The 71,283-nt window shown below is 49.0% G+C and overlaps 1 protein-coding gene across 1 annotated transcript; it reads right to left on the reverse strand.

The window, feature by feature from the left end:
* Positions 1-4,107: 4,107 nt before the first annotated feature.
* Positions 4,108-54,568, reverse strand: LOC134359117 (solute carrier family 2, facilitated glucose transporter member 5-like). Its single transcript, XM_063072086.1, has 12 exons — positions 54,527-54,568; positions 51,641-51,739; positions 49,340-49,500; positions 46,858-46,982; positions 45,981-46,126; positions 35,368-35,500; positions 31,437-31,630; positions 28,832-28,942; positions 17,064-17,165; positions 13,256-13,325; positions 6,826-6,953; positions 4,108-4,362 (listed from the first exon to the last, which is right to left on the reverse strand). Exons 1-12 carry the CDS (start codon positions 54,566-54,568, stop codon positions 4,108-4,110), a joined length of 1,566 nt encoding a protein of 521 aa, XP_062928156.1.
* Between the last annotated feature and the right edge of the window lie 16,715 nt (positions 54,569-71,283).

Here is a 71,283-nt window from a genome sequence, read left to right on the forward strand (position 1 = left end):
GAACCTTTGTTACTGAATTAACTATGTCACTCTCCATCTTAATGAAGAATTCCACCATATTATGGTCACTCTTACCCAAAGGGCCCTGCACGACAAGCTTGCTAACTAACCCTTCCTCATTGCTCAATACCCAGTCCAGAATGGCCTGCTCTCTAGTTGGTTCCTCGACATGTCGATTCAGAAAACTACCCCGCATACATTCCAGGAAACCCTCTTCCTCAGCACCCTTACCAATTTGGTTCACCCAATCTATATGTAGATTGGAGTCGCCCATTATAACTGCTGTTCCTTTACTGCATGCATTTCTAATTTCCTGTTTAATGCCAACTCCAACCTCACTACTACTGTTAGGTGGCCTGTACACAATTCCCACCAGCGTTTTCTGACCCTTAGTGTCATGCAGCTCTACCCATATCGATTCCACATCCTCCCGGCTTATGTCCTGCCTTTCTATTGCATTAATCTCCTCTCTAACCAGCAATGCCACCCCACCTCCTTTTCTTTCATGTCTATCCCTCCTGAGCTCTCATCCTTGGTCACCCTGGAGCCATGTCTCTGTGATCCCAACTATATCATATTCATTAATAACTATCTGCACATTCAATTCATCCACCTTGTTATGAATGCTCCTTGCATTGACACACAAAGCCTTCAGGCTTGCTTTTACAACTCTCTTAGCCCTTATACAATTATGTTGAAAAGTGTCCCATTTTGATTTTTGCCCTGGATTTGCCTGCCTGCCACTTTTACTTCTCACCTTACTACTTTTTGCTTCTACCCTCATTTTACACCCCTCTGTCTCTCTACACTTGTTCCCATGCCCCAGCCACATTAGTTTAAATCCTCCTGAACAACAGTAGCAAACGCTCCCCCTAGGACATTGGAGAGGGTGCAGAAGAGGTTTACCCGGATGCTGCTGGATTTCTCTGGAGCGTCGGAGGCTGAGGGGAGAACTCATAAAGTTTACAAATTATGAGAGGCATAGATAGAGTGGACAGAGGGTATCGGTTTCCCAAGGTTGAAACGTCTAATACCAAAAGGCATCCATTGAGGGTGAGAGGAGATAGGTTCAGGAGGGATGCGAGGGGTAAGTTTTTTACTCAGAGAGTGGTGGATGCCTGGAATGCACTGCCTGGTATAGTGGTAGAGGCAAAAAATTAGAGACATTTAAGAGACGTTTAGATAGGCACAGGGATGTGAGGAAGATGGAGAGATATGAACATGGTGTAGGTAGGAAGGATTAGAGTTTTTGATTTTCTTCTTAACTGGGTCAGCACAACATTGTGGGCCAAATGGCCTGTTTCTGTACCATACTGTACTGTTCTATGTTCTAAATCCAAGGAGAACTGTGCTGGCCTCTACAACACCACAGAAGTGAAGGTCCTGAAGTGAACTTGGAAAATGAGAGCAGACCTCCTCACTGGAGTTTACAAAATCATGAGGGGTATAAATCATAGAAATCTACAGCACATTGCAGGCCCTTTGGCTCACAATGTGCCGACTCTAGAAACTGCCTAGAGTTACCCTACCGCTTAGCCCTCTATTTTTCTAAGTTCCATGGACCTATCTAAGACTCTTAAAATATCCTGTTGTATCCGTCTCCGCCACTGTCGCTGGCAGACACCCACCACCCTCGGTGAAAATACTTACCTCTGACATCCCCCTTGTACCTACTTATAAGCACCTTTAAACTATGCCCTCTTGTATTAGCCATTTCAGCCCTGGGAAAAAGACTCTGACTATCCACACGATCAATGCTTCCCATCATCTTACACACCTCTGTCAGGTCACCACTCATCCTCCGTTGCTCCAAGGAGAAAATGCCAAGTTCATTCAACCTATTCTCATAAGGCATGCTCTCCAATCCAGGCAACATCTTTGTAAATCTCCTCTGCACTCCCTGTATACGGATAAGATGGATGGTCATAGTCTTTTCCCCAGGTTTGGAGAGGCCAAAACTGGAGGGGATAGAAACAAGACAAGAAGGGAGAGATTGAAAAGAGACCCAAGAAGTAAATTCTTCACACAGAGGGCAGTGAGTACCTGGAATGAGTTACCAGAGGTAGTGGTCGAGGCAGATCCAACTGTAACATTTGAGGCATTTGAATAGGTGCGTGGAGGAGAGGGGCTTGGAGGGTCATGGGCTGAATGCAGACAACTGTGATTAGCAGTGAGGATGCTGTGGTCGGCAAGGACCAGCTGGGCTGAAGGGCCTCTTTCTGTGCTGTGTTACTCTCTGACTAAATTGCTCCCAATTCTTGTTGACTATCATCTCTTGGATATTCTCCCTCAGACACAAGAGATCTTGGAATCTGGAGCAAAAATACAAACTGCTGGAGGAACTCAGCAGGTGAGAAACATCTGTGGGGGTATGAACAGTTGATTTGGGTCGAGACCCTGCTCTTGGACTGATCGCTTGAGAAGGATTTCATTAAATTACTCAAGACAACATGTTGGTAAAACATCAGTATCCTTTATATAGAAACAGTGCCTTACATTTGTGAGTGATGTCCACCATCTCAGGATTTTCCACACACTCCTCTGCCAGTGTGGTGCTGAAAACATGGGAGAGGATTGTGCTCAGCTCGATCTCACTGGCAGTAAAGTCCCACAACTGGAAATAAGATTCTACCACTGGCGATGAGGCCTCATTATTGGAAATAAAGTTCCACCACAAGTAATGAGGTCCTGTCACTGGCAATGAGGTCATCCATTGAAATGAAGATGAAAAACCTGCAGATGCTAGGAATCTGAAATAAAAACAAAAAGATGTTTGGAACACTCACCAGGTTGGACAGTGTGTGTGGAGAGAGGCTTTACCAGCTCTGATGACTGTTTCTCTCTCTCTCCACAGATGCCATCAGACACACTGAGTGTTGTCTGCACTGCGCTGCTATGTGTTAAACTGAAATTGGTTGGTTGATAAGCACGGACCCACTCACATCAGGCAGACTGTCCCAGCTCTATTCCAGCTGTGTCTGCCCACTCAACAGAGTCATCAGCTGTGCAAGGGGCTCCTTAAACTCACAAAATGTCTAACTCCAAAGTGAGAGGGCGTTCCATTCTGGAATGGCAGCCCCAGCCCTGGGATAGACAATAGATGGGATGGGATGGCCCAGGAAGTGGTGACCTCCCGACACTGGTGCAGCCTGTGGTTTGCAGGAGGGAGGGCTGAGGAAGAGGGGTTCGTGAGGAGGGAGAGGAGGATGGAGGTGTGGACATTGAGGGTGAAGATGATGTGGGAAAGATGAGGAGGGAGGCAAGAGACATACATACTACTGCAACCACACACAAAATCCCGGTCAGGCAGCATCTATGGAGGGGAGAAAACAGTCAATGTTTTGAGCCAAGACCCTTCACCGGGACTGGAAAGGAAAAGGCAGAACCCAGAATAAGATCGAGGAGTAGAAGCTGGCAGGTGATAGATGAGACCAGGTGAGGGGGAAGGTGGGTGAGTAGAGGAGGTAGAGGTGGATGAAGTAAGAAGCTGGAAGGTGATAGTCAGAAGATGTAAAGGGTGGGAGGGGATAGTGGGCCACGGGAGAAAGAGGTGCTGTAGGGAAGTGGTTTCAACTTTAGCAACCACACACTGGTGTGACCCAGTGCAGGGACAGGGTGTGGAGGTGAGGGACATTCTTGTAAATTAGCACCTGCGCAGCAACAAACAGTACAGGAAATGGAATCTTTCTGTTCATAGGACCAAGACAAAAGAGTAGAATTAGGCCATTCAGCCCATTTAGTCTGCTTTGCAATTCCATCATTCCCTCTCAACCCCATTCTCTTGCCTTCTCCCCAGAACCTTCGACGCCCTGACAAATCAAGGATCTATCAATATCTGTTTTAAATTTATCCAATGACTTGGCCTCCACAGCCATCTGTAGCAATGAATTCCACAGATTCACCACAATCTGGCTAAAGAAATTCCTCCTCATCTCTGTCCTAAAGGGATGTACTTCTATTTTGAGCTGTGCCCTCTGGTCATAGACTCCGCCACTACAGAAAACATACTCTCTCCACCCACTCTATCCAGGCCTTTCAATATTCCATTGGTGCATCTGTTCAGCGCATCTTGCCCGAATTCATACCTCTGCCTGCTGAGGCTGCTTCCTAGAAAAATCTGGAACTCTCAATGAATGAAGAACTAGAATCTAGCGTCCCGTATCCACTGAACTTCTTCAGCTGGAGCTCATCGGGTGACATGCGGGACCTGGACGAACTTGACACTGGGTGACTGACAGAGAACATCTGGCTGATCTCCATGAAGGTCTTGTTCTTGGTCTCAGGAATGACCAAGTGGACATAGATGCAGACGAGCCAGCAAATGCCACAGAAGACCAGGTAGCAGTAGGCACCGGCAGACATCTGGGAAAACAGAGAGGGGGTTCACAGCTCAGAATGGGTCACGGGTTATTATTGTCAGATGTACCGAGATGCAGTGGGAAGCTTTTGTTTGCCTGCCTTCCGGACAGATCATTCCATCGAGGAAGTAAAACGAAAACCAGAAAGCAGCATGTACTGTTACAGTTACACAGTACAGTGGTAGTACATGACATGTTACTGAGTATGTTATCCTGTGCATGTTATTTATTAACATTCTAATTGGCTGCATCACCATCTGGTATGGAGGCGTCAATGCACAGGATCAGAAAAAGCTGCAGAGGGTTGTAAACTCAGCCAGTTCCATTGCAGGCACTAACCTTCCCACCACCACCAAGGACATCTTCCAAAGGCGATGTCTCAAAAAGGCAGCATCCATCATGAAGGACCTCCACTGTCCAGAACATGCCCTCTGGGAGGAGGTAAAGGAGGCTGAAGACATACGGGGTGGCTGCTTATTTGGGAGAACTCTTAAAGAACAAAAAAACTAATTGTGAAAATAGCCGGGATTCCCTTCGTTTATGCTGTGTAATTGGGAGACTGTTGACGAACAGTTTCTAACTCACGTTAGTCACGTGTAATTGTGTGACCATTAGACACTACACCATGCTGACGGCAAACAGATTTTTAATGTCAGTTGCATGTACTTCTGTTCAAAAAGCAGTAAAGTTTGTCACTGATAGTTCACGAGAAATAAGCGGTAAGACAATTTGGAACCGTTTTGCTCTCTGCGGTTTCAAGCATTCATGCCTGGAGATGCCAAAAACTGCCAGGAGTGAAAATGAAACAATTCACTACTTCAACAATTTAGGACCTACGAAGAATTTGAAGGTGTCGACAATCATCTTGAATGTTACAATGAAAATGAAGATTTGGAGGATGTAATCATCGAAAACATTGTATGAAGGCAGTCCAATATTTGCATTAGGTATATGCGTTGAGTTTGTTCATTTGCAGTCAATCAAAAGAACATGGCAACATACACAGTACAAATTCCTCTATTAATGACTATCAGGAACTAATACAATTTTATAGTATCGTAGTAGTATTGGTAGTGTTCTAATATGTTCTGTATTTCATTTAAATACATAATTTGTTACTCAGTTAAGCAACAGTTCGTATTTTTTATACCTTTTAAACTATTTCCATGAGGGTTCAGCTAATTGGGGCAGCCACTTAATTGGACCAAAATGTATTGGCTCTGATGTCTCAGTTAACTGGAATCCTCTGTAGTTGCAATTATGCAACTCTGTCGAGTATTCCTGTTTCTATCACACAGTGAGGTGGTTTGTTATATCGGACTTCTGCAACAGGGGTCACTGCGTCCAACATAGTGAGACACTAGTTTTAAGATGACCACATGTTTAACATGGTTTCAAGGAGTGGCATGGCAGTGTAAACACTTTACAGCACCTGTGACTGGGATTCAATTCCCACTGCGATGTGGGAAGGAGTCTGGAAGGAGTTTGCATATTCTCCCTGTGATTGTGGCTTTCCTCCCACATTCCAAACGTGTACGGGTTAGTAAGTTCTGGGGACATTATGGGGGCACTTGCGAACTGCCCCTGCACATCCTCGTATTGTGCTGGCTATTGAGGCCAATGACGCATTTCACTGTATTTTTCAATGTGTCGACGTGCACACTACAGGTACAACACTCCTGTTTACAATGTAGTACAATACACCACGTATCTGACTGATCGTTTCCACGGATGCTGCCCGATCTGCTGAGTTCCTCCAGCATGTTGTGAGTGTTGCAATACACCATGCATTATTGGTTAATGACACTTGCTGGGTGTAACCCTTTCCTACGACAGTGTATTAGCACCTAAAACACCTCAGTCTGTGTTATCTGATAATACACCATGTGGTAGCAGATGTAACAATCCTGCTTACAGTGTACAGGTCTCATGAAATACAGAGTACAGCACACCTTTATAGATTAGATAGATAGATTTATTAGTGATGTACATTGAAACCTACAAGGGGTGATTGATAAGTTCGTGGCCTAAGGTAGGGGGAGTCAATTTTAGAAAACCTAGCACATTTATTTTTCAACATAGTCCCCTCCTACATGTACACACTTAGTCCAGCAGTTGTGGAGCATACGGATCCCTTCTTTGTAGAAGTGGTCCACAGCAGGGGTGATTGATAAATTCGTGGCCTAAGGTACAAGGAGATGAGTTATACAGCTCTCGTTACATGCACGTGCAGTTCAACTCTTTGAGTGAAAATGCAGAAAGTTTGAAGTTAATAACTCATTTCCGTCCGTGTGATAAATAGATCTGAATCAGGCAATGCTCATGGGAGGGATTTAGGACTTTGAGGGCAATCAGCGGGGGGGGGGGGGACAATTGTGGGCTGCTCCCAACACAATGCAAACAATACATTTCACTGTACCTGTGATGAACAAAACTGAACCCGGACCAGCTGCAGTAAAGCACCGACCTGCAGGAAGGGGAAGACAAAGCCCACGGTGAAGTTGGAGAGCCAGTTGAGGGAGCCTCCCACGATGTAGGCCGCCGGCCGGTGGGACTGGGTGAACAGCTCTGCTGTCATCAGGAAGGGGACGCCCGCTGGAAGAGCAACATGGTGGGCAGGGGAAGAGCGGGGGGGTAGGGGAGGACATTTGGGAGAGAGAAAGGAAGTGGCAGATAAAGAGAGTGGGAGAAGAGAACAGAGTGAGTGTGGGAGATAATGGGTCAAATAGAGAGAATGTGGGACAGGGAGACAGCAAGTAAATGAGTGGGGAGGAGAGAGGGAGAGAGATCAAAGAGGGCGGGAATGGAGAGAATGTAAAAGGAGAAAGAGAGAGCGCGAGAGAGTCAGCACTCAGGCCATAGGAGAAGAAAGTAAAAGAAAATGGAAGGATGGAAAAATGGTAGGGGAGGGTGGGAGGGACAGGAGGGTATGAGAGAGGGAATGGAGGGGTGGGAGAGGGAGAGGAGGAGGTGCGGGAGGGAGAGGAGAGAGTGGGAAGGGAGAGAAGGAGAGGAGGATGTGGGGGGAGTGAAAGGGGAGAGGAGGGGGTGGGAGAGGTGGGGGCAGTGAGAGGAATGGGAATGGAGAGGGATGGAGGGGCACGGAGAGGAGAATGTAAGGAATGAGGGGGAATGAGAGAGGGAGTGGGTAGTGAGAGAGTGAGGGTGGGGAGTGAGTGGATGAAGAGGTGGAGGAGGGAGGGCAGGAGTTAGAGTTGAAGAAGATGAGAGACAGCGTTAGACAGCAGATGCAAACCAATAGATGAGGAGGAAGAGGAGGGGAGCGGGGTAGGCAGTCAGCCAGATGAGGCAGGGACGAGAGGGAGGAGGGTGATGAGAGACAGAAGTCGGTTAACAGAAACAATGGCGCTGACCCACTCCCACAGATCACACAACCCATGGTACAAAAAACCTGCTCTCTGACAAACAGCACCAGGAAGACGTGGATAATCCAGGCATGGCAGCGTGGAAGTTAATGTAACATCTTTACTGCACCAGCAACTGGGCTTCAATTCCTGCCAATGTCTGTGAGGAGTTTGTACGTTCTCCCCGTGACTGTATGGGTTTCCTCTGGGTGCTCCGGTTTCCTCCCACAGTCCAAAGGCGTATGAGTTAGTAGGTCACATGTGTAAATGGGCAACGCAAGCTTTCTGGGCTGAACGGCCTGTTACCGTGTTGTATCTCTAAATAAAACTAAAATAAATCCTCCAATGAGTACACAAAGGTCTGTGTTCCTGGTAACTTGAGGAAACTGCATCCCCCAGTACTGCCTGTGGGAGTGGGGGTGGTGGGAGGTAGGTGTTGGGGAGGGAGGTGTTGGGGAAGGGATGTTACTGAATAGACGTATGGGCCCCCTCTGCCCCCATCTTACTCAACCCTTCCACAGATACGTACGTCAAACTCGGAGATTACAGAGAAAGCAAGCTCATCTGTGGCACAGGGCCGTCCAGCTCCCCACTTACTTAACAGAGATGGAGACAGTGATCTAATCTAACATGCAGAGGGTGAGTTCAGCAACAATTTAGCCCAGATTTGCATCAGTTTTGCATAATAGCCATGGCAGAACTTAATGTGATAAAATGGATCCGAACCCAGAGTTGAATGCTATTGTTCATTAAGAATAAAGAAGAAGATATATTCATCATTGTTTATAAACAATGATGCATGGAAAGGACTAATTAAAGATGTAATTACACTGAATACATTCTCTGTTGTAAATGTAATATATTCTTCATGGACAGTACCGATACATCAACTACCTAAAACAGCAGCACCCACATTTATCATTCCGAGGTGCCCCTGTTATACTGCGTTCTGCGCCTTCAATCAGACCAGCCAGGAACAGTGCGGAATTCACTGAGGTGACAGAAGATAGAACAGTACAGGCCCTTCGGCCCACCGTGTTGTGCTGACCTTTTAACCTACTCCATGATCAATCTAACCCGGATAGTCCTCCATTTTTCTTTCATCCATGTGCCTTTCTAAGGCTCTCTTAAACACCCCTGTTGTATTTTCCTTCTCTCTTGTGAGCGTGTTTCATGCACCTACCACCCTCTGTAGAAAAAATGTACCTCTGACTTCCTCCTATACAGTGCTTATAAAAAGATATTTACCACGCCCCCCCATGTTTCATTGTTTTAAAACTTTGAATCAAAATGGATTTAATCAAAGTGTAAACAGATCCTGAGAAAACGTCTCCGGCTGTCTACTCTATGCCTCTTACCATCTTATACACCTCTATCAAGTCACCTCTCATCCTCTTCACTCCAAACAGAAAAGCTCTAGTCTGCTCACCTATCCTCATAAGACCTGCTCTCTGATCTAGGCAGCATCCTGGTAAATCTCTTCTGCACCCTCCTTAAAGCTTCCACGTCCTTCCTATGTGTTGGCGTGTGGCCAAGTGGTTAAGGTGTTGGTCTAGTGATCTGAAGGTCGCTAGTTCGAGCCTCAGCTGAAGCAGCGTGTGTGTCCTTGAGCAAGGCACTTAACCACACATTGTTCTGTGATGACACCAGTGCCAAGCTGTATTGGCCCTAGTGCCCTTCCCTTGGACAACATCGGTGGTGTGGAGAGGGGAGACTTGCAGCTGCCGGTCTTCCATAAAACCTTGCCCAGGCCCAGGGTCTCGTGAGACTAACGGATGCCTATATCCTTCCCATAATAAGACGACCAGAACAGACCAAGTTTGGTGGTGCTGGAGAATTTAAAACTTCGCCTACCCCTTCTCTCCACTCAGTGTGGCTGGTACAAACCCCAGGACAGGATGGGCAAACTGTGTTCTCATCTGTAATAACAGGGCTGAGGGGGTCTGTGGAGTGGAGAGAATGTTTCCACTTGTGGGAAAGAGAGGATTCAGAGATCGCCAGTGTCAGAGAGTCAGCAAGGTACCTGACAGGGAATTCCAGAGAAACTCCTTTCTCCAGAGAGTGGTGGGAATGTGGAGCACACTCCCACGGGGAGGGGTGGGGTGTGTGGGTAGTGTTGATGTGTTGAAGAGGAGGCTGGAGAAGCAGAGGACAGGACAGAGGGTCACATGAATAGACTGAGAGGACAATAAGACATAGGAGCAGAATTAGGCCACTTTTCCCTCACAGTCTGGACCACTATTTGATCATGGCTGATTTATTTTCCCTCTCAACCCCATTCTCCTGCCTTCTCTCTATAACCTTTCATACTCTTACTAATCAAGAACCTATCAACCTCCAGTTTAAATAAACGCATTGACTTGGCCTCCACAGCAATCAGTAGCAATGAATTCCACAGATTCTCCACACTCTGGTGAAAGATATTCTTCCTCATCTCTGATCCTTGGAAGTCCTTGTATTCTGAGCTGTATCCCCTGGTCCTGGACTCTAAATGTGGATAAATGTGGATGTGGTTTGTATGGAGTGGATGGACTGCTTCTGTACGATCCATGTTCGGGTCTAAAGGCTGATTTATACTTCTGCGTCAAATTGATGCCGTAGGTACGGCGTAGCCGCGAACCCTACGCAGAGCCGACGCGGATCCCTACGCTGTAGCCTGACGTGCACCTCTCCCAAAATGTAACTACGCGTCGCAGCAACGCAGACTGCAACAACTGTGATTGGTCCGCCTGGGAGCATCGTATTTCCTCATACGCTGCAATAGCTTCCCATCGGGCGACTGAAGGGTAGGGAAGGAACTCTGGCTGCAATGCTTTCCATAAAGCTTTACAGACCTCCGAAATTATGGAGGACACATTTCGCTTTTATGAAAAAAGACGCTCCCTTTAAACTTGTTTACCCCGAGAAAGACTACCATGACCAAGCAGGTGTGTGCGCGTGCACGACGTGCCCGAATTGCAGAGCGACGCAGACACACCAACGCACAAGTATAAATGCTCACAACGCGCGTCGGCCACTTGCGTAGGTAGGTAACAGCGTCGAGTTGACGCACAAGTATAAATCAGCCTTAAGCCTTGCTGCTGAGCTATGCTGAGGCTCGAGTGAGGGAGCACCCCAGCGAATCAGAGGCTTCTTCAATCCTACGCCTCTGCCCACGGCAGCTCCTCCTCCAGTCTCCAGTCTCCAGACTCCGGATTTGCTGAGCACTGCAAACTCCTCGTCCAACAATCTGAGGAAGAAAACCTACAGGACACCACAGTGATGGCCTTCTCAATATGAGACTGCTCTGAGTGATGTGAGAGTGCTCGACTGGACGTGTGAGAGGGTGGAACAGACCCTGAATGTCATGGGGAGTCTGCTGGTGTGAATGTTGGATCTAGCCACATTTATCTGGTCGAAGGCACACCATTGCAACCCTCTACTTCCCTGTAGAATTCAGTCTCAATGCATTTCTAATTGGAAACTAAAGGTCAGCACACACAAAATGCTGGAGGAACTCAGCAGGTCAGACAGCAGAGAGAAATGAACAGTCGATGTTTCGGGCCGAGACCCTTCATCAAAACTCACTTGGAATCATCTATCACCTGCCAGCTCCAGTTCTCCTCCCTTCTCCCTACTCTTTTATTCTGGCTTCTGTCCACCTCCTGTCCAGCCTGTCGTTGGGCTGTGGGAGGAAACTGGAGCACCACACGGTCACTGGGGGAACAAGCAGACTCCACACAGACAGTATCGGAGGTCAGAATTGAACTGGGTTTCTCTGGAGTTCAGAAGCAGTGGTGCTGTCTGATTGGTCTCCTCTACATCAGTACTACCGTGGGCTCCTGGATGGTGGGGAGGTGTCTGCAGTTGGATCGGCTCTAAGGCTTTCACTTAAAGAGGATGTGTTCTATGTAAGAGTGAATGGCTCCTGTGTTCAGCTTTATGTCACGAGGACCCGGGAGAGAGGCTGGGCTGCTGACCGCGGAGACTGCAGGTGGACACCGTGTTGGTCGATAGTTTGCCTCCCGAGGTGGAGACAGGGAGATCAAAGAAGGGGACACAGGTGCTGGAAGTCACCTGTAGAACCTGCAACAAAGAAATCAGCTCCTGGAAGAAGACAGGATAAGAGGAGAGTGACTTAAAAGAGACCTGAAAGGTAATTTACTTACACAGAGGGCAGTGAGTACCTGGAATGAGCTGCCAGAGGAAGTGGTCGAGGCAGGTACGATTGCAACACTTGTGGGGTATTTGGATAGGTAGACGGAGGGGTGGGGTTTGGAGGGTTACAGACTGAACACGGGCAACTGGGACTAGCAGAGTTGGGCCAAAGGGCCTCTTTCCAAGCTGCATGTCTCTGTAACTTAGGGGGTTGGGCAGCGACTGTGGAGGCAGGAGGTGTAGGTTTATATTTCATGTCAAGCCCCTGCATCGGACCTAGAGGGGCAGGAGAAGATTGCTGGTGTATAGCAGTGTGAGGGAAGGTGGGACAAAGGCTGGTAGGTGAGTGGTGAAACCAGCTGGGGAGGGGAATGATGGGCAGGCTAATCCAGGTGGGGGGTGGGGTAGAGGGTCCTGCCGAAGGGTCTCGGCTTGAAACATCGACTGTACTTCTTTCCATAGATGCTGCCTGGCCTGCTGAGTTCCTCCACCATTTTGTGTGTGTTGGTTGGATTTCCAGAATCTGCAGATTTTCTCTTGTTGGGGGTAGAAGGTGGAAGGGTGAACAAAAGGAAAGAAAACGAGGTGCGTACGGGTGCAGAGCATCGGGGAGGTGGGTCACCTGGATACGAGAAACTCAGTGTTCCTCCTGGCACTGTAAATGCAGTGTGAGGTGTTCCTCCATTGTGCCTAGCGTCTCGGCAGCAACAGAGAAGGCTGAGGACGGGCGTGGGAGGAGAGCACCAGGAGTGAGGACCTGCACTCTGCTCACAACGACCAACTTGAGCTCCTGTGACTGGGTCGGAGTTTAACTTTCTATCCCTCTCCCCCACGCCAACCCCCGGCTGCCCTTGGGCCTTCGTTGTGCTACACAGGAGCTTCTGGAAGAAGATTCAAAGTCGCCAGGTGAGTGGACACTGTGGGGCCAGGTTATAGCCAGTGTTCCTACTTGATGCTCGTCGGCCCACCCCTCTCTCCCTACACTGAGGAGAACACACGCGACTGGCCACCCTGGGGGAGGTTGGTGGATTGTGGTGAGCAAGGGTGTGAGAAGGTGGGAGGGATGGAAGGGGTGGGCTGTGGTAGTAGAAAGTAGGAAGGTGTGAAAGATGATGGGAAGGAAGGGGAGAGTGGTGGGAGGGTGATAGGATGGGGTGGGAGTTGGGGGGGACTGGATGGACGGTGATAAGGGGTAGGTTATGGTACAATGGGGTAAGAGGGGTGAACAACAGGTTGCAGTAGAAGGAGGTGGGAGGGTGAAATTGGGATGTGGCAGCACAGGGGTGGATAGTGATAGGATGCGGTAGGTTGTGATGGGAGGAGAGGAAAGAGGAAGGGTTGGGAGCCTGACATTAGGATAGGGTGGGTTTTGGTCTCAGACATCTGGCCCCGTACCTGGTCCGATGCAGAAGCCGGTGATGATCCCCACCACACAGGCGACACTAGCGTAGTGCATCCAGGGAACCTGGAACACAGCGAGAGTGGGAGTGAGTCAGTCACTGGTGCTCGCAGGTCACGGACAGAGCGACTGCCAGACCACAGCCCACCCGTGAGCTAATCCCACCCCCCGGGTCATATCCACCGCAACCAAACTCCACACGGTGTGATCCACAAAAACAGCGTGCGACAGTGGACCGAGAATAACGATCAAAGCAACACACGCAAATGCTGCAGGAACTCGGCAGGTCAGGCAGCATCTGTGGAGAAGATGCTTTCAGGGCGAGATCGTTCATCAGGACTGAAGTAAAAGATGAGAAGTCGGAGTGAGAAGGTGGGGGGAGGGGAGGAAGAAGTACAAGGCAGTGGATGATAGGTGAAACCGGGAGACGGGGAGGTGTTGAAGTAAAGAGCTGGGACATTGTTCGGTGAAAGAGATAAAGGGCTGGAGAAGGGGGAATCTAATAGAGAGGGTAGAAGCCCATGGAAGAAAGGGAAGGGGGAAGAGCACCATAGGGAGGTGATGGGCAGGTAAGAAGATAAGGTGAGAGAGAGAAACAGGAATGGGGAATAGTGAAGGAGAGAGAGTGCTATTACTGGAAGTTAGAGAAGTCAATGTTCATGCCATCACGTTGGAGGCTCCCCAGACGAAATATAAGGTGTTGCTCCTCCAACCTGAGTGTTTCCTCCATGGCAGTCGAGGGGGGCAGGGACTGACATGCCGGATTGGGGATGGGACCTGGTGTCCCTATGACAGTCGCCGCCACAACTCCGCGATTCTCTCTCCACCGCCTGCAATCGATCCGTCCAAGCCAGAAAAAGCAGGATCTCCTGATAGCCACACGTTTCAGTTCTACTTACCATTCCCAATCCGACATGTCAGTCCATGAAGAGGCCACGCTCGGGCTGGAGGAGCAACACCTTACATTCCGTCTCGGTAGCCTCCAACCTGCTGGTGTCAACCTCTGGTAATTTCCCCCCCATCTCCTTCACCATTCCCCATTCCTGTTTCCCTCTCTTACCTGCCCATCACCTCCCTCCGGTGTTCCTCCCCCTTCCTTTTCTTCCATGGTCTTCTATCCTCTCCTGTCAGATTCCCCCTTCTCCAGCCCTGTATCTCTTTCACCAGTCAACTTCCCAGCCCTTTACTTCACCCCTTCCCCTCTCCTATCACCTACCATCTTGTGCCTCTTCCTCCCCCTCCCTTCAACTTCTTACTCTGACTTCTCATCTTTTTTTCCCCAGTCCTAATGAAGGGTCTTGGCCCGAACTGTTGATTGTATTCTCTCCATAGATGCTGCCTGGCCTGCTGAATTCCTCCAGCATCTTGTGTGTGTTGCTAATAATTTTCAATCACAGTTATCATACCTTAATGATTTCAAGCAACTCGGGTCAATCTTCTCTTAACCTCCTCCACTCTAACAGCACAAACCCTCCACCCTCACTCCGGTGTGGAATGTCCCCTTCTCCCCTCCCTCACAAGAGGCTCAACGATTCTACTGCTGGGACAGATGTCCAGCGGCTGAGGGCCGTTTCAGGACATCCTGAGATCAGGTAGAGCATGAAGGGCAGGAGTGGCCACTCTGACCCTCATCCCACCCCCTGCCCAAGGACAATCTGTCCCAGACCTCCCCTCCTCCTGCCTGCCAGTCTCCCCATCACTCAAGTTCTGAAGAACCTATCTCCCTCTCCAATGATCTGGCCCCCATGAACAACACACAGTCTGCTGGAGGAACCTTGTGGGTCGATTCCAGTCAGAATCGGAATCAGGTTTATTATCACTGACGGTGGCGCAGTGGCCACTCCGGTGATGAATATCTGTTATCTGTCAAGTAGGATGCAGTGTACAATCCTGATTTGATGGAGACAGACATGAGAAGTACAGAGGAACATCTGGAGAAACTTCTGAAATGCCTTTTTCGCTGCCGCTGCTACTGTGCGATCGAGAATCTCTGGAGGGGATGGCCCCAAATCCTTGGCTTTGCCTATTGCCTGTTGCCTGTTGCCGGAGCCGGGGTCGAAACGCTCGGCAGAGATGGTGCTCAATGCTCGGTGACGGGGTCTGGTTGGAGGCTCGAAGTTTTTGGATGGACTCAGAGTCAGACTGTGGTCGGGTGCTTCCAAGATGCTGCATCGGCAAGTTTGCGGTGCTGGAAACTCATGGCAGGGAGAATTTCTCCCTTCTACCGTCTGCGTGAGATGATGAGTCTATCAGGACTTTGAGACTTTTTTTTACCGTGCCCATGGTCTGTTCTTTATCAAATTACGGTATTGCTTTGCACTGTTGTAACTATATGTTATAATTATGTGGTTTTTGTTAGTTTTAGTCGTGGTTTGTCTTGTGTTTCTGTGATATCATACTGGAAGAACATTGTATCATTTCTTAAAGCATGCATTACTAAATGACAATAAACGAGGACTGAGTGTCCTCATAATCTAATCTAATCTAATATGTCATGAAGTTTGTTGTTTTTGCAGCAGTTGTGGGTTACAATACATAAGAAAATACATTAGTCAAGTCAAGATTATTGTCATTGGCTATGGAGCTGGTGTTGCGGGACCAGGTGAGATTACCGTAAGAAATACCATCCCATCACATCCACCCTACCCCATCTGAATGTCAACCTCCTATCCCTTCTCTTTATCCACTCCCTCCCAGCCCATCACAATTGCACCCACACCTACATAAAACACAATTAATTACAACAAGAAATATAAAAATCTAAATAAGTAGCCCAAAAAGAGAAGAAAAAATGAGTTAGTGTTCATAGGTTCATTCACTATTGAGAAACATTGAGTATGGGTGGTCAGGGTCCTGTATCTCCTCTCTGGTGATAGTAATGAGAAGACAGCATGCCCTGGGTGGTCAGGGTTCCATATATCCAATGTATACCGTATATCGATACGGGATACGGCATGTCCTGGGGGCGGGGGGTGGTCAGAGTCCTGTATCCCCTCTCTGATGGCAGTAATGAGAAGAGGGCATGCCCTGGGTGGTCGGGGTCCTTAATAATGGATGCCTCCTTCTTGAAGCATCGCCTTTTGTAGATGTCCTCGATGGTGGGGAGGCAAGTGCTCATGTTAGAGCCGGCTGAGTTTACAACCTTCTGCAGCTTTTTTCTGATCCTGTGCATCCCAGCATCTATGGGGGGAAAGGAACTAATGGCGTTTCAGGTTGAAAATCTGCCTCAGAATCTAAAACACCAACAATACTTCTCTTGTCACAGATGCTGGTCGACCTGCTGAGTTTATCCAGACACTGTGTGTGACCCCAGATCCCAGCACATACAGACTCTGGTGTCTCCATTGAGCCTCCTAACTTCCACGGGTAGGAGAGACCCAGAGATTCACTACCCTCTGCAAAGTTCCTAAGAACCTCAGCTTTAGATCACCATCTCCCAATGTTGTAACTGTAATGTATAATTAACCCACTGGGGATTTCTGGTGCCAAAATTTACTAACCCTAACCAATATGTCCTGGAATGTGGGAGGAAACTGGAGCGCCCAGAGGAAACCTACGTATTCATGGAGAGAACGTACAGACTCCTTAAGGACAGCTGGTGCGAATTGAACCAGGGCTCTGGTGCTGTAATAGTGTTTCACTAACCGTTATGCTGTTGTGCTGCCTCTGAGTGCAGAACTCTCTTTCATTCTGGCTCAGCTTGGCGAGTGTGGAGCCGGAGGGTGGGTGGGAGCCTGGAGGGAGTGAAGTGCCTGCGTGCGGTGGTCAGTGCAGCTTTGTAAACACGTGCGAGACTGGAGTTACCTGAACCAGTAACGTCATCGTTATGCCGGCACTGGACAATCCCATGAAGCTGAATCCACCAATCAGAAGCGGGCGTCTCCCCACCCTCTCGATGATTAAACTCTGAGTCACAAAGGGAACGCAAAGGTTGTGAACAATCATAAGACAAACTGTAGGAGCAGATTTAGACCATTGACTCTGCACTGTCATTCAATTGTGGCTGATTTATTTTCCCACTCAACCTCATTCTCCTGTTTTCTCCCAATAATCTTTGACACTTCCTAATCAAGAACTTATCAACCTCTGCTTTAAATATGCTCAATGACTTGGTCTCCACAGCAAGGAATTTCACAGAATCACCATCCTCAGGCTTAAAAAAATTCCTCCTCATCTCTGTTCTGAAGAGGCATCCTTGTACTCTGAGGTTGTGCCCTCTGGTCCTAGACCCTCCCAAGACATTGGACAAGACCAATGTGCTCTATCAAATCCAATGCAGGGACCGCAGCAAATATTACGTCGGCCAAACTTGGAGAAAACTGTCCACAAGGATCCGTGAACATCGACTGGCTGTGAAGTGGTATGACCAACTCTCCCTCGTCTCTACCCATGGAGATCGAGAGGGGCACAAATTCCACTGGGCAACAGTGAGAGTGATGGCGCGAGCAAACACGTGGCATGCCAGAGAATTCCCTGAAGCCTGATTTTCCACGAACAATTCTGAAAACAAACATGTAGACCTTGATCCTATTTATGAGCCCATGTGGGCAAAATTCCAGACCACAATGTATGGTTCACTGCACAACCAATCAGCAACAAGATTTCCTCCTCGCATCACAATTGAGTTTCAGAGATGACGACCAGTCAGCTGATTGATGTGTATAAAGGCCACACCATATTTGGAGGACACACCACAATCAACAGTGCACTGGTGTCTCCTCATATGGTGATGAAATGTTTTCAAGTAAGTTGCCGAGATCGGAGAAGAACTCAACCCAATCACTCTACAACTATTGGAAACATCCTCTCCATGTCCATTCTATCTAGGCCTTTCATATTTGTTAAGTTTCAGTGAAATTCCCTCCTCATTTGGCTAAACTCCAGCGATTACATAGAAACATAGAAACATAGAAAATAGGTGCAGGAGTAGGCCATTCGGCCCTTCGAGCCTGCACCGCCATTTATTATGATCATGGCTGATCATCCAACTCAGAACCCAGCCTTCCCTCCATACCCCCTGACCCCTGTAGCCACAAGGGCCATATCTAACTTCCTTTTAAACATAGCTAATGAACTGGCCTCAACAGTTTGCTGTGGCAGAGAATTCCACAGATTCACCACTCTCTGTGTGAAGAAGTTTTTCCTAACCTCGGTCCTAAAAGGCTTCCCCTCTATCCTCAAACTGTGACCCCTCGTTCTAGACCTCCCCAACATCGGGAACAATCTTCCTGCATCTAGCCTGTCCAATCCCTTTAGGATCTTATACGTTTCAATCAGATCCCCCCTCAATCTTCTAAATTCCAACGAGTACAAGCCCAGTTCATCCAGTCTTTCTTCATATGAAAGACCTGCCATCCCAGGAATCAATCTGGTGAACCTTCTTTGTACTCCCTCTATGGCAAAGATGTCTTTCCTCAGATTAGGGGACCAAAACTGCACACAATACTCCAGGTGTGGTCTCACCAAGGCCTTGTACAACTGCAGTAGTACCTCCCTGCTCCTGTACTCGAATCCTCTCGCTATAAATGCCAGCATACCGTTCGCCTTTTTCACCGCCTGCTGTACCTGCATGCCCACTTTCAATGACTGGTGTATAATGACACCCAGGTCTCGTTGCACCTCCCCTTTTCCTAATCGGCCACCATTCAGATAATAATCTGTTTTCCTATTTTTGCCACCAAAGTGGATAACTTCACATTTATCCACATTAAATTGCATCTGCCATGAGTTTGCCCACTCACCCAACCTATCCAAGTCACCCTGCATCCTCTTAGCATCCTCCTCACTGCTAACACTGCCACCCAGCTTCGTGTCATCCGCAAACTTGGAGATGCTGCATTTAATTCCCTCATCCAAGTCATTAATATATATTGTAAACAACTGGGGTCCCAGCACTGAGCCTTGCGGTACCCCACTAGTCACCGCCTGCCATTCTGAAAAGGTCCCGTTTATTCCCACTCTTTGCTTCCTGTCTGCTAACCAATTCTCCACCCACACCAATACCTTACCCCCAATACCGTGTGCTTTAAGTTTGCACACTAATCTCCTATGTGGGACCTTGTCAAAAGCCTTTTGAAAATCCAAATATACCACATCCACTGGTTCTCCCCTATCCACTCTACTAGTTACATCCTCAAAAAATTCTATGAGATTCGTCAGACATGATTTTCCTTTCACAAATCCATGCTGACTTTGTCCGATCATTTCACCGCTTTCCAAATGTGCTGTTATCACATCCTTGATAACTGACTCCAGCAGTTTCCCCACCACCGACGTTAGGCTAACCGGCCTATAATTCCCCGGTTTCTCTCTCCCTCCTTTTTTAAAAAGTGGGGTTACATTAGCCACCCTCCAATCCTCAGGAACTAGTCCAGAATCTAACGAGTTTTGAAAAATTATCACTAATGCATCCACTATTTCTTGGGCCACTTCCTTAAGCACTCTGGGATGCAGACCATCTGGCCCTGGGGATTTATCTGCCTTCAATCCCTTCAATTTACCTAACACCACTTCCCTACTAACATGTATTTCGCTCAGTTCCTCCATCTCACTGGACCCTCTGTCCCTTACTATTTCTGGAAGATTATTTATGTCCTCCTTAGTGAAGACAGAACCAAAGTAATTATTCAATTGGTCTGCCATGTCCTTGCTCCCCATAATCAATTCACCTGTTTCTGTTTGAAGGGGACCTACATTTGTCTTTATCAGTCTTTTCCTTTTTACATATCTATAAAAGCTTTTACAGTCCGTTTTTATGTTCTCTGCCAGTTTTCTCTCATAATCTTTTTTCCCCTTCCTAATTAAGCCCTTTGTCCTCCTCTGCTGAACTCTGAATTTCTCCCAGTCCTCAGGTGAGCCACTTTCTCTGGCTAATTTGTATGCTACTTCTTTGGAATTGATGCTATCCCTAATTTCTCTTGTCAGCCACGGGTGCACTACCTTCCTTGATTTATTCTTTTGCCAAACTGGGATGAACAATTGTTGTAGTTCATCCATGCAACCATTACAACCCCAAAGCCATCAAACACTCCTCATACATTAACCCTTTCATTCCTGGGGTCATTTTTATGATACTCTCTAGACCCTCTCCAATGCCAGCACATCCCTTCTTAGATAAGGGGCCCAAAACTTTGATAATAAATGCACTTTGAATCCTTTGAAAACTGCTCACAATACTCCAGTTGTGGTCTAACTAATGCCTTATAGAGCCTCAGCATTATACCCTTACTTTTATATTCCAGAGGCAGGACAGGCGTGGATCAGAACCACAGTGAGTTCAAAGGCCAGTCAGGGAAGTGCCCATCCACTGCAAAATGTGGAGAGTGATGGGAGATCATGATGTTTATACAGAATAGCAGGTGCTTGAGAATAGGTTAGAGAGCAGATTCTAAACCAGGAGTTCTGGGGTTTATATTGTTACGTACCCCGTAACTGGGTTGCCAAACCAGCAGAAATGGATCACTCAGTTGGAGTCTGGATTACTAGAACTAAGAAAGTTTTATTAAAGAAACAAGCAACACAGTACTCTAATCAAAAGGATAATAAATGCAACAGTTCAGCAATGATATACATACATGTACCCAGAATTAAGATAACAGGATCAATCAAGCTCTATCGTTGTCTAGGGGTAAATGACCAGTTTCAAAGTGACGCAAAGTTCAGTTCAATTTAGTTCAGTTCAGTTCGCAGTAATCGCTGCCGTGGCGATGGACAGTGGGGGGAAGGAGAGAGAGAGCAAAACGAATGAATATTCAAGGCTTCCACACAGACCTTAGCAGTCAGCTTTCAGGCGAGTCCTTTGTGATGTCATCTGAGGTCACCGACCGTGACCCCTCCGTTTCCAGATACGATCGTTTCTCTGTGGTGAACCCAGCACCCAGGCAAGGGTGGACACACACCGGGTTCCCGCCGATCGTGCCTTTCCACCCTGTGCGTCTATGGCCTGGTCCCGCAACCGGCCTTTCAAAACTTCTCACCGACTTGTGAGAGACGCACCGCTTCCAGGGTCTCGTTACCTCGGGTGTCGTGTGTGTGTCCTGCCTTAGCGAACCTGTCCCTTTTTATCCCCCTGCTGGAGTATCGCCTGTCCATCACTTCAAACAGTTCAGGGTTCAAAGGGGGAGCCGATCTTGACAGCTCTCCTTCCCCTTCATTACACATCTCCAAATGCTGCTCCATTGTTTTCCTTATCTCTCTCTCTCCTGAAGACAGGTGGCAGACCAACTGCTGATTCCACTGGTGCCAGCCCAAGACAGCTAACATCTTTATCGATGTGTATTCTTGTCACAATATATAGAATAACAGATCCCAAGGAGTGGGATTCAAGCTGGGATCTAAGCCAGGAGCTCAGGTGTTTATATATAGAATAACAGACCCTCAGGAGCGAGATACAGGCTGGGATCGAAGGCAGGAGTTCAGGGGTTGATATATAGAATAACAGACCCACCTCCTAGGTGTGGGATATATCCTGCGATCTAATCAGGTAGAGTGCTGGATGTATGAGGGAGGTTACCATGGGGTGGAATTCATTCACTATTGGGTCGAGTTTGGCTGCCTGGGCGTCCTACGGTGGGAGTGAAGTTTGCTGATCATGAGAAGTTCACAGGATCAGATTATGACTCCTCCCTCCACCCCTTTCACCTACTGAGCAGGTGAGAAGGGCTCTGGGGAAACTCAGACATGGCAAAGCATTGGGACTGGATGGTGTGAACCCCATGATCCCAAAGCAGTGTGCTGAGCAGCTGTGTGGAGTTCTCCAGCGCATTTTCAATCTGAGTCTCGGCCTGGAAAGGGTCCCGACTGTGTGGACAAAATCATACATGGTCCCAGTACCCAAGTAAGATCGACCGAAAGTCTTGAATGACTACCTTCCAGGGCCCTGACCTCACACATTATGAAGATCCTGGATCTTTGACCCCGGTCAGATCAGCCTCAATCCCCTGCAGCGTGCCTACCAGGAGCACACTGGAGTTGACAATGCTGTCATCTACCTGCTGAACAGAGCCTATTCCCATTTGAACAAGCAGTGTAGCACTCTGAGGATTGTGTTTTTTGATTTCTCAAGTGCCTTCAATACCATACAGCCCTCGTTGCTGGGGGAGAAGCTCTGTTCAATGCTAATTGGCACTTCCATTGTATCCTGGATAATGGACTACCTGACTGGCAGACCACAGTTTGTGCGGCTTCAGAGCTGTGAGTCAGACATGGCTATAAGCAGCACTGGGGCACCACAGGGGACTGTATTGGCTCCCTTCTTGCTTACCCTGTATACCTTGGACTTTAGCTACAACACTGAGTCACATCATCTGCAGTAGTCTCTGATGACTCAGCCATAGTTGGGTGTACAAAGGGAGGATGGGAGGATGAACACAGGTCACCTTGGTGGAGGACTTTGTGAATCATCTGCAGCTCATCGTCAGTAGAACTAAGGAGATGGTGATGGACTTTAGGAATACTAAGCCTGCACTCCTCCCTGTTACTATTGATGGTGAGGTTGTGGATGTGGTGAGGACTTACAAGTACCCGGGAGTGCACCTGGACGACAGACTTGAGTGGAGCATCACACAAGAAGGGCCAGAGTTGGCTCTACTTCCTGAGGAGACTGAGGTCCTTACTGAGGTCCTTTGGAGTATGGAGGCCTCTCCTTCACATGTTCTACCAGTCTGTTGTCACCAGTACAATCTTCTCTGTGGTGGTGTGCTGGGGCAATGGCATCAACACGGGTGATGCCAACAGGCTCAATAAACTGTTTAGAAAGGCTGGCTCTGTTATTGGAGTGAAACTGGACAAACTGGAGGCTGTGGTAGAACAAAGGACCCTACGGAAAACCCTGGCAATTCTGGACAATGTTTCTCACCCTCTGCATGCTACCTTGGCTGAACAGAGGAGCACTTTTAGTAATAGACTAAGACAATTGCACTGCTCCAAAGAGCGATATATGAGGTCATTTTCACCCTCGGCTATTAGGCTCTATAATGAGTCAATCTATAGCCAGGGAAGTGATGACCCCCTCCTGTTAGACTGAGGTAACTTATTTTTTATTCTTTCTTACTTCTCTTTTAATATTTGTATATCTATGCACTTGTAATGCTACTGTGACACTGTAATTTCCTTTGGGATCAATAACATATCTATCTATCTATTCTGGGCATCTTGAACAGGGGCATCAAAGTAGCTGCTCATTCAACCAAACGAGTCCAACCTAGCATTTTCAAATGTGACATAACTAGTCTCAATACTCTGTCACCAAAAACCTGTACACTCTACCCATTTACCTCGAATTTATTCACACTGCCATCTTGAACAACACATTCCAGATTGCAATATTACATTCCTTCAGTATTGCAGTCCCTCTCCGAGCCTCGGCCTTTTCCGTACACACAAAATAATCTGCAGATGCTGGGGTCAAAGCAACACTCACAGCACGCTGGAGGAACTCAGCAGGTCGGGCAGCGTCCGTGGAAACGATGAGTCAACGTTTCCACGGATGCTGCCCGACCTGCTGAGTTCCTCCAGTGTGTTGTGAGTGGCCTTTTCTGTACCCTCCTTTCTCTACCCTCCCTCTCTCACCACTTTCCCTTTGTCTGTTCCCCCTCTCTCCATCCTCTCTATCTCACCATCCATCTTTCTTGCTCTTCCCACTTTCCTTCTCTCTGCCCCTTCTTTCCATTTTTACTTTCTCTCTCTGTTTTCTCTCTCCATTCTTCTCTTTCAGTCATTTTCCCTCTCACTATCCCTCTATCCTTCCTTCTCTGCTTTCTCTATCCCCCTTCTCCTTCTCTCCATCCTTCTGTCTTTCTCTCCCCACTTTCTCTATCTCTATTCCCCCTTCTCTCCAGCCTCTCTCCACCTCTTTCTCTCTCTGGTGATAGATAAAGTGGGCAGCCATCGCCTTTTTCCCAGGGAGGATACAAGAGGGTATAATTTTAAGGTGATTCAAGGAAAGTATATGGAGGATGTTGGAGGTAGGTTTTGGTTATAAAACCTGTGTGTGTGGAACACAGTTTTGGTAGAGGCAAACACATTTAAGATGGCCACATGGAAGGTTGAGAAATGGAGGGATATCTTCTGCACAGGAGTGAAGGGTCGGATTGATTGTGGAGTAGGTTTATATGCAGTATATCAGAACTACACCATGAGCTGAAGGACCTGTACTGTGCTGTACAGTTCTACGTTCTATCCCACACGCCCCCACCCACTCATTTTCTATCTCAACCCACTCTCCATTCCCCTCTATCACCCACCCCCTTTTTCCGGCACCCAATTCCTGTTTTCCGAGGCAACTCTCCCTCCCCACCGTCACCTTATCTGCACTGAGGAGAAAACTCTCGGCTTCCCCACTCTCTCCACATAACTAAAGCCTCGCACCTCTGTCTCCGTGGCAGTTAATCACAGGATGAACCTTCAACTTTCAGCAGGCCCCCCGTAGTCTATGCAAATGAGTTTGAGCAGCAGGAGGTGAAGACAAATAAGGAGTTTAGGGGGAGGAAGGTTGGAGAGAGAGTTTAACAAATGGCTGTAATTTTATAACCAATCCTCTCAACTCTGCTGGGTAACATTGGTGTAGGCACCCAGGGCCGATAATGATGACAGCACCGGCAGTTTCCTTGAGTAACTGTACAGGCTGAGGTTAAAGCCCAGGCCATCGAAGGGTCTTATAACTGCCAGCACGTCAGGAATGGAGTTTTAGCATAGACCATGTGAGAGGATTCAATCCAAATTCTGCACTGTCTTCTGTTTATTAAAGGCAAAATACAGCAGGTAATTTCACTCCTGGGAACCAAAACACCAGCATCAGTCTCTTTAGTTGTCAGAAACCTTATTCAGTGTTATATAGCGATGTCAGGCCCTGGTTCAACAGGGACGGGCAGTGTACTGAATAAACCCAGGCAGAGAGGGCAGAGAGGGGGAGAGAGGGGGAGAGAGGGACAGAGAGGAGAGAGAGAGAGGGGAGAGAGGAGAGAGAGGGGGAGAGAGGGGGAGAGGGGGAGAGAGGGAGAGGGGGAGAGAGGGGGAGAGAGGAGAGAGGGGGAGAGAAGGGGAGAGAGGGGAGAAAGGGGACAGAGAGAGTGGGGGGAGAGAGAGAGAGGTGGGGGAATGTAAGGCAAGAGAGATGAAGGGCAACAAAGAGAGAGTGAGAATGGGGAAGGGAAGGTGAACAAAAGGGTGGGTACTAAAGTGGGGAGGAGAAGGGGAAGAGGGAAGAGAAGGGGGAAGAAAAAGGAGGAGAAGGAGGGGAAGAGGAGGAAGAGGAGAGGGAAGAGAAGAGGGAGAGGGAAGAGAAAGGGGAAGAAAAAGGAGGAGAAGGGGGGAAGAGGAGGAAGAGAAGGGAGAATGGGAAAAGGGGGAAGATGGGGAAAGAGGAAGAGAGAGGAAAGGGGAGGAAGAGAGGGGGAAGAGAATGAAAGGGGGAATTGGGAGAAGAGAAGCAAAAGAGAGGGGAACAGATGGGGAAAGAAAGGGGAAGAGAGGGAGGAAGAGGAGAAGAGGTGGAATAGTGGGGAAGAGAGGGGAAGAGTGACAAAGGGGGAAGTGGAAAGAGGGGAAGAGAGGGGGAAAGTAGGGAAATGGGGAAGGGGATACAGAAAGGGAATAGAAAGGGGATAAAGAAGAGGTACAGAAAGGTGAAACAGGGGAAAAGAGTGGGGAGGAGAGAATGGGAAGGGGGAATAGTGGGGGTGAGAGAGAGGAAGGGAGGATGAATGGGGGTGAAGAGGGTGGGGATGAGAGTGGGAAAAGGGGGTGGAAGAGACAGGAGGAAAAGAGTAAGGATGAGAGGGGGGGAAGGAAAATAGAGGAAGAGGGGTGATAGAGATGGGGAAATAATGCCATTTTGTATGCATTCCTTCCTTTCCTCTCAGCTTATGAACACTATCTCACTACGGACACTACCTCACTACAGACACTATGTCACTACGGACACTATCTCACTACGGACACTATCTCACCACAAACACTACCTCGCTATTCCTCTTTCACAGTATTTGCTTATTTTTATTGTAACTTATAGTACTTCTCTTGTCTTGCTCTGTATCGATGCTACAAAGCAACAAATCTCACAACCTATGTCAGTGACCTGATTCTGATTCTGATCCGTGCACCTAGAAAAACACAAGGTAGTTAGTGTAACATCTGCCGGTGGGAAATTGTTAGAAACTGTTATTAAATTCAGCATTTAGGAGGTAAGCAGGCAAAGACAATGTGGTTTAGTGAAATGGAAGTTACATTTGACCCAGTTGTTGGAGATCTTTGGAGAAGTGACAGGCAATGTGAATACCAGGGACCTGGTGGATGTTTTATACCTAGGTTTCTGGAAGGAAGTTGATAAGTTGAAGGATCAGAGGTTGGAGTAGAAAGTAACAGCTCTGTGGGCGGGAGGGGGTGTGTTGGCGAGGAGGGAGGATGGGCAGGCTAGCACAAAGTAGAGAGTGGGCATAAATTAGCAGAGACTCAAGAGACTGCAGGTGGTGTAATCTGGAGCAGAAGAAAATAAGTTGCTGAAGAAATGCAACGGGTCATGCAGTATTTATTGAGGGGTGGGGAATGGACACTCAACGTTTCAGGTCAAGACACTTCATCAGGACTGAAAGATGGAGGAAGGCAGACATGAATTATAAACATGAGAGATTCTGCAGATGCTGGAAATCCAGAGTAACCCAGTAAAAATAAATGCCAGAAGAACCACCGGAGAGGAACGAACAGAGTGTAATGAGGGGTCTTGGACTGAATCATTGACTGTTTTGTAGATGTACTTTATAGATGCTGCCTGACCTGCCGAGCTCCCCCAGCATTCTGTGTTACTATGAACATGGCTCCAAGAGGACCACGACCTTGTTGTAGAGTTTGGAGGCCTCAATGGTCCAGTGACCTATGTTGGTTTGAGTCAAGTCTTTATGCATTGACTCTTGGGAGGGTCAGCCATGCCAAACAGGTCAAAGGGTAGTGGCCAGGCTAAGAGTGGTCCAACAGTCCTCCAGCTTTGGGGGTTCACATCAGGGCTAACAACCCTGAGTGGTAAAACAAAATGGTTATGGAAACAGCAATGAAGAATCCTTCTGCATCTGAGAGTGACGGTATTCCTGAGTCTCCACCCGGGGCTTGTATGACTGGTAGTAGTGAAAACTGAGAGGAAGCGGCTGACACGATGAAGGAGGCCCTGGACACCGCCAGAGGTGGAGGTGTAACGGGCAGTAGCACACGACAAACTTCATCGAGTTATTTTCTGTTTGGCAAGATATAATGAGTGGTGCTAACTACACTTTACAGAGTCACGCAATCAGGCCCTTCCGCTCATCACATCCACACTGACCAAGATGTCTACCTGAGCTAATCCCACGTTCGACCCATATCCCTCTCAAGCTTTCCTATTCACGTCCAAGCGTCTTCTAAGCCTTGTGATTGTATCTGTCTCTACCACTGCACCTGGCAGCTTATTCCATCTACCTACCGTCCTCTGTGTGAGAAACTTTAACGTTCAAAGTTCTAGCGTAGCAGCTAGTATAAAGTTTTACAACATAAGTGATTTGGGTTCAATTCCTGCTGGTGTCCGTGAGGAGTTTGTACTTGCTTACTATGACTGTGTGAGTTTCTTCTGGGTGCTCTGGTGTCCTCCTGCATTCCAAAGAAGGGTTATAACCTGTGGACATGACACACTGGTACGGAAAGAATGGCAACACTTACAGGCTGGCCCCAGTACATATTCCGACTGTGTGGGTCAATGACACAAATGATGCATCTCATGGTATGTTTCGATGTTTCGATGTAAATGTAACAAATAAAGCCAATCTTTAATCCTTTTTCATGTTTGCAATTAGGGGATCATTGGGAATATTTTCATTTGTTGTTAGGGGGATCTCGGGAAGTTATGCTTCATTGTACTGAGACCACATCTGTGTTGGTTTTCCTTAAGGAAGGGTTTTCTGATACATTGGGACTATTTCAGCAAAGGTTTATTTAGATTTATTTGGAGATACAGTACAGTAACAGGTACTTCCAGCCTAACAAACCCATGCCACCCAATTATACCCATGTGGCCAATTAACCCTCCAAGTGGACCACAACCTTGTCGTCGGGTTTGGAGGTTTGCGTGCCTCAGTGACCCAGGGAGCGATGTTGGCTGGAGTCACAGGCTTTACACTTTGGTTGCTGGTGGGGTCACCCATGCCAAGCAGATCAAAGGGTAGAGGCCAGACCAAGAGAGGTCAAACAAAACTGTTACAGTTTTGGCCTGCAGCCATTGGCACTCGGCTCAGCACTGAACTTATTCTGTGGCTGTGGACTCACTTTGGGAACTCTGTGTTCATGTTCTGTATATTATTTGTTTACTTTTTAATTGTTTGCACGATTTGTTCTTTTCTCACACACTGGATTTGATAACCTTTGTGCTGTGAGGTTTTTCACGGATTTGATCATGTTTCTTTTTGTTTTGTGGCGGCCTGCAAGGAGATGAACTGCAAGGTTGTGTATGTTATACATAACTTCGATAATAAATGTACTTGGAACTCATGTATCTCTCTACGGATGCAGCCAGTTCCTGGTCACTGCTGGTGATGTGGTCGGTCACTGTTACTTACCCCGATCAGTCCTACCACCACTTCGATGACCCCTGTGCCTACGGTGATGTACTGGATGTATGTCTCCGGAATCCCAGCGTGCTCGAATATGCTGCTGGTGTAGAACCAAATCTGAAACACAAACAGATACACTAGCAAACTGCATCAGCGAATTTGCGGATGACATCAAGATTGGTGGTGTAGTGGACGGTAAGGAAGACTCTCCAAACTTGCAGCGGGATCTGGACCAGCTAGGAAAATCGGCTGCAAAATGGCAGGTGGAATTTAAAGTGGGCAAGTGAGGGGTGTTGCTCTTTGGGAGGGCCAACCAGCGTGGAACTTACACTGTAGGTGGCAGGGCACTGGGGAGTGCGTTAGAACAAAGGGATCTAGGAATACAGATCCATAATTCCTTGAAAGTAGTGTCACAGATAGATAGGGGGATTTTGGGACACATTGGCCTACGTAAATCAGAGTATGGAGTGCAGGAGTTGGGATGTTATGTTGAACTTGTATCAGATGTTGGTGAGGCCTAATTTGGAGTATTGTGTGCAGATCTGGTCACCTACATACAGGAAAGATATCAATAAGATTGAAAGAGAACAGAGAAAACTTACAAGGATGTTGCCAGGACTTGAGGATCTGAGTTACAGACAAAGATTGAGTAGATTAGGACTTTTGTTCCCTGAGCGAAGGAAATGAGGGGAGATTTGATAGGGGTATACAAAATTATGAGGGGGATAGATGGAGTAAATGCAAGCAGGCCTTTTCCACTGAGGTTGGGCGAGACTAGAACTAGAGGCGATAGGTTAAGGGTGAAAGGTGCAATATTTAAGGGGAACCTGAGGGGGAACTTCTTCACTCAGAGGGTGGTGAGAATGTGGAACGAGCTGCCAGTGGAAGCGGTGGATGCAGGCTTAATTGCGACATTTAAGAGAAGTTTGGATGAGTACATCGTTGGGGGGTGGGGGGAATGTTGTGGAGGGCTAACTCCATGATCTGCCTGCAGGTCAGACCACTCTGAAAATCAACGTGCAGAGCCTGGGTGTGAGTGTTCACGCCTGCCCCATGCTAGGGAATGGTGTGCGACTGTGTGTGGCACCCTCCTCACACTCACCACTCTGGGCATAGTACTCACTCTCCATGGTTCAGCTCGTGGTCTACTCCCCAGCTGCTGGCGGAGGTCAAAGTCACCCCCTACAGACTCTGGAAGACGCATCCACACCCCGCTTCCCCATGAGCAGTGAGCTCCCAACCGTCACCACTCTGAGGGGTCTTGACCTGAAATGTTGACTATTAATTTCCCAGTGAAGATGCTGCCAGAGCCACTGGGTTTCCCCAGTTTCTGGTTTTTAGCTGTGTCACTGCTGTCTATAACACTTAACTCACATTTACCCATTGTATCTGAGACTCATATCTGTGGCACTTGGCACCCACTAAATCTCTCTCTAAACCCATCCTAACTTGGTCCATCCATCACCACCCAGCTGTTGTAGTCCCACTCTCCCCACCTCCATCTGCCCATCATCCCTCCTCACCTGGATCCACCCATCACCTCCCTGTCTCTGTCACTATTCCCACTCTCCCCTCCTCCACCTGCCCATCACCTGGATCCACCATCACCTCCCTGTCTCTGTCACTATTCCCACTCTCCTCTCCTCCATCTGCCCATCATCTAGATCCACCATCACCTCCCTGTCTTTGTCACTATTCCCACTCTCCCCTCCTCCACCTGCCCATCACCTGGATCCACCATCACCTCCCTGTCTCTGTCACTATTCCCACTCTCCTCTCCTCCATCTGCCCATCATCTAGATCCACCATCACCTCCCTGTCTCTGTCACTATTCCCACTCTCTGCTCCTCCATCTGCCCATCACCCCTCCTCACCTGGATCCACCTATAACCTGCAAACTCTTGCTCCATCCCTTCCCTTCATCTGCATATACTGGCTATCTCCCCTCTGTCTCCCACTCCATAGAGATTAGCAGTCTGCTCTACAGCACTGCTGTCCAAAAGGAGTTTGTGACCGTGTGGGCTTCCTCGAGGTGCTCTGCTTTCCTCCACATTCCAGCGAGGTGTGGGTTAGGGTTAGCAAATTGTGGGCAAGCGATATTGACGCCAGAAGAGTGGCGGTACTTGCGGGCTGCCCCCAGCACAGCCTCGGACTGTGTTGGTCATTGATGCAAAACAATGCATTTCTCTCTATGTTTTGATGTATGTGTCATAAATAAAGCCAATCTCTTATCTTTAAGTCTTTAGATGAAGGGTCTCGTCATAAAACATTGACTGTCCACTTCCCTCCACGGATGCTGCCTGACCTGCTGAGTTTTTCCAGCCCTTTGAGTGTTGTTGACTTTGCCTACTTCCATCAAACCTCCCCCCCCACCCGACCTTCCTCATGCTGAGAGCCCTGTCTTCTCCCGCCAAACCCTGCAGTTCATATCACATCCTTGGAACCCTCCTTTCCCTTTCTGGGATCCTTGTGGCAACCAGAATTGAATAGAGTCCTCCAGTTGTGGGCAAACTAGCCTTCCGGACCGGTCCCATTTAACGTCCCTGTGCCTCGAATCTTGCCCCCACTCGTGAATCTCAGATGCCATTGGCAAGGTCTCTGCCCCACTCACCGCATCGATCCCAGAGAGCTGCATGCCAATGTTGATCACCATGGTGGATGCCAGCTGCCAGCGTACAGACCCATCAGTCAGGAGCTGCCAAACGGTGACAGTTTCCAGGGACACCAAGGACAGCTGCTCTTCCTGCATCTCCTCAATTTCTGCCTGGACATTCACATTGTAGTTACTCCGGTACCACATCAGGGCTGGAGGGGGTGACAGTGGAGAAATTGCATGACCTTTCAATGTCTCCAGCTGGTATATTGTCCATTCCTTTCACCCTCCCCTGGCCTCCTAGTCTCTGCCACTCCTGGAGCACCAGAAAACCAGAGCTCACAGTGGCTGGGTACATTGGTAAGGACAAATTTACAGAATTGTGTGCATTTCTGGGAAGATGTCAATATTACCTACAGGAATTTAATAGGAATAAGTTAGGACTTTATTTTTTGGAGTATAGGAGAATGATGGGATGTTTGACAAAGATACAAAGTTATTTGGGGCATAGATAGGGTAAATGCAAACAGGCTTTCCCCCCTCAGAGACTAGAACTGGAGGACATACATTTAGGGTGAAAGGTGAAATAGTTAAGGGCACTCTGAGGGGGAAAGTCTTCACTCAAAGGATGTTGAGTGTGGAATGAGTTGCAGCGGAAGTGGTGGATGTGGGGTCAATTTCAACATTTAAGAGAAATTTGGATAAGTACATGGATGGGAGGGGTACGGAAGGTTATGGTCCAGGAGAGGTCAACAGAACTAGACAGTTTGTCACGGACTAGATAGACTCAAGGGTTTGCTTTTGTGCTGTGGTTCTCTCTGACTCCGTGACTCAACAGCCCAACATGGCTTGCCTTCAGCTGGAGCCACACCTCCACGGCATTAGGTGCTGGCCATGATGGTGAAGCCTACATGAAATTAGCCTGCACCTACTGCCATGGGGATGCAGATCCAGACGAAGGCGAGCAGTCTTGGGCTGTCACAGAACCATAGAGCACTACAGCACACAAACAGGCCCTTTGGCCCATCTAGTCAGCAACAAATTATTATTCTGGATGGGAGGGGCATGGAGGGCTTTGATCTAGGTACAGGTCAATCGGATCAGGCAGAATAACAGTTTATCACCAATTAGATGGGCCAAAGGGCCTGTTTCTGTGCTGTAGTGCTCTTTGGTTCTGTGACTCTACGACAGGGATGGTGGCAGAGAGTCCGGGAAGGTACCATAATGCCAGGACAAGCCATAGATTACAGCATTGTGCTGGGGATGTTGCTGAAACCACGGCCAGTTCTCGACACCCTTCCCTTGGATACACTGAGAGCCTTGTTGGTTCAAACAGTCACACATCTGCCAGGCCAGGTGAGGGCAGCAGATTGCCGTCCCTGAAGGACCTTGCCAAACCTGATGGGCTTTTATGACGACCCCTCAGTTTCAACATCTACAAGTGAGGCTTTCTTTCAAAAAAAATGCGTCTAGTTTTTTATCGTGTTAAATTTAAACATTCTCATTGCTGTTGTGGGACTTGAAGCCAGGCCGCTAGACTCTTCATCTGGTTATGTAAGCATTAGGTTATCCTACCCTCACTCAGGCGAGTCTCATGTGAAGGGCAAATGTGAGGTATCACCTTTGGGAAAGAAAAGCTTGGGTAGAGAACATAAGATCCAGATGGGCTTAAGAGGCAAAGGATCGTGGAAGAAGAAACACGGTGACCCAAGGTAAATATCCTGGTGCAACTATTCTGCCCAAGAGCACAAGAAACTGCAGAGACTTGTGGACATCACTGAGATCATCCCCTCCCTCGCCCGACTTCTTGCTGCCTCGGTAAAGCAGACAGCATTATCACCCAACTATCCCTGTCATTCTCTCTTCTCCCCACCTCCATTGGCTGGAAGATACAAAAGCCGAGGCTACCCAGCTCAAGGGCAGTTCCTGCTCCACTGTTGTAAGGCTTTTGATACATTATCAAGTGAACACTTTATCTCCAAATGTCTGGAATTCAGAAGAATGAGAGGAGATTTTATAGAAACATAAAATTATGAAAGGGATAGATAAGATAGAGGCAGGAAAGTTGTTTCCACCAGTAGGTGAGACTAGAACTAGGGGACATAGCTTCAGGATTCAAGGGAGTAGATTTAGGACGGAGATGAGGAGGAACTGCTTTTCCCAAAAGCTGGTGAATCTGTGGAATTCTCTGCCCAATGAAGCAGTGGAGGCTACCTCAGTAAATATATTTAAGACAAGGTTGGATAGATTTTTGCAAAGTAGGGGAATTAAGGGTTATGGGGAAAAGGCAGGTAGGTGGAGATGAGTCCATGGTCAGATCAGCCATGATCTTATTGAATGGCGGAGCAGACTCGATGGGCCAGATGATCCTATGTTCTTGTAATGGACTTTGCTCTTTATTTGTCCACTGTTGGGCACGTGGCCAAGTGGTTAAGGTTTCGACGTGCATATGACAAATACAGCTAATTTAGTCTCAGGCAAGTAGTGATCCGATGGGAGGGCAGAGGATAAAAACTTTTCACTCTATTGTATTACATGTGACAATAACAAGCCGATTCCAATACTGGTACAGGTAAAGCACCAGGGTGAATCTAAAGAGCAAAAAGTAAAGAGGTCAGGCTATAGCAGAGCTGAGAGGTACCTGTGTACAGTCCTACTCTATAACAGTCCACCCAGGGAGTTCAAAGTGAGATATGCAAAGCTGATAGCAAAACTACAACGTTCTGGCAGACAGGCCAAAAGACCTGTTTATATGGAAAGATTGAATAGGTTAGGACTTCATTCCTCGGAACGTAGAAGATTGAGAGGCGATTTGATAGAAGTATACAAAATTATGAGGGGTATAGATAGGGTAAATGCAAGCAGGCTTCTTCCACTGAAGTTGGGTGGGACTATAGCGAGGGTTAAGGGTGAAAGTGCAAAGTTTAAGGGGAACATGAGGGGAAGGTTCTTCAGTCAGTGGGCTGTGAGAGTGTGGAATGAGCTGCCAGCACAAGTGGTGCACGTAAGCACGATTTCCACATTGAAGGGAAGTTTGGATAAGTATATGGATGGTAGGGCTATGGAGGGCTATGGTCCAGGTGCAGTCGATGGGAGCAGGCAGTTTAAATGGTTTGAATAGTCTAGATGGGCTGAAGGGCCTGCTTCTGTGCTATGACTCCTGTGCTGTAGTGCTCTATGACTCTATGATTGGTGGGGGGAGCTCAAACAGAGAGTGGTGGGTCACCATTAGTCCTCTAGGATTCGAATAGGGAGTTCAGGAGAGAGCTCTCTCCTCCGTGAGCGGCGGTAATGTGAAATACGTCCACAGGGAGACAGCAGAGAGAGGAGGTGAGGAGAGGTGGGGAAGAGACTTGGATGAGGAACAGGAGCTCACAGCTGAGGACCTGTGGACGGGGCCTGCCCAGTACACTCTGTGACCCCTACCACTGAGAGGGAGCCAATTCAGCCCAGTGGGCCTCTGCCATCTCACAGGGCAAACTCATCGATCTCCCCACCTTCCTAAAAATTCTACCACCCACTGGGGACAACTTACAGCAGACAATTAATGCTCCAACCCACATGCCTCAGAAAAGTGGGAAGGAACCAGAGCACCGGGGGAAAACCCATGTGGTCACGGGGGGAACCCGTCGACTCCACATAGTCAGCACCAGAGGTCAGGATCGAACCCAAGTCTCTGGAGCTGTGAGACAGTGGCTCCATCCGGGGTGTCACCGTGCAGTGCTGACGTAATGTGTCACTGGAATGGAGGGCTGCAGGTCGCGTTCCCGACCGGGGCTGAATTACTGGACGGGTGTCACTGGGAAGTCACAACGATCTCAGGTGGTTCAGCACTAGGGGAAGTCCATCCACGTTCCAGTAACAACGCCAAGTCACTCCTGTTGCCATTTCATCCCCACTCCCTCTCACTGCTTTCCTTACCTCTCCCCTCTTCCCACCAGCTTCATACCTTTGACTGTGGCAGAGTGGTCCTTCTTCTGAATCATCAGGTACCGTGGACTCTCCGGGAACAAAGGCAGGAAGAAGAGCTCAAACAGGGCTGGCACAATAATGAGGGAGAGCAGCAGAGGCCAGTGCTGCTCCTGGAAGAGCAGCAGACAGATTTAGATTATGAGGACACTCAGTCCTCCTTTATTGTCATTTAGAAATGCATGCATGCATTAAGAAATGATACAATGTTCCTCCAGAGTGATATCACAAAAAAAGGAACGTTGTATCATTTACTGGAGACGGATAGAGGGAGAGAGAAAGATAGAGAGAAGGAGAGAAGGAGGGAGGGAGAGTTAGAGAGAGGGAGGGAGAGATAGAGAAGATGGAGGGAGAGAAAGAGGGAGGAAGAGGGGGAGAGAGAGTAAGGGAGTAAGGGAAAGGGAGGGAGTGACAGTGGGAGGGAGAGGGGGTGAGAGGTTGAGAAAGAGAGAGTGAGAGAGAGAGGGGAGAGAAAGAGAGGGAGAGGAGAGAGAGCAAGAAAGGGAGAGAGAGGGCGAGGGAGAGAGGGAAGGAGAGACAGAGTGGGAGACAGAGAGTGATAGAGGGAGAGACAGAGGGAGAGAAAGGGGGAAAGGGGGTAGAGAGAGTGGAGGAGGAAGAAAAATAGAAAGGGAGAGAGTGAGGGAGGGAGGGATGGGGAGAGGGAGGAAGCAGGAAAGGAGAGAGGGAAGGGAAAAAGGGAAGGGGAAGAGGGAAGGAGGACAGGGCAGGAGAGAGGGAAGGGTAGAGGGAAGGGTAGAGAGAGGGGAGAGAGGGAAGGGTAAAGGGGAGAGGGAAGGGATAGAGGGAGGGGGAGCGGGAAGGGGTAGAGGGAGGGGGAGAGGGAAGGGGTAGAGGGAGGGGGAGAGGGAAGGGTAGAGGGAGGGGGAGAGGGAAGGGGAGAGGGAAGGGGAGAGGGAAGGGGTAGAGGGAGGGGGAGAGGGAAAGGGAGAGGGAAGGGGAGAGGGAAGGGGTAGAGGGAGGGGGAGAGGGAAGGGGAGAGGGAAGGGGAGAGGGAAGGGGAGAGGGAAGGGGTAGAGGGAGGGGAGAGGGAAGGAGGAGAGGGAAGGGGAGAGGGAAGGGGGAGAGAGAAGGGGAGAGGGAGGGCGAGAGGGAAAAGGGAAGGGGTAGAGGGAAGGGTAGAGGGAGGGGGAGAGGGAAGGGGGAGAGGGAAGGGTAGAGGGAGGGTAGAGGGAAGGGGAGAGGGAAGGGTAGAGGGAGGGGGAGAGGGAAGGGAAAAAGGGAGGGGAGGGAGGGGTAGAGGGAGGGGAGAGGGAAGGGGAGAGGGAAGGGGGAGAGAGAAGGGGAGAGGGAAGGGGTAGAGGGAAGGGGGAGAGGGAAGGGTAGAGGGAAGGGGAGAGGGAAGGGTAGAGGGAAGGGTAGAAGGAGGGGAGAGGGAAGGGAGAGAGGGAAGGGTAGAGGGAGGGTAGAGGGAAGGGGGAGGGGGAAGGGGAGAGGGAAGGGGAGAGGGAAGGGTAGAGGGAGGGAAGAGGGAAGGGGAGAGGGAAGGGGTAGAGGCAGGGGGAGAGGGAAGGGGAGAGGGAAGGAGAGAGGGAAGGGGGAGAGGGAAGGGTAGAGGGAGGGGGAGAGGGAGGGGGAGAGGTTAGGGGAGAGGGAAGGAGAGAGGGAAGGGTGTGAGAGAGTGGATGAGATGGATGCTGTGTATCTAATATTTCAGTAACTGTGTGATATTGTAAATATTTTGTTTGATTAAACAATCTTTTTTGTCCACACAATTCATTATGGGTTCTATGAAAAAGTACCTGAATGGCACACTGCCCCACCAGCTCGTGAGCATGCACCTCACTAAAAGTAAATTGAAGTAGACACATTCATCTCCAGGTTCTCCGTGTTTTTCTTTCAATTAATTTTGGAGTTACAAAACATAACATGGCAACAAGGAAGTTTTAAAGATGGACCCGAGATGGCTACCTACCTGTTGAAGAGTAGTGCATCTTTTCTTCAGAAGTAAGAGGGTGAGAGAGAGACGTTCAAGTCAAAAAAAAAAAGCACGGCACATTTTCTTCTTTGGAAAGGGGAGAAAGATGGTCAAGATAAAAAAAGGCAGAAATTGGATGAAATTCACGGGTTCATGGCAGTGAGTACCGGGTGATAATGATTATAAATTAAAAAAACACAGAAATGGCTGTCTACTTTGGAAAGATAGTCATGTTTGATTGCACTAAAGAAAGTGGCTGATATATACTGAAAGTATTTTGAAGCAAATGGAAAAGCCATTGAGAAACAAGTGGTAGTTTTGCTACTTGCAATAGGTGGAAAGGCAAACAGTTTGCTTAGAAATTTAACAGCTCCGACCAAACCAGCCAAAGTTAGCTTTGGCGATATCGTGAAAATAATGCAGGAACATTACTTTCACAATATCCAAAAACATTATTGATTGCAGAACGCTTTGGGTTTCGTAAATAGAATCAAAAGGTAGGGGAGTCCATTTCAGCTTACAGGCCAGATTGAAGAGATTCTGAGCATTCTGAGGTCAGTGATGGGCTTAATGATGCACTGAGAGATCATTTAGTTTGTAGAGTCTTACAAGAAAGCATTCTAAAATGCCTCCTGACTGAAGCATAACTCACATTTAAAAGAATGGTTGAAAATGCTGTTTCAATGGAAACTGAGATGCAATTGGGTTGCAGTCAGGAATAAAAATGAATGCGAACCAAATTGCAGTGTCTAAGCAGAAAGCAGCCAGGCCAAACAAAGTATGTTACCATTGTGGCAGAGGCTCACATACACCAGACCAATGCAGCCTTAAAGGCAAAACTTGCAGAAAATGCAACGAAGTGGAACACGTATAAAGAGCATGTTGGGCAAACAAAAATATATTGATTGCACAAGGCAGAGAAGAAGATAAAAAGTCAAGTTGCAGTTTCAAAAAGAGTACTAATCTTCATGCTGTCGTTGACAAATCTGATAATGATGAGAGTGACGCAGGGCTGAGTAGCCATGAGATTTACAAAATGAAAATGAACAAGAGACAAGCAATATGGCTTACATCAGAAGTGAATGGAAAGTTAATTAAAATGGAATTGGACACCCGCTCAGCTGTTTCAGTCATTCCACAAAATTAGTCTGAAGGCATTTCAAAGATACTGACTGAAGCCTGCAAATATCCAACTGAGAACTTATACTGGAGAAAAGATAACTCCTGTGGGAATGACATGTGTAACAATGAAATACAACAACCAACAAGCTACATTGGACTTGTATGTGTTTAAAGCAGGATGGACATCAATGTGTGACTATGATTGGCTGAGACAACTCCAACTTAATTGGAGATCCATCCATTTGCATGCCATGTCCCCTGTAGTAGAGTCAGCTGAAAGCAGATTGAGAAATGCACCGGATGATGTCACAGTAGTGTTCAAGCACGCCAATGGAGAGCTCAAACATATCAAAGGTAAAATAGTGTTAGATAAAAATGCCTCACCCATGTTTTACAAAGCCCATCCAGTTCCTAATACCATCCATGATAAAGTAGCCACTGAGCTAGATCATATGGAGGCTGAAGGAATTCTTTCCAAGGTTGAATAGAATCCATGGGCAATGGCAGTGGTCCCACTAGCCAGGAAAAATGGGTCTGTCAGGATCTGTGGTGATTTTAAGGTCACCATCAACTCAGTACTGAAAGTAGTTCGATACCCTCTGCCCAGAATAGAGGATATCTTTGCAAACCTTTCTGGAGGAAAACACTTCAGCAAAATGGACTTAGCTGAAGCCTACCTACAGATGGAGATGGAAGAAGAGTCCAAAGTGTTTCTCACAATTAGCATCTGTACCTGCACTCTTGCAGAAAGCAATGGACTAGATACAGTAAGGCTGCCCAGGCACACAGAATTACCTGCAAGGCATCATTGTTATTAATGAGGATGATAAGGGACACCTCCAAAATCTCAAGACAGTGTTAAAAAGATTAGAAGATTATGTGTTCTGGCACAACAAGTATGAATTCTTTAAACCAAGCATCCCTTACTGTGGTCACACTATTGACGCACAAGAATTACACACACACACACATGTGCTGAGAAAAGCCAAGCAGTGGTGGATGTCCCAAGGCCAAAGATCATGTCACAGGTGTAGTCCTTATTAGGATTTGTCAATTACCATAACAATTCCTGCCAAGCCTGGTTACTGTGCTTCATCCCTTGAACTCAGATTGGAAAAAATGGCAATGGACAAAGCAGTGTGAGGTGTCTTTCAAAAAGGCAAAGGAAATGGTGACGTCAGACACTGTACTCACACATTATGATCCATGTGTCTTCCAGTGAAGCTTGTCTGTTGTGCCTCGCCTTAGGTACAGTCACATATCAGGAATGACAGAAGTAAACACCCTGTAGCCTTTGCATCACGTTCCCTTACCGCTACAGAGAAAAATTATGCACAGATTGATGGAGAGGCCTTGAGTCTGGCTGGGGGTGTAAAACATTTCAACCAGTACCTGTCGAACTTAATGCCAGCCAATCGCAGGGCCGTGACTGCTATTCAGTAAGCCTGGACCTCTGGGTCAGTAGCTGTAACATGGAAGCAGGTTCGTGGGTTTGATGAGTGAGAGGTAAGTCACTGATCGTGTATGAACATATTAATTATTTGTTTACAAAGATAAAATATTCAACCAAACATCTAAGTCCCCCAAGTTACACAAACTGCAAAACTAGATATTCAACAAGCAGATATTTGGCTAAGAGTGTGCCTGGGCCCTTCTATATCTGCAGCATACTTTTTGAATGGTTCTTCAGCAGTGGTCATGACCTGAGTGCTTGGGGACAAAAGAAAAGAGGCAGAGCCTCCCGCATGTGCTGTTTTTATACCCCTGAGATGCCTGAAACTGGACACCCGTGGCACAAAAGACAACCAATAGGAAAGAGCTGCTGCATGCTTCAAATGGGCCAATTGATGACCAGCACAATAAAAGTAGCTTTTGACCAACAAGTAACCCAACACCCCCACATGACATATCACCCCTCGAAAGACGTGACTATGACCATTCGACCTTCAGATTATTATGACCCCTGTGAACATTCCACTAAACTATATATAAAACACAGAAGTATAATACCCACTACTGTAAACCTAATAGTCACCCCCCTCCCAGTGCACTATAGCAGTCCGCCAGCCTCCTGTCAGCCCAAAAGTTCAGCAGCTTTCCCCCAGAGTGTAATCACCAATGAGCTGGTCCCCCACTTAATCTTATCCACTGACTATGGAAAAGGACATTGGTGATTGTAGGGATGACTTATAGTGGATTGAAAAACTTGAACATTTAGATATTAAGGAAGAGGATGTGCTGGAGCTTTTGGAAAGCATCAAGTTGAATAAGTCACCATGACCGGACAAGATGCACCCCAGGCTACTGTGGGAGGCGAGGGAGGAAATTTCTGAGCCTCTGGCAATGATCTTTGCATCATCACTGGGGACGGGAGAGGTTCCAGAGAACTGGAGGGTTGCGGATGTTGTTCCCTTATTCAAGAAAGGGAGTAGAGATAGCCCAGGAAATTATAGACTAGTGAGTCTTACTTCAGTGGTTAGTAAGTTGATGGAAAAGATCCTGAGAGGCAGGATTTATGAACATTTGGAGAGGCATAATATGATAAGGAATAGTCAGCATGGCTTTGTCAAAGGCAGGTCGTGCCTTACGAGCATGACTGAATTTTTTGAGGATGTGACTAAACACATTGATGAAGGTAGAGCAGTAGATGTAGTGTATATGGATTTCAGCAAGGTATTTGACAAGGTACCACATGCAAGGCTTATTGAGAAAGTAAGGAGGCATGGGATCTAAGGGGACCTTGCTTTGTGGATTCAGAACTGGCTTGCCCACAAAAGGCAAAGAGTGGTTGCAGACAGGTCATGGAGGTCGGTGACCAGTGGTGTGCCTCAGGGATTGGTTCTGGGACCCCTACTCTTCGTAGTTTTTATAAATGACCTGAATGAGGAAGTGGAGGGATGGGTTAGTAAATTTGCTGATGACACAAAGGTTGGGGGTGTTGTGGATACTGTGGAGGGCTGTCAGAGGTTACAGCGGGACATTGATAGGAAGCAAAACTGGGCTGAGAAGTGGCAGATGGAGTTCAACCCAGGTAAGTGTGAGGTGGTTCATTTTGGTAGGTCAAATATGATGGTAGAATATAGTATTAATGGTAAGACTCTTGGCAGTGTGGAGGATCAGAGGGATCTTGGGGTCCAAGACCATAGGACACTCAAAGCTGCTGCAAAGGTTGACTCTGTGGTTAAGAAAGCGTACGGTGCATTGGCCTTCATCAATCATGGGACTGAGTTTAGGAGCTGAGAAGTAATATTGCAGCTATATAGGACCCTGGCCAGACCCCATTTGGAGTACTGTGCTCAGTTCTGATCGCCTCACTACAGGAAGGATGTGGAAACCATAGAAAGGGTGCAGAGGAGATTTACAAGGATGCTGCCTGGATTGGGGAGCATGCCTTATGAGAATAGGTTGAGTGAACTCAGCCTTTTCTCTTTGGAGTGGTGGAGAATGACAGGTGACCTGATAGAGGTGTATAAGATGATGACAGGCATTGATTGTGTGGATAGTCAAAGGCTTTTTTCCCAGGGCTGAAATGGCTAGCACGTGAGGGCACAGGTTTAAGGTGTTTGGAAGTAGGTACAGAGGAGATGTCAGGGGTAAGTTTTATACGCAGAGTGGTGAGTACGTGGAATGGGCTGCCGGCGACGGTTGTGGAGGTGGATATGATAGGGTCTTTTAGGAGACTCCTGGATAGGTACATGGAGCTTAGAAAAATAGAGGGCTATAGATAACTCTAGGTAATTTCTGAGGTAAGGACATGTTTGGCACAGCTTTGTGGGCTGAAGGGCCTGTATAGTGCTGTAGGTTTTCTATGTTTCTAGGGGAGACAGAGTTTACCCTTTTTACTGATTATCATCCGCTGGTGTCCATTTTCAATTCACAGAAAGGTGTTCCATGAACAGCAGCAACACAAATGCAGAGAGGGGCTCTCTTTCTTGAAGGACACATTTACAAGATCGAATTCACAAAGACGACTAATCATGGAAATGCTGATGGATTGTTCCATTTACCCTTGGAAAAGGAAATATCTAAAAAAATTTACAAAAAAGAACACTTCTCTTGGTGTATTCTTCCTAATGCAAATCCAGAATCTCAGTATTACAGCAGATGATCCAAAGGAAAACCGGAAAAGCCTGGTCTCAGGTCTACATGGCTACCCAAAACGTGCAGCAGAAATTCCAGTTACCCCATTTATACCAGTGCCAGGGGTTGCCTTAAGTGGGGATTCAGAGTTGTTGTCCAAACAAAGCTGAGGCCTAAAGTATTGGAGGAGCTACATGCTGGTCATCTAGGCATGGCCAAGATGAAAGCGTTGGCTCAAAGCTTTGTCCGGTGGTCTGCCATGCACTGGTTGGGATGCCAGCACATACAGAAGATGCCAAGAGTGGTGTCTCTTCATCTCTGGGAACGGCCAGCATTGCCCTGGCAGAGGATTCATGTGGATTTTGCTGGACCACTCCTGGGCACAAATTTCTTGGTAGCAGTAGATGCAGCTACAAAGTGGCCAGAAGTGTTCCCAATAGCCTCCACTACTGCCTTGCATTCTGCTGATGTGTTGAGAAGCCTCTTCTCAAAGACTTAGTGACACTGGACCAGTTTGTTGTAGAACAGTTTCAGTCATTCCTACAAATGGCTGGTGGAAAGGTAGGTCCAGAGCCTAAGGAATGCACTGTGAGCAATGTCAGAACACACTACACTGACACGGAATCACCAATTTCTTCCTTGCATATCACAGTGCAGCACCCCCCACAACCAACTACTCACCAGCTACACTGTTCCTGGGTTGTCCACTGCATTCACGCTTGGATCCTCCAAAAACCCAGTGTCAGAAGGAGGGTGCAGGACAAACAGCTGAGGCAAATTGAGAGCTCCTCCAACGAGGAGGTTTGATGTTTCACTCCTGGTAAAATAGTCTTGGCGAGGGACTGCAGGTATGATCAAAAGTGGGCACTCGGACACATTAAGAGCATTACTGGACCACTCTGCTATACAGTGGAAATTGCATCTGATATCATCTGGAGACTCCACATGAATCAGCTGGAGGAGCAGAGTCCATTTTTAGAGGAGAAATATGTTGGTAGCTGTCAGAGCCACTTCCTGCAGTCCCAGAGTCAACTCCTACAACCAGCACGGAGGAGGCAGGAGAACATGTAGTTGTTTCGCAGCTACAAGTCTCACCTGTCAAGCACAGTGATCCCCCTTGTCAGGAAAGACATTATCCCACAAGAGTAATAAATCCTCCACAGTGATTAAATCTGTAGGCCTGAATGGGACAATTTAAAATTTACTGAGCTGTGGATGCCTGTATATAGTAGTTGTATTATATAGTATACTGTGTATATAGTTGAGATGCATTCTATATTGAGTTGGAGTTTATAGCTAAACTGGGAGGAGTGTTATGTACTTAATATTTCAGTAGTATTTTATTGAAAATATATTGTTCGATTAAGCATTCTGGTTTGTTTAAATAACTCATTCCGGGTTATATGTAAAAGTACGTGAATGGCACAGGTCATAGGTGCTCAGCTCATTAAAAGTAAAGTGAGGTACACTTGTTTATTCCAGGGCTCTCTGTGCTTTTCTTTTGATTAGAGTGAGAGAGGGAGGGAAAGAGTGAGAGAGGGAGGGAAAGAGTGAGAGAGGGAGGGAAAGAGTGAGAAAGGGAGAGAAAGAGAGAGAGAATGGTTAAGAAAGAGAGAGAGGAGGGACAGGGGAGAACAATAGGAGAATATGTGTGAGAAAGATTCTTTCTTTCTTTTCTTTTTTCTTTCTTTTTAAATCTTTTTATTGAGTAAGTATACAAAAAAGGTAAGCCATATAAACATTAATACAATGTTAAAGTATAATAAAATTCCAAAAGATAACAATACCAAAAAGAAAATACTACAAACAATGTAATTTAAGCATAAGAAACCAAGATAACATAATAGTATACTAGATTTTATATATATCAATGGAAAAAAAAGAAAAAAAAACCCCCCCAAAAAAAACCCACCGTGCAACTAACTAAAAGCAAAGCAAAGCAATGGGCTAACTTGAAACCAAACAGAGTTAAACTTAAAATCACGTCCTCAATCCCGACCTCCATTAAAACAGTGAAGAAAAAACAAGAAGGGTAAATATTACATTAAATGAAAATATCGAATAAAAGGTCCCCAAATCTGTTCAAATTTAAATGAAGAATCATAAAGGTTACGAGAAAGATTCTAAGAGAGTTGGGGAGGGGGATGGAGAGAAACTGGGGAAAGAGGGAGAAAGGTTGGGAAAGGGGAAGAGTGAGAGAAAGAGAGAGTGGATAGAAAGATTAAATAATACAAAGAGAAAATAGAAAGAGGAAAAATGAAAGCGAAGGAATAAAAAGGAAACTAAAGAGGTAATACAAATGGCAGGTGAAAAAATGAGAGGAGGAAAATGATTAAAGGGAATATTGAAGGAAATTCCTGCAGAGGCCAGCTGAGATAAGGAGGGAACGTGTGGGTGAGCCGCTGGGGAAACAGTGCCGGAGGGTGGGGGAGGCTGGGCGTAAAGGGGCCGCGCAGTGAGCTTGGGAAGCGACTGGCTCATTAGCGGATCTTGGAAGTGTGCAGCACGCTACCCGCTGCTGTAGCTCAACAATACCTTGCACTTGTATAGCACCATTAATGGAGCAAATCCTTCCGGGAGCTTCTGGAACTAAGACCCAGCCACTGAACCGCACGTTAGACAAGTTCAGCCGGAGTGGGAGTGGGTTCCTGAGCCGCACGGTACAATGCTCTGCGCTACCGATGGCACCCGGGACTGGGATTTGCACTTTGCAGTGACCGAATCCTACCCACTCACTGTACTCTGGATGTGACTGCGTACAAATACGTACCTTTGGCCGGGCTCAGATTATCTCACCGACGCATTTTCGGGATCTGGGCTCTGGCAGCAAGACCGGAACTTACTGCAGACCCCCGACCAGGCTTGAGGCTTGGCGATGCTGCTCCCACAGAGCTGTTGTGGAGTGGGTTCTGGGGTTTAGACCCATTTCCAAAGGAGATGTACGGTAATCCCAAATCAGGCTGGTGAGATGGGGAGGGAACCTGTGGGAATGGTGACCCTGCTCCTGCCTTTCCCGGCAGTAGAGCTGGTGGGTTTGGGAGAGGCTGTTGGCGGAGCCTGGGTGAGTAACTGCGCTGCGGAGATGGTGGGTACAGCAGCCTCTGGCGGTGCCGGGGTGGGGGGGGGGGGGTAAGTATTTGGGAGGGTGGGGTGGATGAGGTGCTGATTGAACCATTACATTGTCCCGATGGTGTCGACCTTCCTGACAGTCCTTGGCCACACTCACCCAGGCTAGTTGGGAGTGCTCCATCACACACCTGTTCTCCGGGACAGTGGGATGTCAAGCGATGAGTCGCTCTCTGCAGGGTGCCCAGCTCTTTAGGAGCCCTTTACAGAGGATTATCAGGGGTCTGAACTGCCCCGGGCCCGGCCCTGCTCCAGCAGTCCGCGGATTTTCTGGATTCGGGACACTGAAGAACTCTGACTACGGGGCGAGAGAGCCGATTGCTTACCTCTCCCATCACTTCCCGCAGACCCAGAATCTGGGCAGCAAAAATGCCCAGGCAGATGAAGATGGTGGGGATTAAGCCCAGGAGCCCCCGCAGGTTTTTAGGGGCAATTTCTCCTAAGTACATTGGTACAACGCTGAGTGAGATACCTGCAGACAGAGAGAGGCGTCAGGTTCCGGCAGGGCGCTGTTCTAGCCTGTCGCACGCACGAAATGCTGGTGGGACACACCGAGTCAGGCAGCATCAGTGGAAAGGAATAAACAGCCGACTTTCCAGGCCAAGATCCTTCACCAGACTTGATGAAGGGTCTCGGCCTGAATCGTTGACCGTTTATTCCACTCCACTGATGCTGCCTGACCTGCTGAGTTCCTCCAGCATTTTTGTGCCTTGCTCTGGATTTCCAGCATCTGCAGGATCTCTTGTGTTTATAATTTCCTGTCCCACCGTGTCTGCCTCCTCCTTCTGTGTCTCCCCTTCATCCACTGTGTAAGCCCCTTACCCTTCACCTGCCTCCCTCCTTCCATCCCTCTAGGATCACCTGAACCCCGTTATGTCTCCTACCCTTCAACGTGTGCATCTCTCCACCTCCCTTTAATTTTATCCTCTGATACATTCTCGTCATCATTATCATCCCTCATCTCTCATCTTCCCTCATCTCTCTGCCTTGTCTTTACTGCTCTCTTCCCTCCCTCCGTGCCCTCGCTGTCTCCCTTCCTGTCCGCTTCTTGCTCCCTGTTAGTCTTCTTCCCATATCTCTCTCCCCTCTCACCCTTCTCTCTTTCTCTCCCTCCCCCCTTTCCCTCACACTCCCTCCTCCTTTGCAAGGGGGTGGGGATGATTCCCCCTGTGAGCGTGGACGGATGGCGCACTGCCCGGTTACCTGAGTGGATCCCGGTCACGAAGCGCCCCAGGATCACCATTTCCGGAGAGTGCAGCAGCCTGCTGAACCCCATCAGCAGCCCGGCCAGGAACACCAGGACTGTGCTGTACATCAGCGTGCCCTTCCTGTCCGTGAGCAGAAGGCATGGTCAAAGCTCCGAGCGGGAAGCAGGAGTTAGTCAGAATCAGAACCAGTTTTAATACCACTGGCATATGTCATGAAATTGGTGCTTTGTGGCAGCCGTGCAGTGCAATCCATAAAAATTACTGTAAATTACAATAGAATTGCATTGAATTGACTTTATTTCTTACATCCTTCACATACATGAGTAAAAATCTTTACGTTGTGTCTCCGTCTAAATGTGCAATCCTAGTAATTTATAATAATTTATAATAAATAGAACAGTCAATGTAACATAGAAATACACTCAAATCAGCGTGAGTTGATCAGCCTGGTGGAAGAAGCTGTCCCAGAGCCTGTTGGTCCTGGCTTTTATGCTGCGGTACCGATTCCCGGATGGTAGCAGCTGGAATAGATAGTGGTTGGGGTGACTCGGGTCCCCAATAATCCTTCAGGTCCTTCTCTCACACCTGTCTTTGTAAATGTCCTGAATCATGGGAAGTTCACAACTACAGATGCGCTGGGCTGTCCGCACCACTCTCTGCAGAGTCCTGCGATTGAGGGGAGTACAGTTCCCATACCAGGCAGTGATGCAGCCAGTCAGGATGCTCTCAATTGTGCCCCTGTAGAAAGTCCTTAGGATTCGACACGCTAGAGGCAGGAAACATGTTCCCGATGTTGGGGGAGTCCAGAACCAGAGGCCACAATTTGAGAATAAGGGGTAGGCCATTTAGAATGGAGTTGAGGAAAAATTTTTTCACACAGAGAGTTGTGGATCTGTGGAATGCTCTGCCTCAGAAGGCAGTGGAGGCCAATTCTCTGGATGCTTTCAAGCAAGAGTTAGATAGAGCTCTTAATGATTGTGGAGTCAAGGGATATGGAGAGAAGGCAGGAACGAGTTACTGATTGTGGATGATCAGCCATGATCACAGTGAATGGCGGTGCTGGCTCAAAGGGCCGAATGGCCTACTCCTGCACCTATTGTCTATTGTCTATTGATTTGGGAACCCATGCCAAACTTCCTCAACCGTCTGAGGTGAAAGAGGCTCTGTTATGCCTTTTTCACCACACAGCTGGTGTGTGGAGACCAGGTGAGGAACAGGAAATATGAAATTAGTAGAGCAAAATAGTGAGGTAGGTGGAAAATAGAGGGGTAAGTGGAAAATAGAGGTGTAGTGCACGTTAGGGAGATCTGCCCTCAGTCTCCTGAAGGGATACAGTACCAGGTGTCCCAATTCCATCAATGTAGGAGGCTTCAAGTCCTCAAAGAAGAGAGGAATGAAGATTCAGGGAGTGAGTTCGAAGGCTTCAGGTGTGTGAGAGGTATAACTTGGATTCAGAGCTTGTTTGCTGAAAGCGAGCAGCCTAAAGGAGCGGTGAGGATAGAGCCTGGACAGGGTGGTCACGGAGTGGATGCTTCCATTAGTTGGAGAGCCTCGAACCAGAGGGCACAGCCTTGGAATAGAGGGGTGTCCCTTTAGAATGGAGAAGAGGAGGAATTTCTTTAGTCAGAGGCTGGTGAGTCTGTGGCTGTGGAGCCCATGTCATCCAGGGTATTTAAAGCAGAGGTTGGTAGGCTCTTGATTAGTCAGGGCGTCAAAGGTTACGGGGAGAAGGCAGGAGAATGGGATTGAATCAGCCATGGCCGGAAGGTGGCAGGATGGAGATATGTCTCTCTCGATGGGGGTGTAAGGCGCCCCTTGCCACTCCTAGCCTGCAGGTCCCCCTTGGGCAAGGAGTAGCGCCTGCATAGCCCCCCCCCACCCCCGATCAGGGTCACGTGGGAGCCCCCCCCCCCCGCCGATCAGGGTCACGTGGGAGCAGCTGGTGGATGGTCATAAGAGCAGCCGGTGCAGATCACCAAGCTCCCGTTATGCCACCACTGACGCCAGGCAGGCAATCTCCGAAGAGCATTGATATTGGCTGGGGCCTTTACGAGACACTGCCCAGAAGAAGGCAACGGCAAACCACTTCTGTAGAAAAATTTGCCAAGAACAATCATGGTCAAGACCATGATCACTCACATCATGCATTCAACAAGGCACGTAATGATGCTGATAATGATGATCGAATGGTGGCGCAGGCTCGATGGGCCGAATAGGCTATTTCTGCTCGTTTGTCTTATGGTCTTATAGGATGTGTTGGGATAGAGGTGGAGGCACCGGTGGCCTCATACCCGCCATTCTGGTCATTAGAGACACTCGGGCATTCTGCTGGCAGTGGCGTTGTTTGGACCATTCTGGTGTTTTACACTTGACGTGTTTGTGCACTAATTGCCATGCGAGCAGGGAGTTCCACTGCACCCCGCTGTATGTGATCGGAATCTGGGTGTGAAGCATCAGGTGGTGGCCCGGATACTTACTGACCCAGCTTGGAGACCAGTAGACCGACGACGAAAGCACCGAACATCCCACCCACAGCGAAGACGGAGACCGTGGCCGAGTAGAGCAGCACCAGGTTGTCGGCGCTCATGGTCATGTTGTAACGCTCCAGGATGGTGTCATTGTAGAAAGCTTTGATGTACTGCAGATACACAATGCAACGTGAGTAATCAGACGGGAGAGGCAGAGGGTGCTGGGAAATGGCGAACGGCAGAGCTCGACCATAAGGCAAAGAAACTGAATTAGGCCATTCAGCCCATCGAGTCTGATCGTGGCATTTTTATCTTCCCTCTCAACCTCCTACCTTCTCCTATAAGGAAATATTTTCCCTATCTAAACCACTCAAGATCTTATGTTTCAGTCATTCCATCTCACTCTTCAGAATACCAGAAGATACAAGGCTATAAACCTTTGGTAAGATAACTCACCCATCCTAAGTTATTAGTAACCTCTCTCTAAACTACTTCTCACATATTAGCACCCTCTTTTTAAACTCCAGATGTGTTCTCATCATGCTCCAAGTAACTGATGCATTACCTTCCGAATTTTGTATTCACTTTTCCCAATTAATGATAGTGTTCTGTTACCAATAAAAACAGAGAATGTTGGAAAATACACACTAGGTCAGACAGCATCTGTGGGAAGAGAAGGAGATCCACACCACCAGGCACAGGAACAGCTACTTCACTTCATCTTCAATGAACCAGCACAACCCTAATCCCCATCTCATAGAGCAACACTGTGCAACACACACAAAATGCTGGAGGAACTCCACGGGCCAGGCAGCATCTAGGAAGAGAGTACTGTTGATGTCTGGGGCCGAAACCCTTCAGCAGGACTGGAGAAAAAAGGCTGAGGAGTAAATTTAAAAGCTGGGGGGGGGGTGGGGAGAGAGAGAATCACAGGGTGATAGGTGAAACCTGGAGGGGGAGGAATGAAGTAAAGAGCTGGGAAGTAGATTGCTGAAAGAGACAGAAGGCCATGGAAGAAAGGAAAGGGGGGCAGAGCACCAGAGGGAGGTGATGGGTGGGCAAGGAGATGAGGTGAGAGAGGGAAAAGAGGATGGGAGATGGTGAAAGAGATGGGGTTGGGGCATTACAAAAAGTTAGAGAAACGATGTTCATGCAATCAGGTTGGAGGCTACCCAAACAGAATACAAGGTGTTGTTCCTCCAAGCTAAGTGTGACCTCATCACGTGTGGAGGAGACCATGGATGGACATATTGGAATGAGAATGGGAAGTGGAATTAAAATAGGTGGCCACTGGGAGATCCCGCTTGTTCTGGTGGACGGAGTGTAGATGCTCGGTGAAACGGTCTCCCAATCTGCATCAGATTATTATCTAAATGGTGAAAGATTGCAGCTTGCTGTTGTGCAGAGGGACGTGGGAGTGCTTGTTCATGAATCACAAAAAGTTGGCTTGCAGGTACAGCAGGTTATTAAGAAGGCAAGCGGAACGTTGGCCTTCATTGCTAGAGGGATTGAATTCAAGAGCAGGGAGGTCATGCTACAACTATACAGGGTACTGGTGAGGCCGCACCTAGAGTACTGTGTGCAGTTCTAGTCTCCTTTCTTGAGGAAGGATATACTGGCTTTGGAGGCAGTGCACAGGAGGTTCACTACGTTGATTCCAGGGATGAAGGGGTTAAGAGGAGAGATTGAGTTGTCTGGGACTATACACTCTGGAGTTCAGAAGAATGAGAGGGGATCTTATAGAAACATACAAAATTTTGAAAGGGACAGATAAGATAGAAGTAGGAAAGTTGTTTCCATTGGCAGGTGAGACTAGAACTAGGGGACATTGTCTCAAGATTCAGAGGAGAAGATTTAGGACGGAGATGAGGAGAAACTGTCTTTCCCAGAGGGTGGTGAATCTGTGGAATTCTCTGCCCAGGGAAGCAGTTGAGGCTAAATGTATCTAAGAAACAGTTAGATAGGTTTTTATATAGTAAGGGAATTAAGGGTTATGGGGAAAAGGCAGGTAGCTGGAGCTGAGTTTACAGACAGATCAACCATGATCTTATTGAATGGTGGGGCAGGCTCGATGGGCCGGATGGCCTACTCCTGCTCCTATTTCTTATGTTCTTATTAACCCTGGATATCATCTTAACACTATCTTGATCCTGGGTGTAAGGTAACTGGCCTGTAATTCCCTGTTTTCTGCCATCTTCCCTTATAGGGAATGTCATTGTAGCTGAGAGGGAGTGATCATACCGGTGTGAGTGACAGCTGGGAGTAAGAGCTCAGGGGGATTGTGTAGCCGGGACTGACCTGGCACCTTACCTGGGTCGGGGAGTTCACCACTGCCAGGTTGTAGCCGTACGGCATGGAGGAGCCGAAGGAGGTGAGGGTGGCAGCTGCAAGGAGGGTCCACGTCAGGTGCTGTGCAGGGAGTAACATAGGACTAGTTACGGTACAGCACCCAGACCAGGAACATTCCGGAAGCTGTGCCGGCTGGAACAGGACCACCTCAGAATCAGAATCAGGTTCATTATCTCTGACATAGATCATGACATCTGTGGTCCTGCGGCAGCAGTACAGTGTAGTACATAAAATATTCTATAAATTACAACAAGAAATATGTATGAAGTATTAATAAGTAATGAAAAAGAGCATAGGTTCATTGACCATTCAAAAATCTGATGGCAGAGGGGAAGAAGCTGTTTCTAAAACATGGAGTGAGGAATTTCAGGCTCCTGTGCCTCCTGTTGATGGTAGTAATGGGAAGAGGGCATGCCCTGGGTAGTGAGGGTCCTTAATAAGGATGACTCCTTCTTGAGGCATTGCCTTTTGAATATGTCCTCGATGATGGGGAGGCGAGTGCCCACGATGGGGCTGCTTGAGTTTACAACCCCTCCGCAACATTTTCCGATCCGGTGCATTGGCCCCTCCATTCCAGACAGTGATGCAACCAGTTAGAATGCTCCCCACGGTACCTGACATCGGTGGTGGGGAAAATGCTAGAGTCCGTTATCAAAGATGTGATAACAGCACATTTGGAAAGCGGTGAAATCATCGGACAAAGTCAGCATGGATTTGTGAAAGGAAAATCACGTCTGACGAATCTCATAGAATTTTTTGAGGATGTAACTAGTAGAGTGGATAGGAGAGAACCAGTGGATGTGGTATATTTGGATTTTCAAAAGGCTTTTGACAAGGTCCCACACAGGAGATTAGTGTGCAAACTTAAAGCACATGGTATTGGGGGTAAGGTATTGATGTGGATAGAGAATTGGTTGGCAGACAGGAAGCAAAGAGTGGGAATAAATGGGATTTTAACAGAATGGCAGGCAGTGACGAGTGGGGTACCGCAAGGCTCAGTGCTGGGACCCCAGTTGTTTACAATATATATTAATGACTTAGACCAGGGAATTAAATGTGCAAGTTTGTGGATGACACGAAGCTGGGCGGCAGTGTTAGCTGCAAGGAAGATGCTAACAGTATGCAGGGTGATTTGGATAGGTTAGGTGAGTGGGCAAATTCATGGCAGATGCAATTTAATGTGGACAAATGTGGACAAATGTGAGGTTATCCACTTTGGTGGCAAGAACAGGAAAACAGATTATTATCTTAATGGTAGCCGATTAGGAAAAGGGGAGGTGCAACGAGACCTGGGTGTCATTATAAACCAGTCATTGAAAGTGGGCATGCAGGTACAGCAGGTGGTGAAAAAGGCGAATGGTATGCTGACATTTATAGCAAGAGGATTTGAGTACAGGAGCAGGGAGGTACTACTGCAGTTGTACAAGGCCTTGGTGAGACCACACCTGGAGTATTGTGTGCAGTTTTGGTCCGTTAATCTGAGGAAAGACATTCTTGCCACAGAGGGAGTACAAAGAAGGTTCACCAGATTGATTCCTGGGATGGCAGGGCTTTCATATGATGAAAGACTGGATCGACTAGGCTTATACTCACTGGAATTTAGAAGATTGAGGGGGGATCTTATTGAAACGTATAAAATTCTAAAGGGATTGGACAGGCTAGATGTAGGAAGATTGTTCCCGATGTTGGGGAAGTCCAGAATGAGGGGTCACAGTTTGAGGATAGAGGGGAAGCCTTTTAGGACCGAGATGAGGAAAAACTTCTTCACACAGAGAGTGGTGAATCTGTGGAATTCTCTGCCACAGGAAACAGTTGAGGCCAGTTCATTGGCTATATTTAAGAGGGAGTTAGATATGGCCCTTGTGGCTAAAGGGATCAGGGGGTATGGAGAGAAGGCAGGTACAGGGTTCTGAGTTGGATGATAAACCATGATCATACTGAATGGCGGTGCAGGCTCGAAGGGCTGAATGGCCTACTCTTGCAGCTATTTTCTATGTTTCTATCTGTGGAAATTTGCTATAGTCTTTGGTGACATGCCAGATCTCCTCAAACTCCTTATAAAATTACAGCACAGCCTTCTTCATAAATGCATCAATATGTTGGGCACAGGAAAGATCACCTGAGATGTTGCCACCCAGGAACGTGGAGCTGCCCACCCTTTTCACTGCTGACACCTCGATGAGGATTGGTGTGAACCTTGGGGTTGTGTGTGGGATGTACTCTGATAATAAAATTTACTTTCAGCTTTGAACCTTGTTCCCTTGTCTTCCCCTTCCTGAAGTCCACAATCAACTCCTTGGTCTTACCGACATTGAGTGCAAGGTTGATGTTGCGACACCACTCAACCAGCTGATTTAACTCGCTCCTGTACGCCTCCTCATCACCACCTAGGAGTCTGCCATCGGCAGTGGTGTCATCAGCAAAGTGATGGCCTCAGTTACCAGAAATTGTAGCTTCCTACCTGTCGTTCCGGTCTACAAGGCCAGGGGTGGGGGAGGTAGGTGTGATGGTGTCAGTATGGGGGAGTAGATGGTGTAGGGGGTATGAAATGTGGGGAGATGGTATTGGGGGGGACAATGACTTTGGAGGAGCAGTACCTGAAGCCCTTTTCAAAGATCGTCCTTTGAGCAACGTTCTTCCCCCTGCCCCCGCCTTCGGATTTCTGAGTGGTCCACGATCACTATCTCTGAACCCTTTTCAGCTTCATGACGTCTCTCTGAGAACATGCTAGCCACAGCTTCACTGCGCGCTTGGCCACGATGACAAGGCGGCAGAAAGGGAGCTGAGGTTCCATGAATTACTCGGCGGGCTGAACGTCCTGCCATTCCCTCGCAGCGAATGAGGCACCTCGCGCAGGTGGGACCGAGTGGACTCGTGCTTCTGACGCATCCTCGTGACAGAATGTCAGGGTGCTGACTGCTCTGTGAACATATTACTCACGGGTTTGTCAGATACGGACGGTTATAGATCGTGACAAGGAAATTCAATTATCCTATTTGCAATTTCCTCGAGTATTTCATCCAAACGTTCAACTGCACAGCAGCAGTTACATGTGGTTTTATAAAACACACAGCAGTTTTCATGCTGAAAGAACTCGCTGCCAAGAATTCCTGAGGCAGGGTGGGGTGGGGAGGGGGTGTGTCGGGGGAAGGGGAGAACGTGGAGGGGTAGTCTCAGCAACAGCGGGAGATGGGAGTGTATAGGGAGAGTGAGAAAACAGGGGAGAGGAAGATAGGGAAGAGAGGAGAGAAAGTAGAGAGAAAGAGAGAGAAGGGGGACAGAGAAAGAAAGATACAGCAGAGGTAGAGGGGGTGAGTGAGAGGGAGAGGGGGGCAAATTAGAGAGAAGCATGAGTGAGATTGGGATATGAGTGAGGGAGTGAGTGAGAAAGAGAGAGAGAGAGAACGAGAGAAAGGGGTGAGTGTGAGAGAGTGAGTGGGGGATTGAGAGAGAGAGGGGTGCGTGAGAGTAAGAGGGCTGTGTGAGAGAGAGAGACGGGCGAGTGAGAAAGAGAGGGGCTGAGGGAGAGAGAGGGAGAGTGAGAGGTATTGGGACATAAGAGAAAGGAGTGAGTGAGAGAGAGAGGGGGTGAGTGTGAAGCGAGAGGGTACAGAGGGGCTGAGTGAGAGAGATTGGGATGTGAGAGAGAGGGATGAGTGAGAGAGGGGATGAGTGAGGGAGAGAGGAGTGAGTGAGAGAGAGGAGTGAGTGAGGGAAAAAGTGTCGTGAGATAGAGGGGAGTGATAGAGATTGGGACGTGAGTGAAAGGGGGTGAGTGAGGGAGAGAATGAGAGAGAGGGATGAGTGAGAGAGAAAGGTACAGAGGAGATGTCGGGGTAAGTTTTTTACACAGAGAGTGGTGAGCGTGTGGAATGGGCTGCTGGTGGCGATGGTGGAGGTAGAAACGATAGGGTCTTTTAAGAGACTCCTGAATAGGTACATGGAGCTTAGAAAAATAGAGGGCTATGGGTAAGCCCAGGTAGTTCTAAGGTAAGGACAAGTTCGGCACAGCTTTGTGGGCCGAAGGGCCTGTATTGTGCTGTAAGGTTTCTCTGTTTCTATGTTTCTATGTAGAAAGGGGCTGTGAAAGAGGGAGGGGTGAGAGAGAGTGAGAGAGGCGAGTGGGGGACTGGTGAGATGGGGCAAGTGAGAGAGAGAAGGAGGGGAAGTGAGAGGGAGAGGGCTGTGTGAGAGAGGGGGAATGAGAGAGATTGGGATGTGAGAAAGGGGATGAGAGAGATAGGCATGTGAATGAGAGAGAGAGAGAGGGATGGGCTGTGAAAGAGGGGAATGAGAGATTAGGATGTGAGAGGGGGGTGAGTTGAGAGAGATGGGGTGACTGAGTGAGAGAAAGAGGGATTAGTGAGAGAGAAGGGGATTACTGAGAGAGAGGGAAGGGCTGTGAAAGAGGAGAATGAGAGATTAGGATGTGAGAGAGGGGGTGAGTTGAGAGAGATAGGGGTGACTGAGTGAGAGAAAGAGGGATTAGTGAGAGAGAGAGAGAGGGTGTGTGAGAGAGAAAGGGATTACTGAGAGAGAGGGTGTGTGAGAGAGACAGAAGGGCTGTGAGAGAGGGGAATGAGAGATTAGGATGTGAGAGAGGGGGTGAGTTGAGAGAGATAGGGGGTGACTGAGTGAGAGAGAGGGATTAGTGAGAGAGACGGAGGGGGCGTGAATGGGAGAGGGCTGTGTGAGAGAGTGAGAGGGTACTGAGAGAAGAGGATGAGTGAGAGGGGAGGGCTTTGAGAGAGAGTGAGATAGGTGAGTGAGAGAGAGAGAGGGACTGTGAGATATAGTGGGAGTGAGAGAGATTGGAATATGAGAATGAGGGAGTGAGTGGGAGAAAGAGGGAGGGGCGTTTGAGAGAGGGGGTGAGTGAGAGAAAGAGAGACAGAGAGAGCCGAATGACAGAGTGAGGGGGGGTGAGCGAGTGGAAGAGAGAGGGGCAGATGAGTGAGAAAGGGACTGAGAGAGAGATTCGGATGTGAGCTGGAGGGGGCAAGTTAGTGAGAGACAAAAAGAGAGAGAGAGGGGCAAATGAGAAAGAGAGGTTAGTGAGAGAGAGGGAGGGATGAGTGAGTGAGAAAGTGGGGGGAAGTGAGAAGGAGAGGGCTGTGTGAAAGAGAGAGAGAGGCGAATGAGAAAGAAGGGTGAATGGGAGGAGAGAGGGAGAGAGAAGGGGCAATGAGAGAGGGAAGTGAGTGAGAGAGAGGGGAATGAGAGAGAGAGGTGTGTGAGATAGAGAGCTGGGTAAGTGAGGGAGAGAGAGGGTAGGTGAGGGAGAGAGAGAGTGAGTGAGTGAGGGAGAGGTGAGAGAGAGAGGGGATGAGTGAGAGAGAGGGAGGGGGAAGTGAGAGGGAGAGGGCAGTGTGAAAGAGAGAGAGGCGAATGAGAAAGAAGGGTGAGTGAGAGGGAGAGAGATAGGGAGAGAGTGAAAGAGAGGCGAATGAGAGAGGGGCAAGTGAGAGGGAGAGGTCAGTGAGAGAGAGAGAGAGAGGAGGGTGATTGAGCAAGGGGTGTGTGTGTGAGAGACAGGGGGGCAACTGAGAGAGAGAGAGGGCGATTGAGAGAGGGGTAAGTTTGAGAGGGAAAGTGAGGGAGAGAGGCGATTGAAAAAGAGAGGGGTGAGTGATAGTGAGAGTGCTATGAGAGAGAGGATGAGTGGCCAAGAGAGGTGGGAGTGAGAGAGAGATAAGGATGTGTGAGAGAGGGATGGGCGACGGAGAGAGGGACAAATGAGAGAGAGAGAGAGAGAGAGGGTGAGTGAGAGAGAGAGAGAGAGAGACAGGGGAGAGTAAGAGAGACACAAGTGAGAGAGTGGGAGATAGAGGATGATGAGTGAGAAAGGAGCTGTGAGAGAGATTGGGACGAGATGGAGGGGGTGAATGAGAGAGAGGGTGAGTGAGAAGGAGAGGGCTGTGAGAGAGGGGTAAGTGAGAGGGAGAGGACTGTGTGTGTCTGAGAGAGAGAGAGAAGGGGCAAATGAGAGAGAGAAGTGAGTGAGAGAGAGCGTCTGACTGAGGGAGAGAGGGGCTGTGAGAGAGAGGGGGAATGAGAGAGACTGGGATGTAAGAAAGGGCCTTCTATAAAGATCTGTATGATTCTTCGGATCCATCACAAAATAAAGGCAAGCTGGACAAAATTTTTAGAGACATCTGTATAAACAAACTTTCAGAAAGTGAGATTGTTTCACTGACACAACCAATCTCAGAACTAGAAATAAAAGATGTTATTAAAACATTGAAAAATAATAAATCTCCAGGCACGGATGGATTTCTAGGTGAGTTCTATAAGATACTCACAACAGAACTTACTCCAGTTAATGTAAAGTTTTTAATTATGCTCTGAATGAACATGACCCCCCCCTGGATTTATTCCAGGCCACCAGGGAGCAAATAATGTTAGAAGAGCTTTAAATATCCCGTCTTTGCACAGAGATCCATCCAACCTTCAATGCTTCTTAGCTGAGATGCCGAGAAGGCATTTGATAGGGTGGATTGGATATACTTAGACTATACCTTAGAAAAAATGGGTTTTAATGCAACATTTCGAAGTTGGATGAAGATACTGAATAGAGATCCAATTTTCAGGGTTAGAGTAAACGGATACTGTTCCAATTTCTTCAGGCTCAAAAGGGGAACCAGACAGGGGAGTCCCCTATCCCCGATATTATTTGCCTTAAGCATCGAACCACTGGCTAAGTTAATAAGACAAAATGAACAAATTGAGGGTATAACAGATAAAGGAGGTATAACCCACAAGATAGCTTTATTTGCAGATGACATTCTTCTCTTTGTAAAGAACCCTCTTTCATCAGTTCCCCTGCTTGTGCAATGCTTGAGAAGCTATGGAGAGGTCTCTGGATACAAAGTTAACGAAGTGAAATCTGAAGTTATGATGATTACAGGGACCTGGCCAAGTCAGCTGGATGATAAAGTGACTTTTCGTTGGCCAAAACAGGGCTTTAGATATTTGGGGGTTAGTTTACCTCATAGTCCCTCCCAAATCTTTGCAGCCAATTATGTTAAACTTATTAACCAAGTGAGGAGAGAGCTTGAACATTGGGAGGTGCTTCCTTTATCGCTGATAGGTAGAGGAGAAGTGATCAGGATGAATATTTTGCCCAGGTCTCTTTTTCTTTTCAGTGCTCTACCCATGATAGTTCCTATATCTACTTTTAAAATATTGGATAGACTCATCAGTAGGTTTATATGGCAGAAAAAGAGGCCCAGGGTGAGACTAAAAGTGTTATACTCAGATAAAAAACAGGGCGGTTTAGCTTTACTTCATTTAAGGACCTATTACTGGGCTGCCCAATTAACAGCAATTGTGTCATGGATCAGAGAAGACGTGGATTCAAGATGGGTTCACATTGAGCAGAATTCAATTGGTGAGTTATCTTTAGCAGCTCTTCCCTTTTTACATCCAAACGTGTGGAACAATGTTGAGACTCAGAATGAATGGGTTAACTATACATTGAAAGTATGGGATAGAATTAGGTAAAAATTAGATCTTCCAAGGACTATATATCAAGGGCAACCAGAATTGCATTCATTTCAGATTTTATTCCAGCAAGACTGGATTGTGGTTTTAACAGGTGGGTGCAAAGAGGCCTGGTTCTTGTGGACCAGGTTTGATGGTGAGGCGCTCAAATCTTTCTCCCAACTCCAAACTGAATCCGACCTTGTATCAAATGACGTTTATAGATTCTTCCAAATTAGACACTACCTTACATCACTCAAATAATGGAACAATCTTAAAATACAGCCAAATAACTTGGAAAAATTTTGGATAGAGATCATCATGGGTAGGTCGCAATCCCAGAAAATTGTATCCTATCTATATAAAAAAATACACCTGGATACAATGGATAACACATTAGATGTCAAACATAAGTGGGAATTGGAGGCAAATACCATAATAGAAGAGGAAGAGTGGGAGAGGTCTTGGGAGTCATGGCATAAATGCTTGAATAGTTCCAACTGGAGGGAATTTGCTTGGAAAAAAAGGATGAGGTACTTTAAAACCCTGTTAGTAATATCATTATACGCAGAAAAAAAAACAGCAGACTTTGCTGGAGAGGCTGTGGCCTAGTGGGAGATTTTGCACATACGTTCTGGGATGTCCCAGATTAAGGAATTTTGGTACAAGGTTACTGAGGAAATAAGAAGGATTTTAGATATGGTACTACTACTACGTCGACTCGGGCCTAGGGGACCGGCATCGGGCATTTTAGATATAAGCATACCCTTTGAACCTAGTCATTTAATTTTAGGCAACCTCCCGTAATCTGCATTAGAGAAGAATAAACCATACATGTTAAGATTGCTCACAAAATGATAACAGCCAACTGGCTTAAATCTCACCCACCCACTTTGGAACAATGGATACAGAGAGTGAAAGAAGTGAACTGTATGGAAAGTATCACTGCAAGTCTACAACTGAAAATGGACTCTTACTTGGAAAGATGTAATTCTGTTGTTGTGTACTTGGCACAGTGAAAGGCCCATACAGGGGCCTGGTAGAATGTGGGACCTGAGTTGATTTACTGAGGACTGTGATTTTATCTAAAATAGATGTAAATCTACACTGAGGGGCAATGCAAAGTAGTAGATCATGTGTAGGTTTGTGCTCTTTGTTTCTTCTTTCTCTTGCTCCTATTTTCTTCTACTCCAGTATTGTTAATATAGGTATCTACCATGGTGCAGTGAACTGTGGACTGATAGCCAATGCTTGTTTGTAGATATGTGTTTGTTCAACAAAGTTATAAACATTTTTTAAATATTAAAAAAAGTGTGAGAGAGAGAGGGGGGTGCTGTGTGAGAGAGGGGGAATGAGAGAGATTGGGACGTGAGAAAGGGGGTGAGTGAGAGAAAGAGATGTGTGTAAGAGTGAGAGGTGGGTGAGTGAGTGAGAGAGAGGGGCTGTAAGAGAGGGAATGAAAGATTAGGATGTGAGAGAAGGGGTGAGTCGAGAGAGAGGGTAACTGAGTGAGAGAGAGCGAGTGATGTGTGAGAGAGAGAGTAGGGTGAATGAGTGAGGGGGTGAGTGAAAGGGAGGGAGAGGGGCAGATGAGTGAGAAGGAGACTGTGAGAGATTCAGACATGAGCTGGAGGGGGCAAGTGAGAGAGGGAATGAGAGAGAGGGGCAAATGAGAAGGAGAGGGCTGTGAGAGAGAGAGAGGGGCAAGTGAAAGAGAGGCGACTAGTGGGGGGGGGTGAGTGAATGAAAGAGAGGTGATTGAGAGAATGGGGCAAGTGAGAAGGAGACAGAGATAGGGGTGAATGAGGGGTGAGAGATGTGAATGAGAGGGGGGTGTGAGAGAGAGAGCGGCTGTGAGAGAGGGGAATGAGAAATATTAGATCTTGAGAGAGAGGGTGTGAGAGGGACACATGAGAGAGAGGGGCTGAGTGAGAGGGGAATATTAGGATGTAAGAGAAAGGGCGTGAGAGAGGGGGCACATGAGAGAGAGGGGTGAGTGAGTGAGAAAGAGGTGAGTGTGAGAGAGGGGGATGAGTGGGATAGAGTGTGGAGAGTGAGAGAGGGTGAGTGAATGAGAGAGAGGGCTGAGTGGGAGGGAGAGGGCTGTGAGAGAGAGGGGCATGAGTGAGAGAGAGGGAAAGAGGCAATTCAGAGAGACAGGGGTGAGTGAGAGACAGAGGGGATGAGTAACAGAGAGGGGCTGTGAGTGAAAGGGGGTGAGTGAGTGAGAGAGAGAGAGGGGGAATTGAGTGAGAGAGAGAGAGAGAGGGGGGGGGCCGGTGAGAGAGAGAGAGAGGCAACTGAGAAAGGGGTGTGAGAGAGAGGGGTTGTGATAGAGAGGGGGAATGAGAGGGGTGAGTGAGAGAGAAAGGGGCTGAGTGAGAGGGGAATGAGAGATATTAGGATGTAAGAGAGAGGATGTGAGAGAGAGGGGTGAGTGAGTGAGAAAGAGGTGAGTGTGAGAGAGGGGGATGAGTGGGAGAGAGTGTGGAGAGTGAGAGGGTGAGCGAATGAGAGAGAGAAGGGGGTGAATGGGGGAGGGGGGCAAGTGAGAGAGAGGGGTGAGAGAGAGAGGCTGAGCGAATGACAGAGAGGGCCGAGTGGGAGGGAGAGGGCTGTGAAAGAGAGAGAGAGAGAGAGAGAGAGAGAGAGAGAGAGAGAGAGAGGGGGGGGGGCCTGAGTGAGAGAGAGGGAAAGAGGTGATTCAGAGAGACAGGGGTGAATGAGAGAGAGGGGCTGAGTGAGAGAGTGAGGGGATAAGTAACAGAGTGAGGGGCTGTGAGGGAGAGGGAGACAGTGAGAGAGGGAAACGGCTATGTGTGTGTGAGAGAGAAAAAGAGTGAGAGAGGTGTGTGAGAGAGAGATAGGGGTGAGTGAGAGTGAGCAGTGAGTGAGAGTGTGAGACAGTGAGAGAGGGGTGAGTGACTGACAGTGAGGGGCAAGTGAGAGGGCTGAGTGTGTGACAGTGAGAGAGAGGGGGTTGATAGAGAGTGAGAGGGAGAGGGCAGTGAGAGTGAGAGAGCGGCTGACTGAGAGATAGAGGGAGCGGTGACTGAAGGGTGAGTGAGTGAGAGAGAGAGAGAGGGGTGAGTGGGAGAGAGAGGGCTGTGAGAGAGAAAGAGGGGTATGAGTGAGAGAGGGAAAGTGAGAGAGAGAGGGGCTAAGTGAGAGAGAGAGAGGGGATGAGTGACAGAGGGGCTATGAGAGAGAGGGGGTGAGGGAGAGGGAGACAGTGAGGGAGGCAAAGGGCTGTGTGTGAGAGAAAGAGAGGCAAATGAGAGAGAAAGACGGTGTGGTAAACCATATTTATATGTTGTAACTGGGTTACCTGTCTGGACGCGCCCCTCTGCTGACTGCCCCTGTGGCTCCTCCCACAGATCTCTGAATAAAGGCGATTGCGCCATTGCTCCTCCTCTCTCAGTCCAGGGGCAGACACTCAGCATGAAGGTTACATTTTACCGCGAATAAAAGCCTTTCAGTATTTACCCTCCTTCCAGTCTTATGGAGTTATTGATGGTGCATCAGAGGGACGATTGAGAGATAGAGAGGGTCGAGTGAAAGGGAGAGGGCTGTGAGAGAGGGGGATTAAGAGAGAGAGGTGCATAAAAGGGAAAGGGCTGTGAGAGAGAGGGTTGACAGAGAGAGAGAGAGGGGGAGCGAGTGAGAGAGAGAGAGAGGGGCTGAGTTAGTAGGGGCTGTGAGAGAGAAGGGTGAGAGAGAGGGAGAGGGCTGGGTGTGTGAGAGAGGGGCATGAGAGAGAGAGGGTCGAGTGAGAGGGAGAGGGCTGTGTGTGAGAGAGAGAGGCAAGTGAGAGAGCATGGAGTGTGAGAGAGAGAGAGGGGCAAGTGAGAGGAAAAGGGCTGTGGAGTGGAGTGAGTGAGTGAGAGAGAGGGTGAGTGAGTGAGGGAGGGCATGAGTAACAGAGAGAGTGGCTGTGAGAGACGAGGTGAGGGAGAGGGAGAGAGTGAGAGAGGGAAAGGGCTGTGTGTGTGAGAGAGAAAGAGAGTGAGAGAGTGAGGTGAGTGAGAGAGAGAGGTTTGAGATATGGGGGAGTGAGAGAGATTGGGACGTGAGAGTGAGAGGGCGAGTGAGAGAGGGGCGAGTGAGTGACAGACTGAGAGGGGTGCGAGTGACAGAGTAGGAGAGGTGAGTGAGAGGGGGAGTGAGAGAGAGAGGGGTTGATAGAGAGCGAGAGGGAGAGCGCAGTGAGAGTGAGAGAGGGGCTGACTGAGAGATAGAGGGAGCAGTGTCTGAGGGGTGAGTGGGTGAGGGGGGTGCGAGTGAGACTGAGAGAAAGGGGGCCGACTGAGATAGAGAGGGCTGTGAGAGAGAGAGAGGGGTAAGTGAGAGACAGAGTGGGGTGACAGAGAGAGAGATGGTCGAGTGAGAGGGAGAGGGCTGTGAAGGAGAGACATGTGAGAGAGAGTGAGAGAGTGGCAAATGAGAAAGAGAGAGTGTGAGTTGGGGGGTGAGTCAGTGAGAGACAGAAAGAGAGAAAGCCCAGTAAGAGAGTGAGAGCGGGTGAGTGAGTGGGAGAGAGAGGCTGTGAGAAATTGGGATGTGAGATAGAGGGGGCAAGTGAAAGAGAGACAGTGAGAGAGAGAAAAGGGCAAGTGGGAAGGAGAGGGCTGTGAGAGAGAGGTAAGTGAGAGGGGGGATTGAGTGAGATTGTGATGTGAGAGAGAGAGAGGTGAGCGAGTGAGAGAGAGAAGTGAGTGAGAGGGAGAGGGCTGTCTGTGTGAGAGAGTGGGGCAAAGAGAGAGAGGGGTGAGTGAGTGAGAAAGAGGGGCTGTGTGAGAGGAAGAGGGCTGCGAGAGAGCAGGCAGGGAGAAAGATATATATAGCGAGAAACAGGTGAGTGAGAGAAGGAGAAGTGAATGACAGCAGGAGTGATTGAGAGAGAGAGGGGCCAAGTGACAGAGAGAGAGGCATGTGAGAGACAGTGAGAGAGAGTGAGGGAGAGGTGAGTGGGAGAGAGGGACATGAGTGAGAGAGAGAGAGGGTTAGTGAGTGAGAGAGAGAGGTGAATGAGAGGGAGAGAGACAATTGAGAGAGCGGGGAGCGATTGAGTGGGAAAGGGTTGTGTGTGTGAGAGAAGAGAGGGGGCAAAAGAGAGAGGGTGGAGTGAGAGAGAGATTGAGAGAGTGAGTGAGAGGGAGAGGGCTGTGTGTGAGAGAGAGAGAGGTGAGAGAAAAGGGTGAGTGAGAACGGGATAGAGAGAAGGTGCTGAGAGAGAAGTGGGCGAGAGAAGGGAGAGAGTAAAGGGTGAGAAAGAGGGGTGAGAGGGTTGAGAGAGAAGGGGTTGACAGAGGAGGGAAGGGGGAGTGAGTAAGTGGGGAGGGGGGCAACAGAAGAGGGAGAGTGAAGGGGGAAAGAGGCTGAAATGGGATGAAGAGTGGTTAGAAAGAAATGGGGAGGGAGACGAGGGGAAAGAGAGTGGGGGAGAGAGACGGGGAGAGGGAATCAAGTGGGAGGCAATGGGACAGAGAGAGAAGGAGTTTGAGTGAGCAGGAGAGAAGGAAGAGGAGTGTAAGGGAGAGTCGGGGAGAGAGAGGGGGAAGACAGGGCGTGAGAGGGAGAGCCAGAGGATAAATAGAGGGGATGAAGAGAGGGAGAGAGAAGGGGAGGGGAGAGAAGGGGAGGCGGACAGAACAGTCAGGGTGAACAGGCAGAGGTAGAAAGGAGAGCAAGGGTGGGAGTTGCAAGATGGTGAGTGAGAGATGGGGAAGTAGAGAAGGGGAGAGACAGAAGAGAAAGTAGGGAGAAGAGAGAGAAAAGGGAGAGAAAGTAAGAGAGAGATGGGGAGGGAGAGGGAGATGGGGAGAGAGAGATGGGGAGAGAGAGATGGGGAGAGAGATGGGGGAGAGAGATGGGGAGAGACGGGGAGAGAGAGATGGGGGAGAGAGATGGGGAGAGATAGGGGAAAGATGGGGAGAGATGAGGGAGAGAGATGGGGAGAGAGATTGGGGAGAAAGATGGGGAGAGAGAGATGGGGAGAGAGAGATGGGGAGAGAGATGGGGGAGAGATGGGGAGAGAGAGATAGGGAGAGAGATAGAAAGAGATGGGGAGAGAGATGGGGAGAGATGGGGTGAGATGGGGAGAGAGAGATGGGGAGAGAGATGGGGGAGAGATGGGGGAGAGATGGGGGAGAGAAGGGAGAGAGATGGGGGAGAGATGGGGAGAGAGATGGGGGAGAGAGATGGGGAGAGAGATGAGGGAGAGAGAGATGCGGGAGAGAGAAAGGGAGCGAGATGGGGGAGAGAGATGGGGAGAGGGAGATGGGGGAGAGATGGGGAGAGAGAGATGGGGAGAGAGATGGGGAGAGAGATGGGGAGAGAGATGGGGAGAGAGAGATGGGGAGAGAGATGGGGGAGAGATGGGGGAGAGATGGGGAGAGAGAGATGGGGGAGAGAGATGGGGAGAGAGAGATGGGGAGAGATAGGGGAGAAAGATGGGGAGAGAGATGGGGAGAGAGATGGGGAGAGAGATGGGGGAGAGATGGGGAGAGATGGGGGATAGATGGGGAGAGAGATGGGGAGAGAGATGGGGAGAGAGATGGGGAGAGAGATGGGGGAGAGATGGGGAGAGAGAGATGGGGAGAGAGATGGGGGAGAGATGGGGAGAGAGAGATCGGGAGAGAGAGATGGCGAAAAGAGATGGAGAGAGTGATGGGGAGAGAGCGATAAGGAGAGAGATGGGGGAGAGATGGGGGAGAGATGGGGAGAGATGGGGAGAGATGGGGAGAGAGATGCGGAGAGTTGGGGGAGAGATGGGGAGCGATGCGGGATAAATGGGGAGAGAGATGGGGAGAGAGATGCGGAGAGAGATGGGGAGAGAGATGGGGAGAGAGAAATGGGGAGAGAGGGATGGGGAGAGAGATGGGGAGAGATGGGGAGAGAGAGATGGGGAGAGAGAGATGGGGAAGAGAGATGGGGAAGAGAGATGGGGAAGAGAGATGGGAGAGAGATATGGGGAGAGATATGGGGAGAGAGATGGGGAGAGAGATGGGGGAGAGATGGGGAGAGAGTTGGGGAGAGAGATGGGGGAGAGATGGGGAGAGATGGGGAGAGAGAGGGGGAAAGAGAGATGGGGAGAGAGAGATGGGGAGAGATGGGGAGAGAGAGATGGGGGAGAGAGATTGGGAGAGATGGGGAGAGAGATGGGAGAGAGAGATGTGGGAGAGATAGGGGAAAGATGGGGGAGAGATGGTGAGAGAGATGGGGAGAGAGATGGGGAGAGAGATGGGGAGTGAGATGGGGAGAGAGATGGGGAGAGAGAGATGGGGAGAGAGAGACGGGGGAGAGATAGGAGAGATGGGGAGAGAGAGATGGGGAGAGAGATGGGGAGAGAGATGGGGAGAGATGGGGGAGAGATGGGGAGAGAGATGGGGAGAGAGATGGGGAGAGAGATGGGGAGAGATGGGGGATAGATGGGGAGAGAGATGGGGAGAGAGATGGGGGAGAGAGATGGGGAGAGAGATGGAGAGTGATGGGGAGAGATGGGGAGAGTTGGGGGAGAGATGGGGGAGAGATGGGGGATAGATGGGGACAGAGATGGGGAGAGAGAGATGGGAGAGAGAGATGGAGAGAGAGATGGGGAGAGAGACGGGGAGAGAGATGGGGAGAGAGATGGGGAGAGAGATTGGGGAGAGAGATGGGGAGAGAGATGGGGGAGAGAGATGGGGAGAGAGATGGGGGAGAGAGATGGGGAGAGACGAGTAGAGAGAGATGGGGGAGAGATGGGGGATAGATGGGGAGAGAGATGGGAGAGATGGGGGAGAGAGATGGGGAGAGAGAGGGGGGAGAGATGGGGAGAGTTGGGAAAGAGATGGGGGAGAGATGGGGGATAGATGGACACAGAGATGGGGAGAGAGAGATGGGAGAGAGAGATGGAGAGAGAGAAGGGGAGAGAGATGGGGAGAGAGATGGGGAGAGAGATTGGGGAGAGAGAGATGGGGAGAGAGATGGGGAGAGAGATGGGGGAGAGAGATGGGGAGAGATGAGGAGAGAGAGATGGGGGAGAGAGATGGGGAGAGAGAGATGGGGAGAGGGAGATGGGGGGAGAGATGGGGAGAGAGTGATGGGGAGAGAGATGGGGAGAGAGATGGGAGAGAGAGATGGGGAGAGAGAGATGGGGAGAGAGATGGGGAGAGAGATGGGGAGAGAGATGGGGGAGAGATGGGGAGAGAGAGATGGGGAAAGAGATGGGGAGAGAGATGGGGGAGAGAGATGGGGAGAGAGAGATGGGGAGAGGGAGATGCGGGGAGAGATGGGGAGAGAGTGATGGGGAGAGAGATGGGGAGAGAGATGGGAGAGAGAGATGGGGAGAGAGAGATGGGGAGAGAGATGGGGAGAGAGAGATGTGGAGAGATGGGGAGAGGGAGATGGGGGGAGAGATGGGGAGAGATGGGGAGAGATGGGGAGAGATGGGGAGAGAGAGATGGGAGAGAGATATGGGGAGAGAGATGGGGAGAGAGTTGGGGGAGAGAGATGGGGAGAGATGGGGAGAGAGATGGGGGAGAGGGATGGGGGAGAGACAGGGGAAAGATGGGGATAGATGGGGAGAGAGATGGGGAGAGAGATGGGGAGAGAGATGGGGTGAGATGGGGAGAGAGAGATGGAAGAGAGAGATGGGGAGAGAGATGGGGGAGAGAGATGGGGAGAGATGAGGAGAGAGAGATGGGGAGAGAGATGGGGAAGAGAGATGGGGAGAGAGATGGGGGAGAGATTGGGAGAGAGAGATGGGAGAGAGAGATGGGGAGAGAGATGGGGGAGAGAGATGGGGAGAGATGAGGAGAGAGAGATGGGGAGAGAGATGGGGAGAGAGAGATGGGGAGAGGGAGATGGGGGGAGAGATGGGGAGAGAGTGATGGGGAGAGAGATGGGGAGAGAGATGGGAGAGAGAGAGATGGGGAGAGAGAGATGGGGAGAGAGATGGGGAGAGAGGGGTGGGCAGAGATGGGGAGAGGGAGATGGGGGAGAGATGGGGAGAAATGGGGGAGAGAGATGGGGAGAGAGATGGGGGAGAGATGGGGAGAGAGAGATAGGGAGAGAGATAGAAAGAGATGGGGAGAGAGATGGGGAGAGATGGGGTGAGATGGGGAGAGAGAGATGGGGAGAGAGATGGGGGAGAGATGGGGGAGAGATGGGGGAGAGATGGGGGAGAGAAGGGAGAGAGATGGGGGAGAGATGGGGAGAGAGATGGGGGAGAGAGATGGGGAGAGAGATGAGGGAGAGAGAGATGCGGGAGAGAGAAAGGGAGCGAGATGGGGGAGAGAGATGGGGAGAGGGAGATGGGGGAGAGATGGGGAGAGATGGGGAGAGAGAGATGGGGAGAGAGATGGGGAGAGAGATGGGGAGAGAGAGATGGGGAGAGAGATGGGGAGAGAGATGGGGGAGAGATGGGGGGGATGGGGAGAGAGAGATGGGGGAGAGAGATGGGGAGAGAGAGATGGGGAGAGATAGGGGAGAAAGATGGGGAGAGAGATGGGGAGAGAGATGGGGAGAGAGATGGGGGAGAGATGGGGAGAGATGGGGGATAGATGGGGAGAGAGATGGGGAGAGAGATGGGGAGAGAGATGGGGAGAGAGATGGGGGAGAGATGGGGAGAGAGAGATGGGGAGAGAGATGGGGGAGAGATGGGGAGAGAGAGATCGGGAGAGAGAGATGGCGAAAAGAGATGGAGAGAGTGATGGGGAGAGAGCGATAAGGAGAGAGATGGGGAGAGATGGGGGAGAGATGGGGGAGAGATGGGGAGAGATGGGGAGAGAGATGCGGAGAGATGGGGGAGAGATGGGGAGCGATGCGGGATAAATGGGGAGAGAGATGGGGAGAGAGATGCGGAGAGAGATGGGGAGAGAGATGGGGAGAGATGGGGAGAGAGAAATGGGGAGAGAGGGATGGGGAGAGAGATGGGGAGAGATGGGGAGAGAGAGATGGGGAGAGAGAGATGGGGAAGAGAGATGGGGAAGAGAGATGGGGAAGAGAGATGGGAGAGAGATATGGGGAGAGATATGGGGAGAGAGATGGGGAGAGAGATGGGGGAGAGATGGGGAGAGAGGTGGGGAGAGAGATGGGGGAGAGATGGGGAGAGATGGGGAGAGAGAGGGGGAAAGAGAGATGGGGAGAGAGAGATGGGGAGAGATGGGGAGAGAGAGATGGGGGAGAGAGATTGGGAGAGATGGGGAGAGAGATGGGAGAGAGAGATGTGGGAGAGATAGGGGAAAGATGGGGGAGAGATGGTGAGAGAGATGGGGAGAGAGATGGGGAGAGAGATGGGGAGTGAGATGGGGAGAGAGATGGGGAAAGAGAGATGGGGAGAGAGATATGGGGAGAGATAGGAGAGATGCGGAGAGAGAGATGGGGAGAGAGATGGGGAGAGAGATGGGGAGAGATGGGGGAGAGATGGGGAGAGAGATGGGGAGAGAGATGGGGAGAGAGATGGGGAGAGATGGGGGATAGATGGGGAGAGAGATGGGGAGAGAGATGGGGGAGAGAGATGGGGAGAGAGATGGGGAGTGATGGGGAGAGATGGGGAGAGTTGGGGGAGAGATGGGGGAGAGATGGGGGATAGATGGGGACAGAGATGGGGAGAGAGAGATGGGAGAGAGAGATGGAGAGAGAGATGGGGAGAGAGACGGGGAGAGAGATGGGGAGAGAGATGGTGAGAGAGATTGGGGAGAGAGATGGGGAGAGAGATGGGGGAGAGAGATGGGGAGAGAGATGGGGGAGAGAGATGGGGAGAGACGAGTAGAGAGAGATGGGGGAGAGAGATGGGGAGAGGGAGATGGGGGGAGAGATGGGGAGAGAGATGGGAGAGAGAGAGATGGTGAGAGAGAGATGGGGAGAGAGATGGGGAGAGAGAGATGGGGAGAGAGATGGGGAGAGATGGGGAGAGATGGGGGAGAGATGGGGGATAGATGGGGAGAGAGATGGGAGAGATGGGGGAGAGAGATGGGGAGAGAGAGAGGGGGAGAGATGGGAAGAGATGGGGGAGAGATGGGGGAGAGATGGGGGATAGATGGGGACAGAGATGGGGAGAGAGAGATGGGAGAGAGAGATGGAGAGAGAGAAGGGGAGAGAGATGGGGAGAGAGATGGGGAGAGAGATTGGGGAGAGAGAGATGGGGAGAGAGATGGGGGAGAGAGATGGGGAGAGATGAGGAGAGAGAGATGGGGGAGAGAGATGGGGAGAGAGAGATGGGGAGAGGGAGATGGGGGGAGAGATGGGGAGAGAGTGATGGGGAGAGAGATGGGGAGAGAGATGGGTGAGAGAGATGGGGAGAGAGAGATGGGGAGAGAGATGGGGAGAGATGGGGGAGAGAGATGGGGGAGAGAGATGGGGAGAGAGATGGGGGAGAGATGGGGAGAGTTGGGGGAGAGATGGGGGATAGATGGGGGATAGATGGGGACAGAGATGGGGAGAGAGAGATGGGAGAGAGAGATGGAGAGAGAGATGGGGAGAGAGATGGGGGAGAGATGGGGAGAGTTGGGGGAGAGATGGGGGAGAGATGGGGGATAGATGGGGACAGAGATGGGGAGAGAGAGATGGGAGAGAGAGATGGAGAGAGAGATGGGGAGAGAGAGGTGGGCAGAGATGGGGAGAGGGAGATGGGGAGAGATGGGGAGAGATGGGGGAGAGAGATGGGGGAGAGAGATGGGGAGAGAGATGGGGGAGAGATGGGGAGAGTTGGGGGAGAGATGGGGGAGAGATGGGGGATCGATGGGGATAGAGATGGGGAGAGAGAGATGGGAGAGAGAGATGGGGAGAGAGATGGGGGATAGATGAGGGTAGATGGGGAGAGAGATGGGGTGACAGATGGGGAGAGAGATGGGGGAGAGATGGGGAGAGAGAAATGGGGAGAGAGATGGGGGGAGAGAGCTGGGGGAGAGATGGGGAGAGAGAGATGGGGAGAGAGAGATGGGGAAGAGAGATGGGGAAGAGAGATGGGGAAGAGAGATGGGGAGAGAGATGGGGGAGAGATGGGGAGAGAGAGATGGGAGAGAGAGATGGGGAGAGAGATGGGGAGAGAGATGGGGGAGAGATGGGGAGAGAGATGGGGGAGAGAGATGGGGAGAGATGGGGAGAGAGATGGGAGAGAGATGGGGGAGAGATGGGGAAAG

The sequence above is a fragment of the Mobula hypostoma genome, chromosome 19, assembly GCF_963921235.1.
Source record: "Mobula hypostoma chromosome 19, sMobHyp1.1, whole genome shotgun sequence".
In the NCBI taxonomy this organism is placed as follows: domain Eukaryota; kingdom Metazoa; phylum Chordata; class Chondrichthyes; order Myliobatiformes; family Myliobatidae; genus Mobula; species Mobula hypostoma.

What these genes read in the sequence shown, in the direction of transcription:
- LOC134359117 (XM_063072086.1), bottom strand. Translation starts at nt 54,568, where the DNA reads ATGCGTCAGAAGCACGAGTCCACTCGGTCCCACCTGCGCGAG. An exon ending in CTGGTCTCCAAGCTGGGTCA is followed by an intron (nt 46,983 to 49,339) that starts GTAAGTATCCGG and finishes GCTCACGGACAG; the next exon opens with GAAGGGCACGCTGATGTACA. An exon ending in TGCGGGAAGTGATGGGAGAG is followed by an intron (nt 35,501 to 45,980) that starts GTAAGCAATCGG and finishes CTGCTCTTCCAG; the next exon opens with GAGCAGCACTGGCCTCTGCT.